The sequence below is a fragment of the Chionomys nivalis genome, chromosome 2 (assembly GCF_950005125.1).
Source record: "Chionomys nivalis chromosome 2, mChiNiv1.1, whole genome shotgun sequence".
Lineage (NCBI taxonomy): Eukaryota > Metazoa > Chordata > Mammalia > Rodentia > Cricetidae > Chionomys > Chionomys nivalis.
Genome location: NC_080087.1, coordinates 68,788,260 through 68,860,348, shown reverse-complemented (window position 1 = coordinate 68,860,348; position 72,089 = coordinate 68,788,260). Strand labels below are relative to the sequence as shown.

Genomic DNA, 72,089 nt, shown 5'->3' with positions numbered 1-72,089 from the left:
TGTCTTAGGTTGGGGCAGCCCCCCAAAAACCTTTCCCGTCATTGTCTCACTAGTCATCCATCACCGAGTTCAGCCAGATTTGCGCTAAAAGATTCTCTGGGGCAATAGCTAAGAGGACTTGCCATGTGGCAACATTGACCTGAGCTTGCCTTTGGCTCTGGTACCATGAAAACATGAAGATGATGCTCCAGCACATATAAGCACTCCTTAAGGAGACTGTGCCTGCTCAATCATTAATAAGTCTGCCCAAATTGGAGCCCTTTAAGTAAGGTCTCAGCACTGGTGAAAGGAACCCTGGTATAGCTAACTAAAATAATCTCAAGAGCCAATTTGTAAATTGTGCACTCCAGGGTCCATGAATAACAGCAATAAGCCTTTTACTGGAAAATCTAGCAGTGGTCTTTAACCAAAACCAATAGCAAAATTAACTGCAATATTCATTTGTAAATTTAGCTCAATTTGAATATGGCCAAGGCATTTGCAAGCTGCCCTGAGAAGGTATCCATTGTGCTAGCAGAAGCAACTGACTGACTAATGGAAAATCTAGCTCTAGCTGCATTGGCAGCAACAGCAATGGCTGCATAATCATGGGATGGATAGATAGGTAGAGGAACAATCCTTGGCACTTGGATCACCACAGCCAGCTCCTCAGGATCCCAGCAACTCTTCAGTTGACAAGTCAGTATCTCCTTGATCTCTTGGCTCTGTCCTGTCTTCAGACTTCTGGACAGGAAAATTCACAGCACGCACCAGACGCTCAGGTACCTATATTGGATTGTCAGCATCCTGCGGGAAAACACAAACAGCCCCTCTTCCCCACACCAGTACAGGATCTGGACCATACCAGGTGCCATCTGCTAGATTCTTCCATTTGACATGAGGCATCCTGGAAGAATCTGGCCGCCAACGCCAGTCAGCAGTGGTATGAGATTGAGCATCAACAGTCCAAAAATTTAAAATATATAAAATAAAAGACAAATGGTCTCTGGGGGTGGAACCACGTTCCCCCTTTTTTGTGTTCTGCAAATAGGCTTTGAGCATACCATGTGCTCACTCCACTATAGCTTGTCCTTGAGGATTATAAGGTATTCCTGTTTTATGAGAAATAGAGAACTCAGAGCAAAATTTAGCAAAGCCATTGCTGGTGTAGGCTGGCCCGTTATCAGTTTTTACAGATTTTGGAACTCCCATGTAGGCAAAAGCCTGGAGACAATGACTTCTAACATCCTGTAATTTTTCTCCTGTATGAGCTGAGGCAAAAATAAGATGAGACTATGTATCCACGGTTACGTGAACATATTGCATGTGCCCAAAAGAAGGAACATGGGTGACATCCATTTGCCATAAATGGTTAGGAGCAAGCCTACGAGGATTAACTCCCAAATGTTAAAAGTTCTGTACACAGAGAGAACTTTTTAACAATATCAGTGGCTTGCTCTTGAGATATCTTAAAATGAAATCTTAAAGACCCAGCATTGAGATGAAAACAATTATGAGCTTTTTCTGCAGCTTCATAAGATTCCTGACTCACTGCATAAATTTGGCGAGTAAGCTGATCAGTCAATGCATTCCCTTTGCTCAAAGGACCAGGGAGGTCAGTATGAGCCTGCAAATGCCCTACATAAATGGAAACAGATTGGGCCCAAAGCAAAGTTTGAATAGCCAATAACTGCATCTGGATTCGAGATACAGAGGCAGTATAAGCTGCAGTTTCCAAAGGTGCAAGAATTTTGCTTATATACTGACTGTCAGAAAAAAGGTTAAAAGGAATATCAGCATATTTCTCTAGGGCCATTTGTACAGCAACCAATTCAGCCACCTGAGCAGATTCAGTATTAAGAGGCTGAATATCAAAATCAGGAGGGGAGGCTACCATAGTTCTCCCCGTGGAAGATCCATCAGTAAACACATTTTGTGCCCCTGCCAGAGGCTGCAAAGAAATAACTTTAGGGAAACATACCGGATGATTTTTGAAAAAGGTGACCAACTTATCAGAAGGATAATGATTATCAAACTTGCAGGAATTAGTGCATAAAAACAAGGTCCAATCTTCAGCAAAATTTTGCAACCAAGTTATTTCTGCTTGGGTATATGGTATAATAACCTTATCAGGTAGCATTCCAAAAATTTGTGAACTAAGTTTATACCCTTTCTGAATAATGCATAGCACAGCTGATGGATACGAGATAACAATTTTTACAGGTGAAACGTTCATGTACCCATAGAATGGGTCCTTGCTGCCAAAAAAACTCCAGCAGGACTATGCTGGGAGGGAAAAATTATCAACAGCAGTGACTGACTATAGTCAATAAAATGAATGTGACCAGAGGCAAGCTTTTCTTCAATTAAATTAATACATCGCCTTGCCTGAGGTGTCAACTCACAAAAGGAGGTTGGGTCTGGATTCCCCTGCAGAATGTCAATACAACCATTTACTGCTCTAAGATCTTACAGCAACCTCCATTTACCAGACTTTTTCTTAATAACAAAGATAGGAGTATTTCAGGGAGAAGTGGACGTCACTATGTGTCCTGCCTCTAGCTGTTCCAGGAACTCACTCTGTGGACCAGGCTGACCCTGAACTCACAGAGTTCCCCAAGTGCTGGGATTAATGGCGTGCACACCTGGCTTTTTTCCTGGGCTGATTAACTGCCCCTTTACCTGCAGGACAGTTCCTTTTAATGCATCCTGATCTTCCCCATTGAAAACAATTCCTTCATCTAGCTTCACCTTGACCCTCCTTAGGGTCAGAATCAATTACCTGACCCATCATGTGAGTGCCATCAATGTCTCTGCATAACCAGAGAAAGTCATTTAAATCTCTATTTCTATGGGGGCGTAAAAACCTCCTGACAAAATTGATTAGCATTTTCATAAGCCAACTGTTTAATGACCAGCATAGCTGAGTCCACATCCCCAAAAATGCGACTTCCCACCTGTATCAGGTGGTCAATAAACTCAGAATAAGTTTCTGAAGATCCTTAAAGGGTCTTAGAAAGCTGTTCTCTTGCTCCTTGTTAGATAAAGTTTTCCAAGCTTTAATGGCTACTGTAGATATCTGAGCATAAATCGCAGGATCATATGCAATCTGTGCTGTTAAGCCAGCATATTGTCCTTCACCAGTTAACATGTCAAGGTTATGCTGGGGGAAACCCGCTTCGGCATTTTTCCCTGTGGTCTTTTTGCAATTTTCCTGCATTTTACCTCTCCATAACAAATAATCTCCCCCTGAAAGATAAGCCCTGCAAAGCTGCATCCAGTCACTGAGTGTAAGGTTGAGTTCTGCAAAGGATTCCAATAAAGCTACAGTGAAAGGAGCATGAGCTCCATAGTCCATAACTGCTTCTTTTAACTGCTTAATATCCTTAAAGGCCAGGGGGTTATGCTGCCTGATCCTCTGTTCTTGCTGATCAATAGTTTCCACAACAGGATAAATCTGCCTCTCTCTACTTAGATTATTTAATCTGCTCTGATCTCTCGGATTTCCGCCTCTAAGTCTATAGGGGCAGAAGCAGTAGTACAAGGATTTGAAGTGTCAAGGAATGTTTTTTGCGGCAGAGGTCTCGTGGAGCCATCTCTGTTTGCTTCCTTCCTTTTCTCTTTTTCTAACTTCTTTTTTATCAGTGCGATCTCCTTTTCTAAAATTTCTTCTTCCTCTTCTATATTCTTTCTAATACTTCCTGTTCCTAAAACTTCCTGTTCCTCAAAACTCTTAATAGAACTCACAGATTCTGCTTCCTGAATCTCCTCAAGGGTTTTGTTCAAATCCTCTAATTCCTCTTTTACTTTTACATCATCACTGAGAAGAGCATCTCTAACCAAGTGCCATAGTGAAAATATTGCTATGGGGAATTCTTCTGGCCCTCATTCTTTCAGTGCATTTTGAAGATCAGCCTTTACCTGTTCCCAATCAGTAATATTAAAACCCCCTGCATGTAGAAACCAGGGACTAAACTCTAAAACCGTCTTAATGATCTCTTGTGCTGTCTCAACTTTAATACCCGTGCCTTTTCTCTCCAAAAGAGTGAACAACTGGCCTGTCAACCAGCCCCTTAACACTGGAACAGAATTACTTGCACCCATAACCAATACACCCTCACCACTCAATTTCTTACCTGCTGGCCAGCCTTCCAGAGGGCAACCTTTCAGGGATCCCTACTTCCCAATCTCACAGATGGGTTTCCAACTGCAGCTGCTGATGATCATCCCAGCGGTGCCTCCAATTGTAACACCCGATTTTGTGTTACACCCTCGGTACAGTTCATGCGGCACTGTACCGTACGCGAGTCGGGCAAGGGCCTGGAGATTGAAAGAACACACAAAGAGACCTGGGTCATTCAAAAGGAGATCAGCCAAATGCCCTTTATTCAAATTTGGGGAAAATCTTATATACCTAGCTGCTGCACAAGGATTTCTGCCCAGGCAGATGGGAAATTACCATACCAACGATGGAGTCAATGCCCTACAGCTAATCACCAGGTGGGGCAGGGGGAGCACAGGAACAAACAGGATGCTTAGTTAGCTGGCCAGAAACTGTCCTCAATGGCAATGGGTTTTTGATCCTACTGCACATACTGGCTTTGTGGGAGCCTAGGCAGTTTGGATGCTCACCTTACTAGACCTGGATGGAACTGGGTGGTCCTTGGACTTCCCACAGGGCAGGGAACCCGGATTACTCTTGGGGATGATGAGGGAGGGGACTTGATGGGGGGGGAGGGAAATGGGAGGTGGTGGTGGGGAGAAGGCAGAAATCTTTAATAAATAAACAATAAAAATAAATAAATAAATAAATAAATAAAAACAGAAACTGTCCTCAAGATGCACCCCAGGAACAAGGGTAGACCCGGGCCCTACACCAGTGATAATAAAACAGGAAAATCTGATCATCTTAACACAGAAGAAGCAGAGTAAGATGACCTTAAATATAACTTTTTAAAGATGATAGAGACTCTTAAAGAGGAAATAAAAAAAACCCTTAAGGAAATGGAGGCAATCACAAACAAAACATTGGAAGAAATTAATAAACCCCAAAGAAACCCAAGAAAACCAAGAAAAAATGATCAGATAGGCGAAGCAAACAGTTCAAATGGTTCAAGACTTAGAAACAAAAAGAAGCAATAAAGAAAACAAAACTGAGAGAATTTTGGAAATGGAAAATCTGGGTAAATGAGCAAGAGCTACAAACACATGCATAACCAACAAAATACAAGAGAGGGAAGAAAAAATATCAGGTATTGAGGATATAATACAAGAAATATATTCATGGGTCAAAGAAAATGTTAAATCCAACAAATTCTTAACACAAAACATCCAGAAAATCTGGTACACCATGAAAAGACCAAACTTAAAAAAATAGGCATAGGAGAAAGAGAAGAACTCCGGCTAAAAGGCACAGAAAATATATTCAACAAAATCATAGAAGAAAACTTTCCCAACCTAAAGAAGGATATGCCTATTAAGGTACAAGAGGATTACTGAACACCAAATAGACTGGACCAAAAGAAGTTCCTTTGCCATATAATAATCAAAACACAAAACTTACAGAATAAAGAAAGAATATTAAGAGCTGCAAATGAAAAAGGTTAAGGAACATATAAAGGCAGATCTATCAGAATTAGACCTGATTTCTCAATGGAAACCACAAAAGCCTGAAGGTCCTGGACAGATGTGCTGCAGACACTAAGAGACCATGGATGCAAGCCCAGACTGTGATACCCAGCCAAGCTTTCAATCACCATCGATGGAGAAAGCAAGATAATTTTTGCAAAACCAGATTTAAACAATACCTGCCCAAAAATCCAGCCCTACATAAATTTCTAGAAGGAAAACTCAAACCCAAGGAAGCTAACTGCACCAACAAAAACAAAGACAACAGATAACCTCATATCAGCAAACCTTAAAGAAGGGAAACACAAATATTATCACTGAAAAATAACAGAAATTAAAAACCACTGGTCATTAATATTTCTTTATATTAGTGTACTCAATTCAACTATAAAAAGACACAGGAAAAGAGAATTGATACAAAAACAAGATGCATCCTTCTGCTATACACAAGAAACACATTTCAACCTCAACAGCAGATGTTACCTCAGAGTAAAGGGTTGGGAAAAGGTTTTCCAATTAAATGAACCTAAGAAACAAGCAGGGATAGCTATTCTAATATCTAACAAAATATATTTCAAAGTAAAATTAATCAGAAGAGATTGAAAAGGACACTTTATACTCATAACAGAAACAATCCATCAAGATGAAGTCTCAATCCTGAACATCTATGCCCCAAATACAAGAACAACCTCATACGTAAAGAAACATTACCAAAGCTTAAATAACATATCAAATCCTAAATAAATCACACATCAAACCACTGAATAGAAGACTTCGACATCCCACTCTCTCTGATGTATATGTCAGCCAGATAGAAACTTAACAGAGAAATAAGAAAATTAACAGATGTCATGACTCAAACGGACTTAACAGACATCTGTAGAATATTTCACCCAAACAAAAAGAAAATACATTCAATTCAGTACCTCATGGAACCTTCTCTAGAACTGACCACATAGTTGGTAACAGCAAACCTCAACAGACACAAAAACTGTTGCACAAGGAGGGTGGCCCTTTGTTCCCTTCCAGCTCCCCGGCTAGCTTACACCCAAAATAATCACACAGAAACTATATTCATTTAAACATTGCCTGGCCCATTAGCTCTAACTTCTTATTGTTTAACTCTTACATATTAGTTTAACCCATCTCCTTTAATGTGTACTGCTATGTGACTGGGGCTTACCCGCAAGAATCTAACCAGCGTCCGTCTTAGGCAGGAGATTCATAGTGTATGCCACACTGCCCTTCTTCCCAGCATTCAGTTCTGTCTACTCTGCCTACCTAAGTTCTGTCCTATCAACTAGGCAAAGGCAGTTTCTTTATTTATTATCCAATGAAAGCAACACACAAACAGAAGGAACACCTACAACAAAAAACATTGGAATAACTCCTGTATCTTATTGAAACACCATGGTTTAAAGTTAGAATTTAACAATAGCACTAACTGTGGAAAGCCAACAAACTCTTGGAAATTGAACAGTGCTCAATTGAATCACCCCTGAGTCAAGGAAGAAATAAAGGAAAAAATTAAAGACTTCCTAGAATTCAGCAAAAATGAAGGCATAACCTACCCAAACCTATGGGACACTATGAAAGCAGTGCTAAGAAGAAAGTTCAGAGCACTAAGTACCTACATAAAGAAAGTGGAGAAATCTCACACTAGTGACTTAGCAGCACACCTGAAAGCTCTAAAACAAAAGAAACAGACTCACCCAGGAGGAGCAGAAGACAGGAAATAATAAAATTGAGGGCTGAAATCAATAAAATAGAAACAAAAAAATACAAACAACAAATGAAACAAAGAGCTCATTCTTTGAGAAAATCAACAAAATAGACAAACCCTTTATTGAAACTAATCTAAAGAGAATATTCAAATTAACATAATCAGAAATAAAAAGGGGGCATAACAACAGACACTGAGGAAATACAGAGAGTCATATTACAAAAACGTGTACTCCACAAAATTGGAAAATGTAAAAGAAAATGGACAATTCTGTGGACAGGTATCACATACCAAAATTAAATCAAGACCAGGTGAACAGTTTAAATAGACCTATAACATGTAAGGAAATAGAAGCAGTCATCAAAAAACTTTCAACAAAAAAAGTCTAGGGCCTAATGGTTTCAGCACAGAATTTTACCAGTCTTGGACAGACCAGGAATATAAGAGACATGCCTAAACACAATAAAAGAAATATGCACGAAGTTGATTGCTAACATCAAATTAAATGGAAAGAAACTCATAGTAATTCCACTAAAATAGGAACAAGACAAGGCTGTCTACTCTTTTCATATCTATTCCATATAGTGCTTGAAGCTCTAGCTAGAGTAATAGGACAAGTAAAAGAAATCAAGACATGCAAATTGGAAAATTAGAAGTCAAAGTATCATTATTTCCAGATGATATGATAGTATACAAAAGCAACCACAGAAACTCTATCAGGTAGCTCCTATGGTCAATAAACCCTTTTAGTTAAATGGATGGATACAAGATTAACTTAAAAAAAATGTATTCCTCCTATTTTCAAATGGTAAAGGGGTTGAGAAATAAATCATGGATTAATACCTCTTAAAATTGTCTCAAATAATAAAAATATACCTTGGAGAAACTCTAATCATGTAAGTGAAAGACCTATATGACAAGAACTTCAAATTTTGATGAAATAAGTTGGAGAAGCTATCAAAAGATGGAAATATCTCCCATGTTCATAGAACAGTAGGATTAACATGTAAATGGACATTTTACCAAAAGTAATCTACAGATTCAATGTAATTCTCACTAAAATCTTAACAAAATTCTTAAAAGACCTTGAAAGAAAAATACTCAGCATCATGTGGAAAAATAAAAATCCCAGGGCAACAAAAACCAATCCTGTACAGTAAAAGAACCCCTAGAGGTATTAGCATCTCTGATTTTAAGCTCTACTACAGAGCTAAAGTAACAAAAACAGCAAGCTATTGGCATGAAAACAGACAGGTGGAACAATAGATTTAAATTGAAGACCTAGATGTAAATCCACAACCCTATAGACACCCGATTTTCAACAAAGAATCCAGAATTATACAATGAAATAAAGAAACCACTTCAACAAATGTTTTGATCTTGCTGAACGTCAATATGTAGAAGAATGCAAATAAATGCATATCTTTCACCATGCACAAAGCTGAAGATTAAGTGGATAAATAACTTAAATATAAATCCAAATACTTTGAGAGTAATAGAAGAGAAAGTTGAGAATAGCCTTGAGTGCATTGGCACAGTAGACAGCTTCCTGGACAGGACACCAAAACTCAGAAACTATAATCAACACTTAATAAATAGGACCTTATTAAACTCTAATTTCTCTAAGGTGAGGGAAAGACACTGTCAATAGGACAAAAAGGCAGTCTATGGAATGGAAAAATATCTTCACTAACCCCACATCTAACAGAGAGCTGATTTCCAAAATACATAAAGAACTCTAGAAATGAGACATCAAAAAAATCCAATTTTAATTATGAAATGAAAAAATTTACAGGCATGGTTACACAGATGCATAATCCCAAACCCTGGGAGGCTGGGAGAGGAGAATTGTTTTTGTTTTGTGGACAGTCTAGAATATCTAGTGAGTTTCCTGCCAGCCTGGGCTACAGAGGGAGACGTATTTCAAAGGCCAGATGTGATGGTACATACCCCAAATCCTAGCACTTTAGGTTGTGGGCATAAGAATCCGCAGGTTGTCAAGGTCTTCAGCTATATAGCCTATGAGTAAGAGGCCAGCCTGGAACACACTAGTCTCTGTTTAAAAATAAATAAATAGGTCAGGATTGGTGGTCCATGTCTTTTATATCAGTTTTCAGAACATACGATCAGTATATATCTGTCACTCTGAGGCCAGTAAGTTCCAGGTCAGCCAAGGTTATATAGAGAAACCTGTCCCAAAAATAAATAAATGACATACAGGTAGTGCTTTGGCTCAGCAGGTAGAAGAACTTGCCACCAAGTCTGATATCTTAAGCTCAGTCAGGAGGACACCCATATAGGCAGGAGAAAACTGAATCCCATTTCCAGGAGCTGTTCTCTGATCTCGGCCTAAGTCCTTGGTTTTTCTCCCCACACTCAATAAGTAAATAAAGCACCTAAAAATTTCCAAGAAAAACACAATTGACGACTGTGTATGGTGGTATGGGCTTTTAATCCCAACAACTCTGACCTCATACTTGTTGTCTTCCTACCTCTGCTCCTGGCATGTATGACAGTATATTTACTATGTTTTCTTAAGGAGTTATTTCCTTTTATCTATGTGCATTTATGTGTATCTGTGTGAGTATACACCTCAGCAAGAACAGTACAATTTCTTAATCACAGAACCATCTTTCCAACTTCCTCATAAGAATTTGAAAAGTAGTAACTGCAGAACACAATAAACAACTTTATACCAACATATTAGGAGCTGTGCATAAAATCCTTTGTTGTTATTAATTGTTATTTATACTTCTTAATAAATCCAAATCTGAGTGGCTTTTCATACATTGAAAACAATGTCACTAGATAACTTCCCCTCTGGAAATTCTCATTCTGAATGCTTCCCTGGTGAATTTTTCCAAATGTTTGTGTATTTGAAATAAAGACTCAGTGATCACTAAGTAAAAAAGTCAAGATAATTCAAGATCAGAAGAGAAAATAATTAACAAAATGTGACAAGGAAACACTAAATTTTAGGAAGAAAGCTCTCTCACATCACTCTAGATCTGATTCCTTTAAATTAATTAAAAAATAAGGCTCAATAATAATATTTTATAGAATATTACCACCATACTGGTGGTTTTATTCTGTTTTCATCTTTTTTATTTTGATTTCAAAGATAGTGAGTGCATAAAATTTTAAAATTTTCAGGACCTAGTCTCGTACATTCCTGATATCCCAGCTATCTTGGAGACTAAGGTAGAAGGATAGACAGTGCTAAATCCTACTCAGGTACTGAGTGAATTAAGACCATTCCAGACAACTTAGTGAGATCCTATCCTAAAAATAAAAGTTAAAAGAAGACCAAGGATGTAGCTCAGTGGTAGAGCACTAACCTGCTATTCAGGAGTCTAAGTTCCATCCTTGGTATGTTCCTTTCTGAGTCCTCTGTTTTTTCTTCTTTCTTTTTTGTTTATTTCATAGTTATATGTGCTGTAATTATAGATCTGCTGGCCTTCCCTGTCTCCTGGGTATCCAAGTTCTTTCTGCATGGTGTATCTGTCTGTCTCCCACCCGCTGTGGCCCCTTGTGGGACTAGCCGCGGTTCACCTGCTCCATAAATCATATCATTGGTGCATGACTTGGCCAGGCTCTCTCCATGTTCCTTCCCACCCATGGGTGGTCAGGCTAAGGCACACAGGAATCTTGGACTCGAACTTGATACTCCACACAACACTGACTAAATGGTAAGGTCCCCTTCTCCAAGTCAGCTTTTGCTGACATTCATCTCTGGTAATTCCCCATGACTAAGGACTGGGATTTCATTTCTCATCTTGGACTGTTGTCCTTTGGGCTACTTGGAGTGGTCCTGGTCACTATCCTCTGTGCTGACTAGTCTTAGGATAGTTTGAACCAATCATTTGACCCTTGCTCTGTCTCAAAGACATTTGCAGATAGCTTAGCCTTTGGGTCTTGTCTTTTTCTTATCCTTGGCCATGGGAGGCAAACCTTCCAATACTATCAGTCCAGCCTCCTCCCGGCATGTCTTTTCGTGGCCATAAAACCTCAAAGCTTGATGTTTTACTTATAGATTCCTAAGCTTATATGCCTTTGCACTAAAAACGGCCTACATACCACTTAAATAACAACCTAAATTGACCATCTACCAGCAGACACCAACATGGCAGTTTTCTAATTTCTATCAGTGACCAGGCAGATGGAAAAGTTTCTATCCAGCCATGCTAAGCTCTCTCCAGCCAGCATCTCACACCTGTCTGCTTTTCCCTCTACTGGGCTGCCTCCCACTACTGCTAAGTCTGTCTGGTGCAGGTCCCACAGGAAGCAGCTACTGCCATGGGTCCTGCAGGAACTGAAAAAACAGGTCGGATGGCGAGGATCCAGTACCAGCCCTTACTGCCCATGGCCGCGGCCACTGGATTGGCAATGCTGAGTCATTTTTCTGTCTACTTCATGTACAAAAGAATGTGTGAATGGTTTGGTCACATGGATGTGATTCTGTTTTCTACGAGTCCTCTATTTCTTGTTATTTGTATCTGTTTGAAATTCCTGCTGCGGCTCTGAAAAACATATGATTTCTCCATTTAACACATGACTGCCATCATCTCGACTAACGGTAAAGAGGGTAGGTCAGATGACCACCACCATCTTGGCTAAAGACAGGTCATGTAACTTAGTCATCATCTTGGCTTCTTCTTGCCATTTACTTAGGTTTTTGTCTCTAACTTCCTCTTCCTTACTCTGTTACATGTGTGTTTTGCAGTGGCATGCTTTACCCAACTCCTGTTTAATACATGTGTGTGTGCATGCATGTAACTTTTGATTTAACTTTTTGTGTAAACAGCTTTAACTCTGTATGTTTATATGTGTATGAAACTTAAATTCAGCTGCATATATTTGTGCATGTATTTACTGTTAAAAATGTTTCAAGCAGTCCTAGTGAGCTCTGTTCATTGTATTATTCTAGACTAAGAAGACAATAAATCTCAAATATTTTAAATTAGTATGTACTTTTAAATCTGTTACAACATACTGTGTATGAAATCCAACTCTACTTTAAAATATACTGAGCTTTTCTTCACTATTGTCAGTTTTACTGTTAAACTATTGCAAACAGTTTTTTCTTCTTTGTCTTTTACAAGTATAAATCTTACCTGTTAAGTTAAAAACCAGTACAGTCAAGCTTGGAACAGCTCTCCAGGCAGATCCTATACTGTAGCTGTAACTTATCTATAACCAATAAACAGCCCTCAAGTGCTCAGAGATCTGGGGAATGTGGCATTTAAAAGCTTGATTGCTAAAAAGGCTTCTTATGACAGAGAGAAGGGTTGGCTTCTAGTAGCAGTACCCTATTTCCTCTGGGGAGAACGGAAGACAGATGGACACAGAACAACATTCATCTGCAACTTACTTCATCGGGTGAGGGCATTAACCACTGGGCAGGACTGCCTTTCATCTGAACTCCTGAAGATCTCCAGAGAGAGGACAGAATCAACTGGAATGGGTGGCCTGCATGCTAAGAGAAGGGTAGGCTTACCTTCCCACAGATTCCTAACATATAGGAACATTCCTAACATTCTGGAGCCTGGCATCCCACACCTGACACTAGGATTTTAATTGACACGTATGGCTTCTGGGAGAAAAATTATTCCATGTGTAATGTAATTGCACTCAAATTATTTTATATACCTATATACATTCATACATATATATGCAATATATACCACCGAATATTAATTTTTAGACTTTCATAGATGTATACAATGAAATATAATTGTATCATATATTATCTTGATTTCCCCACTCCCAATTCTCAGAATATGAAATAGTATATTTCCACATCACTTTTTAAAAAATCACTAGTATTTTTAATCTTCCTACTTCCATCCAACCCTCCTATTTAACACCTCCATTATTTTAAGATCATTCTTCCATTCTTCTTCCCTGCATTTGCACATTTCTAGTTACCTGAGTTTCTGAGGGTACTCTAAATATACAAATCTACTGATTCAAAACTAGGTTCTATATATGAGAAAGCACAGGCAGTTTTGTCTTTCTGAGTATGGATACATAATTCAGTATATTTTTTCCAGTTCCATCTATTTAACTACAAATGTCATAATTAAGCTATATGTATATATATAATATATACATGTATATATTATATATATTCATATATATAAACAGGTTTTCATTATTTATAAATTTATGGACATCTGGCCTGGGTTCAATTTTCTAGCTAAAATGAATACAGCTGCAATAAATAAGGATGTGCAAGTGTCTCTATGTCAGGATTAAGATTCTTCCTTCTGAGTACATGCTATGGAGTGTCCGGTATTGCTGGATCATATATTATGCTAATTTCCAGTTTTTTATTAATTATCAGTTAATTAATTTTCCCAGATGTGTCACAGTTTTCCCTTCCCTTTTATTCCCTCCACAATCTTTCCCATATGCTCCCTCTCCCTTTTCTTCAGAAAAGTGTAGGTCTCCCATGTGTATCATCTAGCTATGGCATATCAAGTTGCAGCAAGAATAGGTACCTCCTCCCCTATTAAGGATAAAGCAACCCAGCATGAGGAAAGTGTTCCAAGACTAGGCAACAGAGTCAGAAACATTCCCTGATTCCTCTGCCAGGAGTCACACAAGAAGACTAAGCCACACAACTTTGTGTTTGTGTGTGTGTGTGTGCGTGCGTGTGTGCATGCGTGTGTGTATTTCTAGATTTTGAGGAACCTCCTGACTAATACCAGAAGTGGTTGAACTAGAACACTCCCACAAATAGTGTTCCCTTTTCCCAAAATACACATAAACAGTTCTTGTCATATGTATATTTGATAGCTATTCTGACTATGTTAATATGTAATCTTGGGGTAGGGAAGATTTTTGGGGGGGGAGTTGACACTTGATCTCTCTATATAATACTGGCTGTCCTAGAAATCACTGTGTTGGCCAAACTGGCCTGAAACTCACAGAGTTCCTCCAACAACTGTATCTTGAATACTGGGAATAAAGGTATATACACACACACTCAGCTTGAGTAGTTTTAATCTGCATTTTGTGAATAGCTAAGGATATTGAAGAGTTTTATAAATTGGTTTATAATGATTTATATATTAATTTTCTTTTCAGAATTTTTTAGCTCCATAGCCCATTTTCTAGTTAGTTGCATTATTTTTCCTCTGATTTTAATTTTTTAGTTTCTTGACTATTCTAGTTATTACACTTGGGTTATAAAACACTAGTCATATCTCTCGTACTCTATACACTGCCACTGCACTCAATTAGTCTAGCAGTGATGGAACACACCTTTAATCCCAGCACCTGAGAGACAGATGTAGGTGGACCACTGAGTTCATGTCCAGCGTGGTCTAGAGAGTGGTTACAGGAAAGCCTGGGCTACACAGAGAAACCCTGTCTCAAAAATCAAACAGAAAATGGGCTAGCAAGATGTCTCAGCTGTTTGTTACAGGTTAGGCTCACAACCAAAATGTGAGAGTTTCCTGTGTTGTGCAGAAATTTTTAGTTTCATCAATTCTCATTTATTAGCTCTTCATCTATTTCCTTTGGTACCAGAGTTCTATTTACTAGATCCTTGCCTACATCTCTATGTTGAAGTGTAAACATAGTTTTCTATAATCACTTTTAAGGTGTGATACTGAGGCCTTTGATTCACATGGAGTTTGTGAAGGATGGGATATAGGGATCTAGGGTCAGTATTCTACATGTTAGGATCCAAATTTCCTAGCAATATTTGATGAAGATGCTCTCTTTTCTTTAGTTGTCTTTAGTTTCATGGACTTATAGCTGTTTCCTCAATGTTATGCCAAATATGTATCTATTTTTGTACTAGTATCATTCTGTTTTTAGTTCTGTCACTGTAGTACAACTTGAAATCAGGTTTGTTGATACCTTCCTCTGTATTTTTTAATCATGATTTTTTTGTTATCTTCAGTCTTTTGTGCTTCCACATAAATTGTGTCTATTTATATCTGTGAGGTATCACACTCCATGCTCCCAAGTCTCAGGGAACATCTCAGAAGAGGGGCATAAAAATATTGTAAGAGTCAGAATTCAGACTGCTTTAAAGTCCTGTCTACTAGTCACAGGGTGTTGCATTCATGAACTCACAGTGGCTTCCATTTCCTGTCAAAGGCTTGAAGGACATCTACCTAGTTATTATTCCAGAATGAATGGGAGAGGAGTTAACAGGCTCGACTCCTAGCTCAAGCGCTAGTGCCATTTAATATCTTCTGGAGGAGATGAGTCTCTTTTCTTCAGAACTGTGGTTCCCTGTAATCTGGTTCTCTGTAAAAAGGTTCCATGGATTGCCTCATACCATTTTCATAGTACTAGTTTTATGTTTTAATGATTAAATAAGATTATTCTTTTTGAATTCTTTTATAATATGACATTGAGAGAATGACAGAATCTGGAGGTCCCCTAAAGAAGGTATTACCTGGGGAGGGAAGTTCCATTTCTTTGGGGCTGCTGAACTGACAACCTCATAGCAAGAAAAGGATTCAAAGGCCACACTTTGTGTGTCTACATATTTGGAAAGCATAGTCTTCTAAAAGCTATAAGGTTGCAGACACAAAGAGAAGATTACATGACACTTATCCTCATACCCAAGAGGGAGGTACATCTTCAAAAGACCCTATTTGTCTTTCTGCTATACAGGGATCAGTTTAAGTATCACCTCCAAATGTGATCTTTTCTGTGTCACAGTTCAAAGAAACACATGCATTTCTCACCTACTTCCTTTCAGAGAAACATCACAAACCAATCATGTGGGCTAAACCAGGTTCTGTGATCACAACATAAAGTCCAGTTACATCTAATGTCATGTAACTTTGATGAAAATACCAAACTGAAGAATAATAGGTACAGAGGAAGGAAAAGAAACTCATTTCAGTGCCTCAGAAAATATCTTCAACAAAAGCATAGAAGATAAATTTCCAACTAAGAAATATCTATAAAGGCACAGGAGGATCCTGAACACCAGCTAGATTAAATCAGAAAAGAATGGCTCCCTGCCACATAATAATCAAAACACTAAATACAGAAGAAAGAATACTGAAAGCTTCATGGGAAGAGGCAAAATAACAGAAAAGGCAGACTTATGAGAATTACACATAACTTCTCAATGGATAGCCTGAAGGACCTTGACAGATGTGCCTCAGCATCTACAAAACCACAAATGCCAGCCAAGACTACTATATGCAGCAAAAATTCAATTACCATAGATAGAGAAAACATGATAAGGTAAAATTTAAAGAATATCTATTTACAAATAAAACTCTACAGAAGGTCTTAGAAAAAAAAAACTCCAAGCTAAGGAGGTTAACTACATCCATGAATAACCAATAAATAAATAATCTCACACTACAGAAACCAAAAGGATGGAAGCAAACATACACATAGACATAGATACAGACACACAGACACCCCCCCCACCCACACACACTCTGGCACCAATACCAACATCAACATAACAGGAATTACTAGTCTTCGGTTATTTACATTTCTCAATATCAATGGTCTCAATTCCCCCCCCCCCAAAAAAACATAGATAAACAGAATGGTTGTGAAACCAGGATCCATCCTGCTGCACTTAAGAAATACACTTCAACATCAAAGATAAACGTTTACTCAGGGTAAAGGGTTGGAAAAAGATATTCCAAGAAAATAGACGTAAGAAGAAGCTTGGTGTATCATTTTAACATCTAACAAAATAGACATTAAATCAAAACTAATCAGAAAGGATGGGGAAGGACACTATATACTCATTAAAGGAAAAATCCATCAAGATGGCATTTCAGTTCTCAACATCTATACCTTAAACACAAGAGCACCCAGTTTTGTAAAGGAAACACGAATACAGCTTAAATCAAATATTGACCCTGAGACACTGATAGTGGCAGACTTCAGCAACCCACCCCCACCAATGTACAGGCCATCTAGACAAAAACTAAAGGGAAAAACACTGGATACAAGGGCCTCTCCCCTATGTTCCTGCATCTTTGATACAAGAAGGTGCTCTACACCTATCAAAAGAGAAACACATCCACAAATCCTTTATCTACTATGGTGTACTACCTGCAAGAAATGCTTGAACAATGGTCCCACAAAGCTTGCTTGAGTAACCAACCAATAACTAATGTGCCTTATATTCCATTCCACAAGATACAACACATATCCAGAACTGCTTGGGTGACCAAGAGCCTGACATCAGATAGCCCAGGGATATAAGGCAAAGTCCAATAGCACTGATCAAAAAATAGGAAAAAAGAAAATATGTAGTAATAAAATTGACCCCTGATTATTTTCTGCTTTACTCATAAATCAGTGCCTGGCTCAAAAATCATCAGAGATGCTTCCTCCTCCACAGATCAGAACAAATATAGAGACCCATAACCAGATATTATTCATAGCCAGATATTATGTAGAATGGGACACTTTGGATTTTTCAATCCAAAATGGGATAGCTCCATTAAATGCTTCTCCTCAGAACTCAGAGAACTCCATGGAAGAGTAAGTACAAAAGTGTAAAAGCCAAAGGGGATGGAGGATATCAAGAAAATAAGGCCCTCTAAATTGACATGAGCAAAACTCATATGAAGTCAATGAAACTGAAGCAGCATGCACACAGCCTGCACGGATCTGCATCATGTCCTCTGCACTTACATTATGGATCCAGTTTAGTGTTTCTATGGGATTTCTGAGTGGTGAATAAACGGGTCTCTGATTCTTTTGCCTTCTGTTGGGATCTCTTCTTGCTGTTGTTGGTCAGTTCTGTCTGACTTTGAAATGAAAATTGTTTAATCTTTTATGTATTACTTTGTGTGATTTATCAAATGAACGTAAATCTATCCACTAGGGTAAAAGTTGACAACAAAATCTATCATCATTTATACCTGCTAATGGGAAAAAATCAGTTTTCTCCACCAGATTAAACCTAAGTGTATCAACTACATGAGGGTAGGTCTGATGTCAGTAAGAGATGACCAATGATTATTTTGTTATAGTTTGGTGAGTTTTTCTGTTATTGCTGTTGTTTAGGTGATATATTTTCTTTTCTACATTTGGGGCTTTTATTATTTTATTGGCTTGTTGATTTGATTTTTGTAAAAGATCATAAAAGTGCATGGGTAGGGAGCAGAAGACAATCTGGAAATACTTGGCAGAAGAAGGTCATGATCAAAATATATTTAAGTAAACATATGTTTTAAACAAGAAAAAGTATTTAGAAAAACAAAAAGACATCTTACTGCCACCTGCTGAACATGTACTGTAATAAACATACAAACCCGAATTCTTTTTTTATTAGATTTAACAAAACACCAATCAAAATTTCTACTTCCTCCCCTCCTCCCATTGCCTCCACACACACACCCACCTCACCCCCTCCAATCCCAAGAGAGGGCAAGGAAACTTGCCATGTGTATGGTCCAAGGCCCTCCCTACTATATCTAGGCTGAGCAAGGTATACATCCAAAGAGAATAGGATCACAAAAAGCCAGTACATGCAGTAGAGATGAATTCCAGTGTCACTGCCAGTGGCCTCTCTGTCTGCCCCAGCCATACACTTGTCAACCACATTCAGAGGGACTAGTCTGGTCCTATGCTTGTTCCTTCCCAATCCAGCTGGAGTGGCTGAGCTTCCATTAGCTCAGGTAAACTGCTTCAGTGGATGAACCCTTGTGAGTCTCTGCCTGTTCCATCTGTTTTTGGATAAAGTTCTATGGTGATATTTAAAATAATCATCAGTCTGACTACAGGGCAAGGCCAGGTCGGCCCCCCTCTCCTCTATAGCTGGGGTCATCCTTGTGGATTCTTGGGAATTTTTCTAGAGCCAGGTTTCTTGCTAAACCCATAATGGCTCCCTCAATCAAGATATCTCTTTCCCTGCTCTCATATCTGTCCTTCTTCCATCTCGGCCATCCCAATCCTTCAAGTTTTCCTCAACCTCTCCTCTTCACCCTCTCCACTTCCTTCTACTCCCCGCTCCCATGCTCCCAATTCTGTCAGGTGATCTTGCCTGTTTCCAATTTCCAGATGGGTCTATATATGGTTTTCTTTGGGTTCACCTTATTACTTAGCTTCTCTAGGATCACGAAGCACAGGCTCAATGTCCTTCATTTACAGCTAGTATCCATGTATGAGTGAATACATACCATATTTATGTTTTTGGGTCTGGGTTATCTCACTCAGGATAGTGCTTTCTAATTTCATCCATTTACATACACAATTCAAAATGTGATTGTTTTTCACCTCTGAGTAGTACTCTAATGTGTAAACGTATCACACTTTCTTTATCCATTCTTCAGTTAAGGAGCATCTAGGTTTTTCCAGGTTTTGGTTATTACAAATAATGCTGCTATGAACACAGTTGAACAAATGGCTTTGTAGTATGATTGAGCATCTTTTGGGTATATGCCCAAGAGTGGTATTGCTGGATCCTGAGGTAGGTTGATTCACAGTTTTCTGAGAAACCACCATACTGATTTCCCAAGTGGTTGTACAAGGTTGCATTTCCACCAGCAATGAATGAGTGTTCCCCTTACTTCACATACTCTCCAGAATAAGCTGTCATTAGTGTTCTTGATCTTATCCATTCTGACAGGTGTATGATGGTATCTCAGAGTTCTTTAAATTTGCATTATTCTGATAGCTAAGGAAATTGAACATTTCCTTAAGGATCCTTTGGCCATTTAAAATTCTTCTGTTGAGAATTCTCCGTTTAGTTCAGTACCCCATTTTTTGGGTTACTTAGAATTTTAATGTCTAATTTCTTGAGTTCTTCATATATTTTGGAGATCAGTCCTTTGTCTGATGTGGGGTTGGTGAAGATCTTTTCCCATTCAGTAGACTGCCTTTTTGTCTTATTGACTGTGTCCTTTCATGAGAAAGGACTTGGAGAAATTAGGGATACACAGATCAGATCTAAATATAATAAAAGCAATATACAGCAAGCTGACAGCTAACATCAAATTACATGGAGAAAAACTCAAAGTGATTCCACTAAAATTAGGAACAAGAGAAGGCTCTCCACTCTCTCCATACCTCTTCAACATAGTTCTTGAGGTTTTACCAACAACAATAAGACAACAAAAGGAGATCAAGGGGATTTGAATTGGAAAGGAAGAAGTCAGACTTTCGTTATTTGCAGATGATAAGATAGTTTACATAAGTGACCCCAAAAACTCTACCAGAGAACTCCTACAGCTGATAAATACCTTCAGCGATGTGGCAGGATACAAGATCAACTCCAAAAAATTAGTCGTCCTCCTATACACAAATGATAAAGAAGCTCAGAAGGAAATCAGAGAAACATCACCTTTCACAATAGCCACAAATAGCATAAAATACCTCGGAGTAACACTAACCAAGGGAGTGAAAGGCCTATTTGACAAGAACTTTAAGTCTTTGAGAAAAGAAATTGAAGAAGATATCAGAAAATAGAAGGATCTCCCTTGCTCTTGGATTGGGAGAATCAACATAGTAAAAATGGCAATCGTACCAAAAGCAATCTATAGATTCAATGCAATTCTCATCAAAATCCCAACACAATTCTTCACAGACCTTGAAAGAACAATAATCAACTTCATATGGAAAAACAAAATCCCAGGATAGTCAAAACAATCCTGTACAATAAAGGAAATTCCAGAAGCATTGCCATCCCTGACTTCAAACTCTATTACACAGCTACAGTAATGAAAACAGCTTGGTACTGGCATATTGAGAGAGAGAGAGAGAGAGAGAGAGAGAGAGAGAGAGAGAGAGAGAGAGAGATCAATGGAATCGAATCGAAGACATGGATATAAATCCACACATCTATGAACACCTGATTTTTGACAAAGAAGCTAAAATTATACAATGGGAAAAAGAAAGTATCTTCAACAAATGCTGCTGGCATAACTGGATGTCAACCTGTAGAAGAATGAAAATAGATCCATATCTATCACCATGCACAAAACTCAAGTCCAAATGGATTAAAGACCTCAATATAAATCTGATCACACTGAATCTGATAGAAGAGAAAGTGGGAAGTAGTCTTTAATGCATAGGTACAGGAGATCACTTCCTAAATATAACCCCAGTAGCACAGAAACTAAAAACAACAATAAATAAATTGGACCTCCTGAAACAAACCCTAATTTTTAAATTAGTTTTCCTCAGCTGGCAAATTCTGCATAGATTCCAGGTTTTTGTTTGTTTGTTAGCTTATTTGTCTGTTTTTTTTTTTTTTTTTTTTGACAAGATTTCTCTGTGTTGCTTTGGAACCTGTCCTGAAACTCACTCTGTAGATTAGGTTGACCTCGAACTCACAGATATTCACCTGCCTCTGCCTCCAAAGTGCTGGGATTAAAGGCATGCACCACCATCACCTGGCTAGGTTTAATACAGAATTCACAATATTAAAGGACCTAGGCCATGTTCCTTGTAAATCTGTCTCACCATGGACCTCTGTTGACAGTGCTTGTCTACTTCATTAACTTCACTTTCCCAGTGAGCACCCAGGATTTTAGGCTATCATAAATAAATCATGTCGTCAAGGTGACCAGATCCTCATCCTGCATACTCAGACCTCATTCAGGGTGAAGAAGGTGTATGAAACAAGATGGAAGAAGACACAAATTCAACATAACAGTAATTGTGAAGACACTCCATGATAGAGATCCTGATCAGGAATCTGAAATCCATGCCAACACCGAGTACTTTTATTCTGTGTTTAGACTAAAATAGATCATGGATCTACTTTATAAAGCAGTTGGAGTTAAAAATCTTGTGTATTATAGCATTAGTTTGCTATGGTTAATTGACTGATGTGATGAAATAATTCTGTGAGTACTGTTGCATGGGAAATTGGAGTGTTTGAGGAGATAGAAAGTTAATTACATCACTGGAAATTTTAAACTGACGATTTTTAATTTTAAAATGAGACTCTCAGAGATTTACAGTCTTGACACCTCACTATCCTGTAACATAGCTTCTCCCTGGTGCCTCCTCTATGAGGTTTCTTGATTTCCATAGTTACATTCTCGTCTATATTTTTCATGTATAAAATCTTCGTCATTGGTTACCCTTGACACATTTACATGCACTACCTTCTAAGATAGCACTGATTTTGGACAAATATGTAACAGAAAACTCTGATAGTGCCGTGGGAAATGAGAGGCAGGCAGATCTCTGTGAGTTCAAGGCCACTGTTGCATACGTAGTTAATTCCAGTACAACCAAAGCTACATAGTGAAACTCTTTCTGGAAGAGAAAGAAAGAAAGAAAGAAAGAAAGAAAGAAAGAAAGAAAGAAAGAAAGAAAGAAAGAAAGAAAGAAAGAAAGAAAGAAAGAAAGAAAGAAAGAGACAGACAGACAAAGCTCTGATGCAAAAGCTTCACATGAGCTAGGCAGTGGTAGCACACCACTCAGGGAGGCAGAGGGCAGGCAGAACTCTGTGAGTTTGAGGCCAGCCTAGTCTACAGCATGAATTTCAGAACAGGCTCCAAAGCTACAGAGAAACCCTGTCTCAAAACAAACAAACAAACAAAAAAGCTGCCACATGACATTCTACCTTGTCATGACATATCAATGCTACACAAATAATCTGAGTCTTCAGTGTGAAATCAAGAAGTTAGGACAGCTCACCTGTTTCAGCAGAGTCTGAGCCTTCACTGTCTTTTCACAGACACACCCATATGAGGGCAGAGACTTTCCATTAGATGTAGGTATAATTAACATCTTCTCTCCTGCCTCCCATATTAAATGGAAATCCCAAAGAATGTGAAACTAGAATCAACACTGGGGTTGGATGGTTTCATACCTGAATCTCAAGGACTGTGATACCTTGTCTGTGGCCACTGAAATATATCCTGGTCTTATTGGTGGTCTGAATTTAAGTGCCACAGTCAGGGGAAAATGGAGATAACTTTGGAGCAATAAATAATAGAGATATCATGAGGAGAAGGAATGGCTCATGGACATCATTGCCAGAGGGATGCTTACTAAAAATCCATGCTTTGGGATGAGGTCATTTCTGATCTCTGCACTTGAGCCATGAAAGACATGTACATGGATGTCAGTGAGAACCTCGGGGGTTTGTATGATAATAAATATGGAATGTGAAAGGAGAAATTCAATGCTATTTCAGGACCTGATGAGTTTTCTGAATACTATAATATACTGAAACAGAAAGAAAAAATTCACTGGAAACAACCAAATGAGATCTGTGTGCAATGTCAGTGGAATCTGAGTAGCGCCTGAAGCTTAAAAGAATCTAAGTGAGGAGGGACAAAACTTCATGGAGTTCACAGATGAAGAGGGATATGGTCATGATCTTGATCTCCACGAGTGCTACCTCAACTACATTAACCAGATGGCATCTGGGAAACTGGATTGCATCACATACTTGGTAAATTTGACAAGTTATTTGACATTCCTAAAGGAAGAAAGGGTGCAGAGTATAAGAAATACCTGGAGATGCTGCTGGAGCACATCCATTATTGCACAGAAAGGGAGAAACCCCTTCGGGATATAAATTTGCTCTTTGGGAAGATTCAGACTGACCCTGAGAATTCTGGGATAATGGTACCTCTCAAGGATGGCTGAAAGAGACAAGTAGTGTCTTGACCCATGCTAGAACCTATCTTGCCCTCTCTAAATTCTCCTTCTGGGGGAGTACTTGGCTTTCCTGGGTCTGTAAAGGTTGAAATCTGCACCGGTAACTTTATGTATGAATTGTAGTGAGACCTTAGAAGAGCCAGTTCAGGCTAAGCAGCACCAATAAGAAGTCACTGGAGTCACTCTATACCACTCTGAGAGCCAAAAGTCCCAAACCAAAGGGCACAAAAAAAAAAAAAGACACTGAAAGGAACAAAGACACTGCTTTTCTGGAAGTCCAAATTATGGATACTTGGAGATTTTGCGGGAATAGTGACAGCTCATTCATGAAATTGTACAGCAAAAGTAAGCTGAGACAGAAGAAGAGCAAGAAGAAAAAGAAGAATAGGCCACTGAGAACTGAAGAGAAGATGAAGACAATGAAATCATTTACAACATCCCAAACCTGCCCTAGGCTGGAATGTCAAACCCATCCCCCACTGTCTATATAATCTTCATGGCCCGAATATCAATTACAACTCTGAGATTTGTGGAAACTACACCTACCAAGTTCCAAAGGCCTTTCAGGGGCACTTTGCTGAATAGTGTCATGCTCTAGGCATGAGGTGTGTGGGTAGCCCAAACACTGCTCTCTTTGCAAATATAACAAGGATTGGAGATCCTGTCTCCTTGCGGGCAAAGCTGAACCTGAAAAAGACTTCAGAAGAATGGCAGGCTGAGACGTAGGAAGAATATGAAGACTCCAGAGGATATCTTATGAACAGGAAGCCATACTAGAATCTGAAATGACAAAACTCTAGTGGTTGGCTTACATAGGCTTCTCTGAGATTTCCTGTTTTCTATTTACCCCAACCAAGGACTCATAAAGACATTTTGCTATGTAATCAGTCTAATGTTCATCTTGTAGAAACATGACATGTTGGCAGATTTCAGAATTGAGATGTATTAAAAAGAACTGTGAGAAAATAAAACTAGCCTTTAGTCTGGAAAAAATAAAGACACACACACAGAGAGACACACACAGACACATATGTTCTATAACAAAGTGTCTTACTCAATTCCAGGAAGAAGCATTGTATGCTTGCTAAATTTGCATCATAGTAATAATGTATTAATGGCATGTATGCAATTCATCTTCTCTTTTCTTGGGTTCTGAGGGAAGTTATTTTATCTTAATTTCCAAAGGAACTCATTGGCTCACTACTGACAGAAGATACTCTGGGAAGGAAAGCAGTGACTATGGAGAACCAACACTGACAGGTGAAATGACACTCAATGGTTCCATAGGACCCCCAGGGGAAAGTGCACTATTTTCTCAGGAGTTCCCAAACTGCCAAGGTAGACTGTAAGAACAAACATGGCCATCATAGCCAGTACCAAAGAGAGTTTCCAGAGAGTTCTACAAACCCTGGGTGACTCACTGGGGATATCTGACCTACGTTTGATCCAAGGTTTGTAATTCATAAGTTGGTAATTTGCTGTTTTCTCTGAATTCTTCTTTTCTGTAAGGGACAGCCTCTCTCCCTCCCATCTCTGCAGCTAAACCACTTCAGAAATTCTCTTTCCTCGACTTTCACCCTTTCCAGGCCACAGACCCTCATCTCACACTTCAGATTCTCTCCTAATGGCTCAGACACCAGTACTCAAGGGAGGAAATTTAACTGATTTCATATAAGATAGCAGAATATTTATCATTGTTCTTCCCAAGCAGGCAGTAATACCCCTCTTGCATTCCTCTGGACAATATAATGGAAACTACCTTTCTTTTCGGTTAGTATGAAGGTCAGTTCGATGACATGGAAAGAGTATATTCTGATTTATAACTCTGGAGATTAACAAAGTGTGCTGCCTAGATATTGAAGGCATTCTCTTTTTCTTCATTCTTGCCTTCACATTCTGACATTAACTCCAAATAACTTCACCTGAACTATTCCTCTGTCTCACAGTTCATGCTCAATGAAGGTTCAAGACATCTGTCTATGCTCTCTAACCATCCACTTATCACACTGTTCCAAGCTCCTGAACACTTCATCCTATTCCTCTCAACACTACAAATCTCCTTTTTAACAATCTTCTCAGGTCCTCAACCCCCACCATGCTAAATCTTTGTTCTTCCTGCAATATCACACAGAATCCCTTCCTATATTTACAGTCAGCAGAACTAAAACTCTCTTCCTGCAAGCACAAATCTTCCTATGTAGCAAACACATTCCAGGACACAGGTTGCCTATAACACACATGCACACACACACACATACACACACACCTTCATTCACTAAAATAACAATGCCTCTTCCAGTTACCTCTCAGAGGCTATGAGAGACTATAAAATACTACTAGAGCCTCCTCACCTGATAAAGGCAGAGTGGTAACCTTATCATAGTTCCCTGTTAGGGGCATACTAGAATCCCACATACATGATTTACCATGCTGATGACATATCTCTTGGGATGACCATAGTACTGGAGATTTATCACAAGTCTCCATCAACATGTCCCTTCTACCATAAATCCCTCTCTAACTGTCATCTCCCTAGGCGGCAACAAGGCCATAGATTCTTTTGCCTAAAGATTTCCAAATGTTTAGAGATAAACCACATGCACAATTATTACACAGGACTGAGGTGGGGGCCACTGGAACTTGTTAGAATTTCACTTTTCAGAACAACTGAAACTCCTCCTAGCCGGGTGGGACCTCCTATCAAAGTCTCTCCAACCCTCTGCTCAGATTTGGAGCCCACACAATTTCAATGAAGCTTTCTCACTTGGTTACCATTGTTAGAGAGACTTAACACACCCTTCTAATGTTGCTCCCTGAAGTATAGAAAGCTCCAGTTGATGTACTGACAGTGTGTCTTGCTCAGTCCAGTCAAGGAACCAGTGGGCAATATTAATCAGTCTCTGATCTGGGATGAAGTGGCTGTGATGGGGACCCAGTGGACAGTGATGTCTGCATGGATGATGAAGGAAGGGATAATGCCTGTGCTGAAAAGAACTTACTGCTCTGTGAGCTTCAGTCATGCGCTCAGTGTGTATCTGCTGCTCTGAAAGCTCTGTGAAGCATCAGTCTGCATCATCCACAAGGTATCTTCAAGTCAGAAAGATGACAAGTTATTGTAAGGACCCAAGTGCTTTGTAAATAGACAGGATGAAAATATAAAGGAGACCCATGAGGAGGCTCTAAGAGTATAGGAACAGCCCTCCCTCATACTCACTAGAAGTTACTGGCTGAGAAAAAGAGTTTGATTTGCAGCTATTTTTGGCCTCCATAGAGTATAAAGAAATGAACAGAGAGTGCATGGATTTTAATGAGATTTTTTACTGTCTATTATGCCAGTAAATACCCAATTCTTGGTTCAGAACCAAGGTAAAGCAAACCCTGTCACCTGGAGGAGAGATTTGCCCAGTCTGACAGAACAGTCCTGTGACACAGAACAAATGTGAGGACAGCACTGGTGTGATAGGTGTCCTTGCATGAACTGGAATGTGGCTTATGACCACGCTTACTGTGGAAATAGAGAAGCTGGGCCATTTAGCAACAGGATCTAAGTTGCATTACTAGCACATATCTTCCCTTTTGCTGAAAGGCCTTAAGCATGTACCCCTCACTTACACAAGGAGTTATTAAGTCACCTCAGATCAGGAAGGAGACTCTCAGGTCAGAGTAGTTGTTGTACGATACTGTCCTGCAAACTTAGTTTTCAAGATGGTTGTGATACTGTATTCCTGTAATACCAGCACTCAGGACTCAGACATTGTTGTAAAGTAGGATCATGCTAGAGGCATTTCTTTCTGATATTATTATAACTTACGTATTATTATAACTTAGGTATCTTAAAACGCTGAGCTAAGAATGCAGCCCAAATGTCTCTGCTTGAAAGTTGTGAGCACATTCAGAAGTGGATTTATTCAATGAGGAAGCTGAGAAATAGGCAGATCTCCCAAGTATCATGTCCAGAAATTCCCTTTGCTCCGCTTTTTAGGGAAAACATTCCTTTGGAAATGGCTCCCATGTTCTCCATGCTCACTACAGGTAAGAGATCGCTCTCAGCTCTTTAGTCTTGGATGTTGCTATAGCTATTCAACTTGACCATATCCAGAAACAACTAAAATCCTGACATTAGAATTTAACTCTCAGGGACTTTTGAAAATTAAATCATGTGAAGTAAGAAAATCCACCATCAATCCAGGTTTGTCAAGGTGAAAAGATACATTTTTTTTTTTTAAATCAGGGACCCAACTTCTGCTGGCAACCAAAATATATAAAGGACATTGAAAAAGTAAGCGCTCTCTCGCTCTCTCTCTCTCTCTCTCTCTCTCTCTCTCTCTCTCTCTCTCTCGCTCTCTCGCTCTCTCTCTCTCTCTCTCTCTCTCTCTCTCTCTCTCTCTCTCTCTCTCTCTCTCTCTCTCTCTCTCCTACTTGGCCTACATCTGACCAGCAGTTCTATCCTTTACTGGCATTAGAGGCTATTTCTTAGGAATTTCCGGGAATATCTTTGCACACAGAAACACCTGCTGACTGACAATCGGGCTCCTCACCTTATTTGTTTCTATGTACTCATGGTAACTTGGAGATTATACTCTGCATTATTATTCATTTTCAAGAGATTGACTTGGATTTCAGGAAGGAAACTCCTACAGGAATGGAGCCATCATCCAGCCCAGACTTATCACAGTGTTATGCTCTGGCTCCTACTATTTTCTCAGTGTATTCTGAAGACCCTGCACCTGCTAGGTAAAAAGTAAGGACAGTTTTCCTGAACTCAGCATGAAGCCACTCTTGTTTGGAGTCCTAAAATCTCTTTTAATTGTTAATATCCAGGCACATTCATACCTGTGGTACAGAAAAAACACTCCGCTGCACATTTTGCAGTGAGCTGTACAAACTAACCACCAGGAGGAAGAGGCCAAGTGCTTAAGGAATGCTGGAAGAGGAAAGTGTCAGCAACTGGAGGCCACAAGTAAGTACAAATGAAATGGAAATCACTGCAGTTTGCTTAGTCCTTGAGTACAATCTAACCCTAAGGGAATTGCTCTTGTCACTCAGACATCAATAGCCAATCGGGATCTCGAGGCAGAACGCCAGTCAGAAGGTGAGCGGGTGGGCTCTTCCAGACTTCCGGTGCAGGCTAGGATCCGTATCTGAGCAAGCGCGAGGGCTTTGGTGTTCTGTGCTGAGAGCAATGCTGCAGGAAGCTGTGTGGGGCCAGGGAGAGCTCGGAAGCTGCGACATGGTGAGTGAAGTGCTGCTCTGTTCAGGCCGGGAGGAGTGGATGCCTGAGCCTTGGGAGCCACGTGGTTAGCTTCTGCCCCTTCCCCCAGCGGGCAGAGGCAGGCAGCCAAAAATCGCATTCTATAAAGTCCTTGCATCTCGGTTGTAGCCGCTGAATAACATTCCATCTGGGTCAGTTGGAGCAGGGTGAATGAAAATGGGTGCAGTTGCGAAACTGAAATTGCTACTGTTTGGGGATAAAGGGGAAAGTTTATTCGAAACTGGTCATGCTGTCGTATGGGAAACTGTCAAGAATAAAAAGGAGATGCACACATTACAACAAAAGTTGTAGTTTATTATGCTAGGGTGCTCTTACAAGGTTCACGTTCTAAATTCCCAACTAAAGGACAAAACCTTTCTCCCAAAGTCTGCTCACCTCTGCCATTTTTCTAACCTGAAAGTCAGGTCCTGTCCTCACACAAGTCTCTGATCTGAAAGTCTCTGATTAAAGACTTCAGGATCCAGGGGTAGACTCTCCAGCCCTGAGACAGATCAAGGTGACCTCTCACCAGATGACCAGAGCAGAGCATTGCTCTTGACCTCTGCTTATATACTGTCCAGTGGGTGTTATGGGGTTCAAGGACTATCGTGTTATCTATCTCAAGTGAATGACGTCACTGAATTCTGCTTGTCTGGTAAAGCCTTCCATGTAGTGGGGCTCTTGACTAAGCTGTTTTTACATGTCAGAAAGCCAGTTTTTACTATGCTCATTAGAGATGGGTGTTTCCAGAGTTAAATGGGAGCAGAAAAAGAGGGTTGTTAGCTGAAGTGGGCCTTGTAAGCAGGGAGCCTAGAGGCTAACATTGGCCTTGACAAGTTAATAGGCACACAATCACGGTTCTGGCAGAGCCATAGACCCTCTAGCCAGAGAGGAGTTGTATGATTTGAATTTTTGTTTCAGGTAGGAACTTTCTTCAATCCCCTGAGGAAATGACGGCATTTGTCTAAGTGACTGACCTTGGCAAAAAGAATTTCTTGGGGTACCAGACACAGGGGACTAAGTATTGACACAACCTGGTTATTAATGTCGCCATGCTTTGGGTATCTAAAAATCAAGTTGCCATACTCAGAAACACCTAGTTTCTCTGGTAACTTCTAGAAGCGATTCACATTTAAAATATACTTGTAAACTCCATTTGGAGTTATTTTATGGCTGTTATACACATGTCCTGGGATGGATAGGGCTCCACTACTGTACTGCGATGTAGAAGAGTAAAACTGAAGATATAAAGGATTCACCAAAGCTTAGGAGAAAGAAAGTCACACTAAATAGGATCAATTCGTAGCAGGTCTGCTTCCCATCTGTGGCAAAGTTAAGTCATATGCTAACCAGGCCTGTTAGAGATTAGGATGTTAAGATGTAACCATTAATACACCAGGTTCTACCAGGATGTAACTATATGTTCACTAGGATGAACCAGGCATGCGATTGGAAACTGTAACAAAATAGAAAACTCTGGTTTATTACCAGCCACTAGTCCCATCCAATATCCAAGAGCAAGCCTATGAAAAGCCTCTCAGAAGAGCATTACAGGGTTAGAACACCCGTTAAGGCAGGTATTCCATATACCTCCATTCATGCCAAAAAGCATAGTTGCCCCGATGGGGAACAACACCGTGCATAACAATATTAGAAATGGATGAAGTGGTGTGTTGAGGGCTGGCCTGCTCAGTTGCTGCTTTCCACTATGTAGAGAAGGAACATAACTTCTCAAACTTTGGAACATACCTCGTAGAGCCAATAACAGCCTGAGGCCTAGCCCTTTTCAGCTTTGCATAAGTCCCCAAGCTATAGAGCAAAAACAGTTCCTGCTTTTAAACCAGGAATATGCTTGGTCTGATAAAGGTCTTTAGCCAGGGCCTTAGGAGAGGGGCTGCTTCAGATCCTCAGAATCTTAGCTCTCCCTAGCACATGAGTCTGATTATGAATTCCATGACTGCTGTGAACTTGATCAGAATACACTTGAGACATGCTATGTTTCCCTTACGCCACCTTGTTTGCTCTGGCTCTTCTTGAAGGTATTCCATTGTATTCGAGTTCTGTTGATTCATGGAAGCCCCCATTTCCTAAGGTTTCTGCTCTGGAAGTAGTTGACAAATGCTGTTTTTTGTTTTTGTTTTTGGCGTAAGATTGATTGTGCAAGACCTACCTCAGGTTTTATCTTTTCTATCATCCTGTCTTCCTGGTATCGCCCCATCAGGAAACAGTCATTTAAGAAAGGCCTGCTGTTTCAGCTAACTGGAGTACTTACAAAATCCTTCTGGGAATATCTTTGCTGTGTAAATCTAACATCTGCCTGAATGGCAGTCTCCTTACAGTTCCTGTCCCTGTTTAACATGCTCCAAATATCACCTGGGACCTGAACCTAAAGGAGCTTTAAGGAGGACAGCATAGGTGAAGCACACAATCTGATCCAGGCTGGCTCCTTGTTGAGCAGTAGTCAGAATGCCATGCACAGTGTTATTACAGAGAATCTACATTATTATCTCTGAAATGCGCGCAGTGTTTTCTCCCTGTAAGCACATGTTAATCTAGCACAGTTGCAACTCCAGCCTTGTAGAAAGATATTTCTGAGACAAGCTCTGTTACATTGACTTAGGTGATCTTGAACCCAGTCTGTTACTCCTCAAGGACCAACCTTGCTGTCTGCTCATTTAAATTTCTCAATTCTTCAAGAAAAGGGCTGTCCTCTTATATTTGTAAAATTACCTATTTGAATCATGTAGAGGAGTGTCCCTTGAAGAAATAGGAAAGGGGCTTTCATGTGGAGCATGGTTTCTGTCTTCAGAGCAGAATAGGAGGAATCACTTATTGTGTGGACTACAGGAGGCAACAGGTTAGGTAATTGTTGGAACACAGAGTGAAATTTAAGGCAGTCCACTACAGACTCACCATTGTGAAGCAGGATCTCATTGGGTCAGACTGAATGACCTTCTGTGTAATTTTACAACATTTGTTAATTCGTGCCCTGTGAATGAAAGCAGACCAGATTGAGGGTTATACAATTTGATGAGAGTAGCTTGAGCTAATGAATATTGAGTTTCCAGTTATGAATCTCTCTGATGGGGGTATGAGCAATTCAGTTTGAAACAGTTAACCAGGTTGAGATGTTTGAGACACAAGCCGCCCATTGGCTATTCATATGTGTTAGGAAACAGATCACAGCAGCCAACATTGCAAATAGCAGCAAGGTCAATCAGAAGATCCAGTACCTATAGGTTACTCACATGGGGAAGCTCACCTCCCTCCTGCCCTGAACATATTCTCCTGTCACTGGTATTTTCTTCTTCCTGAGTTCTTCATTTTTATAAGTGGCAGAAACTCCTACTTCCTACTCTGCAACCAAACCTCCACAGAGGTTATCCTACCTCAGTTTTTCTCATCTCTAGCTGAAACTTTCTCATAACACACTACTGGCCCAGTCTCAATGACCCCGGACTATTGGTCAGGGTGGCCAAGTCACAGTTTTTTATTTAAGGTGCTAACAGAGCCAAACTGATGATAATAACTATCTTTTCAGGGTTAGTGAGGATCATACTGTCCAGTGACATAGAAACATTCAAGTCTGTATTATAATTTCTGAGAATGAGAAAGAGAGGTGGAAAGTGTATTGACTTGTAGGCATATTCTAAAATTTTGGGACACTTAAAGTTAGATTAACAGCATTATTTCTCATTTAATGTCCATAAGCCTGTAGTGGCCTGGATTAGAATATAGTCACTTGATTGAAAATCCTTCCAGGTATATGAAGCACTTTCTTTCTTTTTTTTTTATTTGTTTTTGTTTTTGTTTTTTTTTGTTTTGTTTTTCGAGACAGGGTTTCTCTGTGGTTTTGGAGCCTGTCCTGGAACTAGCTCTTGTAGACCAGGCTGGTCTCGAACTCACAGAGATCCGCCTGCCTCTGCCTCCCAAGTGCTGGGATTAAAGGCATGCGCCACCACCGCCCGGCAGCACTTTATTTCTTATCTCACTGGTGAGTTACTATAGGCTGTTTATTGATATTTTAGTGTTAGGAGCCATTTTTGAGGATGTTCCTCAGTAGGGATCTGATTTTTTGTGTCTGTAGCCTTACCCCATAGCCTTTTCTTAGTGTCTAGTTTCTTGTGGTCAACATTTATCACAATCCTTTTCTCTTGTGTTCTCATGTATACACCACCATTATAGACGATGTCTGTGAATTACCAAAGATACCCCAGGAACAATTGCTTTTTATTCGTAAGTCATTTCGCTAGCTTGATGTTTTTTTTAAATCATTTTTTATTCTTAAAGTACATACTTTTTTTGATCACAGGGATTCTTTTGTAGTCCTGTCTTTCCTGTTTTTTGAGGCAGTGTTTCCTTGCATAGCCTTTACTGTCCTTGAAATCAGTTTGTAGACCATGCTGGATGTGAACTCACTGAGATCCACTTGCCTCTTTAAAAGTGTCTCTGTAGTCTAGGCTGTCCTGGAACCCAAAGGTCTGACTGCTTCTGCCTCCACAGGGCTAGGATTAAAGGTATGCTCCAGCACACCTTGCTTTTTCACTTCTATATTATTGACAGGTTGGCCTAGAATGTATGGTTTTATATATGTCAAACACATACTGTTCTGCTGTGCTTTACCAATATCTTGACCTTGAACATTCTCAGAGTGTGTAATTCTTTATTCCAGGGTGTCTTACATACATGACCTTAAGACTGTATGAGCCTCCAGAGTCTTGGGGTGACAGGTGTATTACAGTCTTACCACCATTTGTGAATTTTTAAATTTTTTTTAGTAAATATGAATCTATGCCTGCATACACAGATATACATGACACTGTTGAATGATACTCACAACAATCAGAAGATGTCTGCAGAATCCCTGGACTTGGAATTATGAATACTTGGGAGCACCCATGTAAGCACTGGCTATTGAAACTCCCTCTTCTGAAAGACCAACAAGCACGCTTAACTGCTGAACCATCTCTCCTGCACTGTGCTATTTTTTCATGCTCAGTGTTTGCATTGCTTACATTGGAAACTGTAACTGTTTAAGCATGCACGCAGTTTTAGCTAGATCTTGTTATTCTTACAGTTTATTTTTTTTAGATTAGCCTTTTTTATAAAATGAGATTTTAAAAAATTACCAATCCAAGTTCCCAGTCCCTTCCTGCCTCTCATTCCCTCCACACACCCTCCCACCCCACCCCCATCCAATCCTAAGAGAGGATAAGGTACCCTGTACTGTGGGGGGTTCAAGGCCCTCCCTACTATATCTAGGCTGAGCAAAGTGTACATCCAAAGAGAATAGGTTCCCAAAAAGCCAGTACATGCAGTAGGGATAAATTCTGGTGCCACTGCCAGTGGCCCCTCAGTCTACCCCAGTCATGCAACTGTCAACACATTCAGAGGGACTATTTTGGTCCAATGCTTGTTCCTTCCCAGTCCGCCTGGAGTTGGTGAGCCCCCATTAACTCAGGTAGACTGTTTCAGTGGGTGAACCCATCATGGTCTTAACCTCTTTGCTAATATTCCCATTCTTCCCACTCTTCAACTGGACTTTGGGAACTCAGTCCAGTGCTCCGATGCAGGTCTCTGTCCTTGTTTCCATTATTTGCTGGATGAAGGTTCTATGGTGATATTTAAGATATTCATCAGTCTGACTACAGGGAAAATCAATATTGGGCCCCCTCTCCTCTATTCCTTAGGGTATTAGCTGGGGTCATCCTTGTGGATTCGTGGGAATTTCTCCAGAGCCAGGTTTCTGCTAACCTTATAATGGCTCCCTCAATCAAAATATCTCTTTCCTTGCTCTCATATCTGTCCTTCATCCATTTCAACTATCCCATTCCCTCAAGTACTCTTCAACACTTCCCTTCTTCCCTCCTCTTCCCCATCCACCCTCCCTTCTCTGCCACCCCCATGCTCCCAATTGTTTCAGGCTATCTTGTCTATTTCCAATTTCCAGATGAATCTATATATGTTTTTCTTTGGGTTCACCCAATTACTTAGCTTCTCAAGGATCATGAACTATAGGCTCAATGTCCTTTGTTTATAGCTAGTATCTACTTATGAGTGAGTACATACCATATTTATCTTTTTGTGTTTGTGTTACCTCATGCAGGATAGTGTTTTCTAATTCCATCCATTTGTGTGCAAAATTCAAGATATCATTGTTTTATACTACTGAGTTGTACTCTAATGTGTAAATGTGCCACATTTTCTTTATCCATTCTTTGGTTGAGGAGCATCTAGGTTGTTTCCAGGTTCTGTCTATTACAAATAATGCTGTTAATAGTTGAACAAACAGTTTTATAGTATGATTGATAACCTTTTTGGTATATGCCTAAGAGTGAGTGGTATTGCTGGATTCAGAGGTGGGTTGATTCCCACTTTTCTGAGAAACCACCATACTGATTTCCAAAATGGGTGTACAAGTTTGTATTCCCACCAGCAATGAATGAATGTTCTCCTTACTCCGTATCCTTTCCAGTATAAGCTGTCTTTGGTGTTTTTGATCTTGCCATTCTGACAGGTGTAAGATGGTATCTCAGAGTTCTTTTGGTTGCATTTTCCTGATGTCTAAGGAAATTGAACATTTCCTTATGTATATTTTGGCCATTTGAGATTCTTCTGTTGAGAATTTTCCTTTTAATTCTGTACCCCATTTTCTAATGAGGTTCTTTAGAATTTTAATGTTTAATATCTTAAAATCTTTATATATTTTGGAGGTCAGTCCTTTGTCTGATGTGGGTTTGGTAAAGATTTTTTTCCCAGTAGGCTGCCTGTTGTCTAATTGACTGTGTCCTTTGCTTTACAGAAGCTTTTTTTCAGGAGGTTCCATTTACATATTGTTGCTCTCAGTGTCTGTGCTACTGGTGTTCTATTTAGGAAGTGATCTCCTGTGCCCATGCATTGAAGGCTACTTCCCACTTTATCTTCTATCAGGTTTAGTGGTTGGATTTATATTGAGGTCTTTAATCTACTTGGACTCAAGTTTTGTGCCTGGGGACAGAGGAGAGGGAACTACTTTCATTCTTCTACAAATTGACATCCAGTTATGCCAGCACCATTTTTTGAAGATACTTTATTTTTTCCATTGTATAATTTTAACTTCTTTGTTAAAAATTGGGTGTTCTTAGGTGTGTGGATTAATATCCAGGGCTTCAATTCTATTCCATTGTTCAACCTGTCTGTTGTTATACCAATACCAAGCTGTTTTCATTACTGTAGCTCTGTAATACAGCTTGATATCTGGGAGGGTGATGCCTCTGGAAGTTACTTTATTGTACAGGATTGTTTTGGGTAACTTGTGTTTTTTGTTTTTCCATATGAAGTTGATTATTGTTCTTTTAAGGTCTGTGTAGAATTGTGTTGTTATTTTGATGGGGATTGCATTGAATCTATAGATTGCTTTTGGTAAAATTGCCATTTTTACAATGTTGATCCTACCTGTCCAAGAGCATGGGAGATCTTTTTATTTTCTTGTATCTTCTTCAATTTGTTTCTTCAAAGTCTTAAAGTTCTTGTCAAAGAGGTCTTTCTCTTCTTTGCTTAGTGTTACCCCAAGATATTTTATGTTATTTGTGGCTGTTGTGAAAGGTGATATTTCTCTGATTTCCCTCACAGCTTCTTTTCCTATATTTGTGTATAGGGAGGCTATTGATATTTTTGAGTTGATCTTGTATCCTGCCACATCACTGAAAAGATTTATCAGCTCTAGGAGTTCTCTGGTATAGTTTTTGTGTCAATTATATATATCATATCATCTACAAATAATGAAAGTTTGACTACTTCCTTTGCAATTTTAATCCCCTTGATCTCCTTTTGTTATCTTATTACTATAGCCAAAACTTCAAGAACTGTGTTGAAGAGATATGGAGAGAGTGGACAGCCTTCTCATGTTCCTGATTTTAGTGGAATCACTTTGAGTTTCTCTCCATTTAATTTGATATTGGTTGTTGGCTTCCTGTATATTGCTTTTATTATATTGAGATATGTTTCTTGTATCTCTGATCTCTCCAAGACCTTTGTCATGAAGGGGTGTTGGATCTTGTCAAATGCTTTTTCAGCATCTAATGAAATGGTCATATGTTTTTATTTTCAGATTATTTATATGATAGATTAATTTGGTAGATTTTCATATGTTGAACCATTCCTGCATCTCTGGAGTGAAGCTGACTTGATTATGGTGGATGATTTTTTTTAATGTGCCCTTGGATTTGGTTTGCCAGTATTTTTATTGAATATTTTTTCATGATTGAGTCTTTGTGTAGTTTTAGTATTGGGGTAAATGTCACCTCAAAAAAGAGTTTGGCAGTGTTCCTTCTGTTTCTAATATCTGGAACACTTTGAGGACTATAGGTATTAGCTCTTCTTGGAAGTTCTGGTAGAATTCTGTGCTGAAACCATCCAGTCCTGAGCTTTTTTTGGTTAGGAGGTATTTGATTACAGTTTCTATTTCCTTGCAGTTTATAGGTCTATTTAAATTGCTCACAAGGTCTTGATTTAATTTTGGTATATGATAACTTTCTAAAAAATTGTCCATTTCTTTTACATTTTTTAATTTTGTGGAGTACAGGTTTTTGTGGTATGACCTAATGATTCTCTGAATTTCCCCAGTGTCGGCTATTATGTCCGCTTTTTCATTTCAGATTTTTTAGTTGAGATATACTCTTGTGATTATTTTGGATAAGGGATTGATTGTCTATCTTGTTGATTTTCTTAAAGATCCAGCTCTTTGTGTCATTGATTTTTTTTGTATTGTTTTCTTTGTTTCTATTTGGTTGATTTCAGCTCTCAAGTTCATTATTACCTGTCTTTTACTCCTCCTGGGTGACTGTGCTTCTTTTTGTTCTAGAGATTTCAGATGGGCTGTTAAGTCACTAATGTGAGGTTTATTAATTTTCTTTATGTGGGCACTTAATGCTATGAACTTTCCTCTTAGCACTGCTTTCGTAGTGTTTCAGAGGTTTGGATATGTTGTTGTCTGAGGTTTCTGCCCCACCTGTTCCTCTAGTCATTCAGTCCCAAAGAAAACACGGAGGTTTACATTAATTAAAAACTGATTGGCCTATTATCTCAGGCTTCTTATTAACTCTTTTTAAATTGATTTTTAATGAGCTCTACATTTTTCTCTGTTCCCTTCACTGCCTCTCCCCTCCCTAATTCAGCCCTCCCCGCAGGTCCCCATGCTCCCAATTCCCTCAGGAGATCTTGTCTTTTTCTACTTCCCATGTAGATTAGATCTATGTATGTCTCTCTTAGTGTCCTCATTGTTGTCTAAGTTCTCTGGGATTGTGGTTTGTAGGCTGGTTTTCTTTCCTTTATGTTTAAAAGCCACCTATGAGTGAGTACATGTGATAGTTGTCTTTCTGTGTCTGGGTTACCTCACTCAAAATAATGTTTTCTAGCTCCTTCCATTTTCTTGCACAATTCAAGATGTCGTTTTTTTTTTTCCTGTATAGTACTCCATTGTACAAATGTACCACATTTTCCTTATCCATTCTTCAGTCGAGGGGCATTTAGGTTGTTTCCTGGTTCTGGCTATTACAAACAATGCTGCTATAAACATAGTTGAACGCATGTTCTTGTGGCATAATTGAGCATCCTTTGGATATATACCCAAAAGTGGTATTACTGGGTGTTGAGGAGGGTTGTTACCTAATTTTCTGAGAAATCACCACACTGACATCCAAAGGGGTTGTACCAGCTTGCACTCCCACCAGCAATGCAGAAGTATTCCCTTTTCCCCACACCTCTCCGGCATAAGTTGTCATCAGTGATTTTGATCTTGGCCATTCTTACAGGTGTGAGATGGAATCTCAGAGTTGTTTTGATTTGCATTTCTCTCATGACTAAGGATGTTGAACATTTCCTTAAGTGTCTTTCAGCCATTTTAGATTCCTCTGTTAAGAGTTCTCTGTTTAGGTTTGTACTCCATTTTTTTTTATTGGATTATGTGTTCTTTGGTGACCAATTTCTTGAGTTCTTTGTATATTTTGGAGATCAGACCTCTGTCTGATGTGGGGTGAGTGAATATCTTTTTCTATTCTGTAGGCTGTCGTTTTGTCTTGTTGACTATTTTCTTTGCTTTACAAAAGCTTTTCAGTCTTAGGAGGTCCCATTTATTAATTGTTTCTTTCAGTGTCTGTGCTGCTGGGGGTATGTTTAGGAAGTGGTCTCCTGTGCCAGTGCATTCAAGTGTACTTCCCACTTTCTTTTCTACAAGGTTCAGTGATCCATTTGGACTTGAGTTTTGTGCACGATGATAGATATGGGTCTTTTATTTCCTTCTACGTGTTGATATCCAGTTATGCTAGCACTACTCATTAAATATGCTTTTTCCTCTTTTGATATTTTTTGCTTATTTGTCAAAAATCAGGTATTTGATGGTGTGTGGATTAATATCTGGATCTTCTATTCAGTTCCATTGGGTCCTCCTGTCTGTTCTTATGCTAATACCAGGCTGTTTTCAGTACTATAGCTCTGTAATAGAGTTTGAAGTCAGGGATTGTGATGCCTCCAGAAGTCCTTTTATTGTACAGGATTATTTTGGCTATACTGTTTTTGTTTTTTTATTTATTTATTTTTATTTATTTATTTATTTATTTTTGCTTTTCCATATGAAGTTAAGTACTGTTCTTTCAAGGTCTGTGAAGAATTTTGCTGGGCATTGCATTGAATCTGTAGATTGCTCTTGGTAAGATTGCCGTTTTTACTATGTTAATTCTGCCTACCCTAAAGCTTGGTAAATCGTTCCAGTTTCTGGTGTCTTCTTCAATTTCTTGCTTTAAAGATTTAAAGGTTTTGTCCTACAAGTCTTCCACTTGTTTGGTTAGAGTTACTCCGAGATATTTTATGGTACTTGTGGCTATTGTGAAGGGTGTTGTTTCTCTGATTTCTTTCCCAGACCTTTTATCATCTGTGTACAGGAGGGTACTGATTTTTTTTTTTGAGTCAATCTTGCATCCTGCTACATTACTGAAAGTGATTTTGAGTTGTAGAAGTTCCTTGGTAGAATTTTTGTGATCGCTTATGTAAACTATCATATCAGCAAACAGTGAGAGTTTGACTTCTTTTCCAATTTGTATCCCCTTGATCTCCTTTTGGTATCTTATTGCTTTAGTTTGGACCTCAAGAACTATACTGAATAGATATAGAGAGAGTGGACAACCTTGTCTTCTTCCTGATTTCAGTGGGATCACTGTGAGTTTCTCTCCATTTAGTTTTATGTTGGCTGTTGGCTTGCTGTATATTGTCTTTATTATGTTTAGGTATGTTCCTTGTATCCCTGTTCTCTCCAAGACCTTTATCATTAAGGGATGTCATATTTTGTCAAAAGATTCTTTAGCATCGAATGAAATGATTATATGGATTTATATTTCAGTTTGTTTATATGTTAGATTATGTTGACATATTTTCATATGTTGAACCATCCCTACATCTCTGGGATGAAGTCAACTTGATCATGGTGATTTTCTTGATTTCAGCTCTCAATTTTATTATTTCCTGCCATCTTGTTCTCTTAGGTGAGTTTGCTTCTTTTTGTTCTAAAGTTTCCACATGTTCTGTTAATTCACTAGTTTTGGATTCTTACAGCTTCTTTATGTAAGCATTTAGTGCTATGAACTTTACTCTTAACACTGCTTTCATTGTGTCCCATGAATTTGGGTATGTTGTGTGGTCATTTTCATTGAATTTTAGGAAATCTTTAATTTCTCCCTTTATTTCTTTCTTAATACATTCATTGAACATTGTTTAATTTCCATGTGTTTGTGCTTTTTCTGGTATTAGTATTGCTGCTGACTTCTAGTTTTAAACCATGGTGATCTGATAAATTACATTGGGTTATTCCAATTTTTTGTATTTGTTGAGATTTGTTTTGTTACCAAGTATGTGGTCAATTTTTGAGAAGGTTCCATGAGGTACTGAGAAGAAAGTATATTCTTTGTTGTTTGGATGTAGTAGTCTATAGATGTCTGCTAAGTCCATTTGGGTCATAACATCTGTTAGTTCTCTTATTTCCCTGTTCATTTTTTGTCTGACTGACCTGTCTAGTGGTGAGAGTGGACTGTTGAAATCTCCCACTGTTAGCATGTGGGATTTAATGTATGATTTAAGCTTTAGAAGTGTTTCTTTTACGTATGAGGGTGCCCTTGTATTTGGGGCATAGATGTTAAGTATTGAGATTTCCTCTTTGCGGATTTTTCCTGTGACTAATATGAAATTACTTTCTTTGTCTCTTTGACTGATTTTAGCTTGAAGTCTATTTTGTTAGATATTAGGATAGCTACACCCACTTGTTTCTTAGGTCAATTTGATTGGTACATTTTTCCCAACCCTTTATTCTGAGACAATGCCTGTCTTTGAGGTTGAGATGAGTTTCTTGTATGCAGAAGAAGGATGGATTCTGTTTTCGTATCCAATCTGTTAGCCTGTGCCCTTTTATAGGTGAGTTGAGTCCATTTACAATAAGGGATATTAATGACCAGTGGTTGCTATCTCCTGTTAATTTAGTTTTCATTGTTGGTGATGTTAATTTGTGCATTTTTCCCTTCTTTTGGATTTGCTGCTATGAGACCATCAATTGTCTGTGTTTTTGTTGCTGTAGCCAAATTCCTTGGGTTGGAGTTTTCCTTCTAGTATTTTGTGTAGGGTTGGGTTTTTGGCTAGTATTGGTGAAATCTAGACTTGTCATGGAATATCTTGTTTGTCTTTCTATGGTGGTTGAAAGTTTTGCTGGGTATAGTAGTCTGGGCTGGTCTCTTAATGTTTGCATATCGCTTGACCACCACCTTCTGGCTTTCATTGTCTCCAATTAGAAATCAGGTTTAATTCCGATAGGTCTACCTTTATATGTTACTTGGCCTTTTTCTTTTGCAGCTCTTAATATTCTTTCTTTACTTTGTATGTTTAGTGTTTTGATTATTATGTGGCGAGCAGATTTTTTTTTAATCTAGTCTATTTGGTGTTGTGTAAGCTTCTTGAAGTTTCATAGGCATATATTTCTATAGTTTGGGAAAGTTTTCTTCTATGATTTTGTTAAATATATTTTCTGTGCTTTTGAATTGAACTTCTCCTTCTATACCTATTATTCTTAGATGTTGCCTTTTCATGGTGTCCCATATTTCCTGGGTATTTTGGGTTAAGCTTTTGTTAGATTTATTGTTTTCTTTAATTGACAAGTCTATTTCCTCTATTGTATCTTGAGTGCTTGAGATTCTCTCTTCCATCTCTTGTATTCTGCTGTTCATGCTTGCATTTGTGGTTCCTGATTGTTTTCTCATGATTTCTGTTTCTGTAATTCCCTCACGTTGTGTTTTCTTTATTTTCCCTATTTCAGTTTTCTAGTCTTGAATTGTTTCTTTCATATGTTTGATTTCTTTTTCATTGTTTTCTTTAAGTGACTTGCTGATGTCTTCCAGTTTTTTTGTTTGTCTTTTTCTCTATTTCTTTAAGGGAATTTCTCATTTCCTCTTTAAGAGTTTCAAACATTCTCTTGAAGTTATTTTTTAGGTCGTTTTCTTTTGTTTCCTTTATATTTGGTTGTTCAGGTCTTGCTCTTGTAGAGTCTTTAGGTTTTACTGGTGTTGTGTTGCTCTTTGTGGTGTTGCATGTGTTCTTACCTTTTCTTCTCATCTTTTCCTCTAATAGGTGTGGTTGGAGCTGAGATTCTGTTGATTAATATTCTAGGCGCCAGTGAATCCAAAGCTCCAATGGCTGTTCCTTGTGATACAGTCAGTGCCACAGTTCTATTTACCCCGTTGGTTACTTTATGTTCCTGGAGATAGCTCAGTGCTCCTGTGCTCTGCTCTGCTCCCTTGGAGTTTGCTGTCTCAGGCTTACTTTGGTTTAGGTTCCAGGATTTGACCTCTTTCTGTAAATCTTGCTCTGTTTCCACTCCTGCAGAGGTCCCTGGCTTGGAGTTGGTCCTGCAAAGGTCTCTTGCTCTGGTCTACTGCCTCAGATTTTCCAGGCACTGGTGTGCACATAACTGCAGAGGTCTTGGCTCAGGTTTACTCCTAGAGGTCCCAGACTCATGCTCAGACCTGCAGAGGTTCCAGGTTTCTGCCTGTTCCCTTTGATGTCCCAGACCATTGCCTGGACCCACAGAGGTCCTGGCTCAGTCCTACTCCCTCTGAGGTCTCAGATTCATGCCTGGCATTGCAGAGATCTCTGGTTTTTGCCTACTCCCTCGGATGTCACAGATTCACGCCCAGACTGGCAGAGTTCCTGGCTCAGGCCTAGCTCCTGGGAGGTCCTAGACTCACACCCAGACCCACAGGGGTCCTTGCTTAGGTCTACTCCCTTGAAAATTCCAGATTCAAGTCTGGACCCACAGTGGTCTCTGGCTCTGGCTCACTTGCTCAGAGGTTACTCCCGTGTACCTGTTTCAGTGGAGATCACTGTCTCTGGCAACTCTTGTTACTTATATTCTGCATAGTCTTATCTCTGTTAGCCACGTAGCTTAGTACCTTTTTCAGCGAGTCAGTGACATCTTGCGTCCTATGCATTTGGGTGGCAACTGCAGACTGAATTCTTGCTCTTTCCAATATTCTCCTCTCGTTCTTGTTGGCCCACCTCTACTTTCTACATTTGCCATGCCTCTACTTCCTGCCTGGGTACTGGCAAATCAGCATTTTACTAAACACATACAAGAAACAAATCTTCACAGGTTAAACCATTGTCCCACAGCACAAACCATTGTCCCACAGCACGTTCTGCCTTCATTTTCATTGAATTCAAGGAAGTCTTTAATTTCTTTCTTGACCCAGGGCTGTTCAGTAATTCACTGTTCAATTTCCATGAGAGTAGTCTTGTTGTGAAATTCTAAGTTTAAACCATATGATAAGATACAAGGGATTACTCCATTTTTTTTGTATCTGTGGAGGTTTGCTTTGTTACCAAGTATGTGATCAATTTTAGAGAAGGTTCCATGAGGTGCTGAGAAGGTATATTCTTCTGTGTTTGGGTGGAATGTTCTATAGATGTCTGTTAAGTCTGTTTGATTCATAACATCTATTAGTTCTCTTATTTCTCTGTTAAGTTTCTGTCTGGTTGACCAGTCCATTGGCAAAAGTGGAATGTTAAAGTTTCCTACTCTTAGTGTGTGGGGTTTGATGTACGATTTCAGTTTGAATAATCTTTCTTTTACAAATGTGGATGCTCTTGTATTAGGGGTACAGATGTTCAGGATTGAGACTTCATCGTGATGGATTGTTCCTGTTATGAGTTAAAGTGTCCTTTTCCATCTGTCCTGGTTGATTTTAGTTTGAAATCTATTTAGTTAGATATTAGGATAGCTACACCTGCTTGTTCCTTAGGTCCATTTGATTGTAAAACCTTTTCCCAACCCTGAGTTAGTGTCTGTCTTTAAGGTTGAGGTGTGTTTCTTGTATACAGCAGAGGGCAGGATCCTTTTCAATGTTTCTTTGACCAAGTAGTCTATTTCCTCTATAATATCGTCAGCACCTGAGATTCTTCTGTTATATTCTGTTGGTTATACTTGTCTCTGTAGTTTTGTTTGTTTACCCAGATTTTCCATATCCAGAATTCCCTTGGTTTGTGTTGTTTTTATTACCTCTCTTTCAGTCTTGAAATGTTTGCTTCACCTGTATGTTTTTTCTTTTTTTTTTTTTTTTGGTTTCTTTGAGGGATTTATTTTTTTTTTCAATTTTTTGTTTGTTTTTCCCTCCATTTCTTTAAGGGAGTTTTTCATTTCCCCTTTAAAGGTCTCCATAATTTTCATAAAGTTATGTTTAAAATCATTTTCTTCTGTTTTTTTCTAGGTTAAGATGATCAAGTCTTCCTGCTGTGTGACTACTGGGTTCTGGTGTTACCATGTTGCTTTTTAGGTTGTTGTAGGAATTCTTGCATTGGCGCCTACCCATCTCTTCCTTCAAATGAGGCTGGCAGTGTCTTTGTACCTTGGTTCAATCCTTGCAGTGACTGAGTGTTTGGGAGTTTTTCTTGGTCTGCTCTGTCAATGTCTGTCTCAGAAAGCCTCTGAGGTCTCTATAAGCCTACTCTCTTAGTCTTCTCTTCTGGTTTGCTTTCTTGGTCTTCTCTCTTGTTCCCCTCAGTGTTGTAGCATGCTCTTGGTCCCCTTACTATTGTAGCAAGCTCTCAGCTCTTAGGCATGGTGTGACTAGTAGCTTGGAGTGTCCAGTAGATGAGGCTGGATTTTGGGGGAGCCTTCTCACAAGAAATTCCCTGCTGACTGGCTAGAAAAGTGAAGGGAATTGCAGGAAGTCCCTGGGTTTTTGGCCCACTGTGGAGGTCCTAGAGAGTGGAGTGTCCCATTGTGTGCTGTTCACTCACGTCTTAAGTTTTCTCAGTGTTGGAGCAAGCTGTGTTTCAGAGTTGCACTGTGGTTGCAGGTGGATAGGTGAGTTTGGCGGTAGGTTGTGACTAGGAACTTGGAGGGGCCAGTGGATAGGATTGAGTTTTGGGGAAGCCTACCTGCAGGAAACTCCCTGCCTGTTGGCTAGAAAAGCCAAGGAAGTTGGGGGAGGGGCCTGGGTTTTTTGCCACCGGGGAGGTCCTAGAGAGGGCTATACTGCTGCATGGCTGCTCACTCACCTCTTAGGTCCCCTCACTATTGGAGCAAGCTGTGTTTCAGAGTTCCACCAATATTGCAGGTGAATAGGCGCGTTTGGGGCAGAAACTTTAGAGAGACTTGAGTTTTGTCTACTTCATTTCTATGTTCATTTATTTTATTTTTGTTATAGACATGCTCTTACTATGTAACTTTGACTTTCATGAAATTAATTGCAGATATAATGAAGACTTCTGTCTTAATGATTCACCTGCCTCTGTCTCCTGAGTGCTGGAATTAAAGGCTTGAGCCAATACACTCTGCTTACCCATTCTTTTTTTTTTTTGTAGTTAGCAATTATTAATACAATTATCTCATAGAAACTAATTCTGTTGATCTCTTTGCTTCTTTTCTCCTTCTAGCGCACACACACACACACACAAAAAAAACACTTTTTCTCTCTGTCTCTCTGTCTCTCTCTCTCTCTCTGTCTCTCTGTCTCTCTCTCTCTCTCTCTCTCTCTACATGCCTATCTATGTGTTGATATTTTTCTTGCAAATATAAATCTTGTTCAGTGGGCTCAGAAATGGCAGGGGTAAACCTTATTTTCAGATTCCTTCTAATTGACTCAGTGATTAGATTAAAACTTCTGTGCATGTAATCACTCAGATTTATGTGGAAATCACTCAGATTTATGTGAATATGATGTCAATGAAGAATGCATATCCAATGCTGTCATTACCAGAATTTCTGTAATACACACTTATGGAATATTTTAGGATGCAGTGACCTATGAGGATGTGCATGTGAACTTCACTAGGGAAGAGTGGACTTTGCTTGATCCTTCCCAGAAGAGTCTCTACAAAGATGTGATGGTAGAAACCTACAGAAATCTCACAGCTATAGGTAATACTGAGTATTTTTTCAATTTTTAAGATAAATGGACAAATTTTTCTGGTTTTTTGATGCTGCTCAGTGATCTTGATCTTGAAAGAGGAAGAATGTAAATAAGTCAGGCATGGTTCTAAGGTTTACCAAGGATTGTATTATATTTTGCTTGTATTCCAATAGTATATCATACAATTTCTATTGGTCTATTTTAGGTTACAAATGGGAAGATGAGAATATGGAAGAATATTATCAGCATTTTAGAAGACATGGATGGTAATTTTCATGGGAAAATTGATATAAATATGTATCTGACTTCATGTTGATATGCTATTCAGTTTTAATGAAAAACAAGGAGGGAAATAAGCATAGTTTTATGTTTCTAAATGATTATTAAATTCTCACAACACTATTCACTTTAATGTCAGGTGGCTTATCCATGCTTTCAAAGAAGTAATCTAAGTAACAAGTAATGGAAGCAATGGATTAACAGATATAATTATTTATTATGTCATTTGAATGCTATGTCATAAAACTGTCCACTCGTTCGGTTTTATATCATTCAGGTATTATAAAATGATTGGATGTTGATCAGGTCATCACTGTATATACAAAAAATTCCAAGAAGGAAGTAGTCTATCAAAAGCTACTGGTATACCTACTCATGTAGTGACTTATAAAAATATTGAGAATTCAGAATATGAGAGTCAAGAGGGTTGTCGTCTGCTGAAAATTTAATCTCTATAGTTTACCTCAATGAGGAGCAAAACTAATGTTTGTAAATGAAATGTGAATACCTTTCATTTGTTGTTTACTTAGAGGCATATCATATGCCAGTCTGGATACAAGCCTCGTGATCCTTAGGGATATGGACAACAGTAAAGTATCTATATCTCCCAATCATTTATAAGTTCTGTAATTCCTTCTATGAGTAGCCTTATTGAATGTGATAATTTGGTTTCCTGATTTCTTTTGGGATTCATCAAAGACCACACACTAGTGTAAATCCATATGAGCACAAGACATGTGGAAACGGCTGTGTTTGTCTTGACTCACACTGCAAATGTATTGTGAGTCATGCTATAGGATTACATTATGAATGCAGTCAGGGTAGTAAAGGTGTGAATTCTTACAGTTTACTTCAAGGATGTAAAGAAACTCACCTGGGAGAGGGGCACTATAAATGTGAATAATGTACTAAATGCCTGAACTACCACAGGTATCTTAGCACACAGAAAACAGCCCATATTAAAGTTGAACCCAGTGAATCAAAAAATTTAATAATACCCAAGTTCTGATTCCTGTTTACACTTGCAGTAAAGAACTTATATGGAAGGTAAGCCCTGTGAATAAAATCCATGTGGTAAATCTCCAGCATATCAAACTTATTGATTATATGGTAGACTTCAAAAGAAAAAATGATGCATCAGTGTAATGGTTGTAGTAAGGAATTTACTCATGCCAGGTTTCTTCACAGGCACAAAAGAAGTCATCCTGTAGAGAATCACTGTGAATGCAAGCAGTGTGATAAAACCTTTTCATGTCACTATGAAGATTATTATAATCTTCCGTTTCAAAACTCAAGTCATACTGGACAGAAATCCTATGAAGGTATTCAATATGGCAAAGACTTTGCACATCACAGTTATCACCAAATTCCTGAAAGAACAAAAAGTGGAGAGAATCACAATGAATATAAGCAGTGTGGTAAAACTTTTAGACATCATAATCATCTTCAAGAGTATGAAAGCACTCATACTGTAGAGAGACGCTTCAAATGTAAACAATGTAGCAAATCCTTTACACTTAATTTTAATCTGAAAATGCACGAAAGAATTCATACTGGTGAGAAACCCTATGAATGTGAGCAGTGTGGTAAAGCCTTTATACATGTCAGTCATTTGAAACTACATGAACGAAATCATACTGGCGATAAACCCTATGAATGTAAGCAATGTAGTAAAGCCTTTACATGTAACAGTTATCTGAAAATACATGGAAGAATTCATAGTAGAGAGAAACCCTATGAATGTAAGCTATGTGGTAAAGCATTTACATGTAACAGTTATCTGAAAATACATGGAAGAATTCATACTGGAGGGAAACCCTATGAATGTGAGCAATGTGGTAAAGCCTTTAGAAATAGAAGCTACCTAAAGATACATGAACGAAATCACACTGGAGAGAAACCCTATGAATGTAAGCAATGTGGTAAAGCCTTTATATGTAACAGTTATCTGAAAACACATGAAAGAATTCATACTGGAGAGAAACCCTATGAATGTAAGCAATGTGGTAAAGCCTTTACATGTAGTGGTAATCTGAAAATACATGAAAAAACTCATACTGGAGGGAAACCCTATGAATGTGATCAATGTGATAAAGCCTTTACATGTAACAGCAATCTAAAAACACATGAACGAAATCATACTGGAGAGAAACCCTATGAATGTAAGCAATGTGGTAAAGCCTTTGTGTGTAACAGGTATCTGAAAATACATGAAAGAAATCATACTGGGGAGAAACCCTATGAATGTAAGCAATGTTATAAAACCTTTTTTTGTAATAGCCATCTGAAAAGACATGAAAGAATACATATAGGGGAGAAACCGTATGAATGTGAGCATTGTGGTAAAGCCTTTACATTATGCAGTATTCTGAAAATACATGAAAGAATCCATACTGGGGAGAAACCCTATGAATGTAAGCAATGTGATAAAGCCTTTTTATGTACCAGTCATCTGAAGAGACATGAAAGAATCCATACTGGGGAGAAACCCTATGAATGTAAGCAATGTAATAAAGCCTTTTCATGTAACAATCATCTGAAAAGACATGAAAGAATTCATACTGGAGAGAACCATTATAAATGCAAACAATGTGATAAAATCTTTAAATGCAGTAGTTACCTGAAAGTACATGAAAGAAAGCATTCTGCATAGAATCCCTATTAATGTTAGCAATGTGGTAAAACCTTTACAAGTAGCAGTCATCTGAAGATACATGAAAGAAATCGTACTGGGGAGAAACCCTATGAATGGAAGTGATGTGGTAAAAAACCTTTTTATGTTTCCATAATCTGAAAAGACATGAAAGAGTTCATCCTGCAGAGAAACCCTATGAATGTAAGCAATGTTGGAAAGCCTTTTTAAGTAACAGTCATCTGAAAAGACATGAACTATTGTAGGGTGTTCGAAGGTGTGTGGATTAATATCTGGGCCTTTTATTGGGTTCCATCGGTCCTCCTCTCTGTTGTTCTGCCAATACCAGGCTGTTTTCAGTACTCTAGCTCTGTAGTAAAGTTTGAGGTCAGGGATTGTTATGCCTCCAGAAGTTCTTTTATTGTACAGGATTGTTTTGGATATATATATATATATATATATATATATATATATATATATATATATACATACATATATATATATATATATATATATATATATATATATATATATATTGCTTTTCCATATGAAGTTGAGTACTGTTCTTTCAAGGTCTGTGAAGAATTTTTCTGGGATTTTGAGGGCATTGCAGTGAATCTGTAGATTGCTTTTGGTAAGATTGCCATTTTTACTATGTTAATTCTGCCTACCCAAGAGCTTGGGAGATCTTTCTACTTTCTGGTGTCTTCTTCAATTTCTTTCTTCAAAGATTTAAAGTTCTTGTTATAGAAGTCCTCCACTTGTTTGTTTAAGAGTTTCTCCAAGATATTTTATGTTATTTGTAGCTATTGTGAAGGAAAATCAGATATGTTTTTGGAGTGTTTTCTCTACCATCCTTTTAGGGATTCTGTGGTCATGTACAAGTTAATGGCCTTTTCCTCGTGATTTTTTCCCTTTGTACCATCTCACCTGTGCAGTAATAAGAATTGTAATAATATTGTATCAATAAAAGCTTAAAATAATTAACAGTATTTTCATCTAAATATATTGGTACACAGGACAACTGAAAGAATATATCTATTTACATGTGAAAATGATAGTCATGTACATTGTGTTTTATTTCCTGTTCATTCTGAAGTATAAATGTAAACACTTGTTGATAACAGTTTCATTAACATTGTCTCAGAAATAAAGTATATTTCAGAGAGATGGCAGTATGTTAATGGTGTTTGCTACTAAGCCTGATGTGTAGTAGGAGCTGCGGGCCTCTTCCCACAGCCCGGCTCATGGCTGCCTGGCTAGCTTATGCCCCAAAATAATGACACACAAACACTATTCTTTTAAACACTGCCTGGCCCATTTCTATTCATGTGTGTAGCACCCCAAGGTGCGCTTACCAGGAAGATTCTAGCCTACGTCCATCCTGGGTCGGAGCTTCATCGCGTCTGCTCTGGAGAGGAGAGCATGGCGTCTGTCTCTCAGAGGAGCTGCCCTGCATCTGAGCTCACTTCCTCTTCCTCCCAGCATTCTATTCTGTCTACTCCACCCACCTAAGGGATGGCCTATCAAATGGGCCAAGGCAGTTTGTTTATTGACAAATGACCTTCCTCCATCACTGATGTATCGAGTTTAATACTCAAGAGACTTTCTTGAGTCCCACGAGTTTTTCTCTGACTTCTACCTACTCTTAGATTATGGCATATGTGTGGCATACTCCACCACTTAAAATTTAAATACATACTTTTAAACCCAAAGATGAAGGCGCAAGTCATAAACAATCCCACACCAGTTTGGAATTGTGATTAATAGGGTGGTATTTATTTAAAGGGGAATAAACTTACAGATCACCGTCTCAGACAACAGCCCTTTGCGCAATTAGGAAGAAGTCTAGTCGCTGGAACCGGAGCAGGAAGTAAAGAGAGCGAGGAGGGAAGTAGCTGCTTTTTTAAAGGGAAAGAGACCACGCCCCAATGGGCTGGTATCTCAGCGGCTATTGGCTGGAGGAGTGGAAGGACCTCTCGCAACACAAAGAAGTGACAGTATGTTAACTTACTGAGGTTTTGTTGCTGAGGTGCTTGCTGCCTATTTAGACATCCCTAAAACTGAAATGCAGGATGGAGTGAACAGATACCTGATCTTTTGCTTCTACACGTACACTATTGCACGTGTGTATACTAATAAACACACATGCCCTTTTAAGAAACAAACTAGCAAATCACAGAAAACAAAGAAAATGTTAATTGAGAAATTATGACCTGATATTCAAGTTAGAATTTGTGTATTAGGCAATGACAAAACATTGTTACTGTTTAAAAAACATTATGGTTCCTGTGTAAAACTTATATTGCCTTTTTTTCTTTGAATTAAAGCTCATTTTAGGAACACATTTTAGAGTATTGAACTTTCCACATTGTAATCTGGACATTCTAAAGAATCTGAGTAATTTTGTGTATTGTTTTGTGATGTTTGCTATATAGTGATATATCTCTCTGAGATAATAGTTATAATATTATAATAGTTATGGAGCTTTTTAGTTAATGTTTCAGTTTCTAGGAACAAACCATGATATTTTCAGAGACTGTGCCAATAATACTTCATATCTGTTATCTCTGTGAGAAAACATGTGATCTAAGAAATGCAAGACATACAGATATTGCCCCCTGGTTTCACAAATTTCATTTCATTCTAAAAGATAAATTTCTTCCATGCTTTGTTTTATTTTTCTAATTTATATGTATACATTAAATATATATGTTAGCTTCCTCACATTTCCTATTTATTTGCATCTTTGTGTGAAGATATGTGCTTAGTGAAAGCAGGAGATGGTATTACACCATTAGAGCTAGAGTTATAGACATTTGTGACCCACTGCCTTGAGGGCTGATTTCAAACTGATGTCCCTGTGATTTCACCAAATGTTTTTATCTACTAGCCATCTCTAGCCATAACATTAGTTTCTAATGTCTTGGCAATTTCTGCAACTGATTTCCCTGCTATATGGCAACTCCAATGCCTGCAGAAAGTCCTTTTATTGTGCTGTGAACAGATAAAATCTCTGGAAGAAGGATCTATTCAATGATCATTCTGATATGTTTATTGATGAAATCATGGAAATTTGCTTTATACTCCAAAAAACTAGTGAATTATATTACATTTATATCTATAGTTACTTGTAGAATGATTTAAAATGCATAGTGACCTCATAAATTTAGAGATGTTAGAAATTCTAGAGCTCAGATTATGAAAACTTTGGTTGACAGTCTTTGCTGTAGCAGTCATACAACTAAGATGTGTGAAAAACAGAATCCCTAATCATATAATTGGCTGATCATTAATTCACTTTTAAACTTTAATCTGGATATTATTCAGGAAGGCAGTGTCACTCTTGAGTTGAAATTGAACTAAAAATTTAACTCCCATCCTATCAACCAAGAAAGGCATCACTGAGCCTACTTTGTCCGTCTAGAGTTGACAGATATTTCCTCCAGCAAAGAATGAACACCAATCACATAAAAGGATTAAAAATATAGATTGATAAGTATGGCGGAACATCCCTTTAGTCCATGTACTATGGAGGCAGAGGCAGGTATGTCTCTGAGTTTGAGGCCAGTCTTGTCTATGTAGTTAATTTCAGGCAATCTGGTGCAAACTGGGAGCAGCACTGATGCTAGGAGTCTGGGCTATCCAGTATCTGCTCCTTAGAACTTTTAAGGGATGAAATTTCTAAAATCTATGGAATTTAGGAAATTGAAAGTGCTTAATATTAAATTCAACATGAGCCGTGGTGACCAGGAATAGACAGGTATGATCTGTTAAGAGATTTTTCTGGTTGTGTGTCAAGGACCAAATTGTGGAATTTGCTAGTTAATTTTAAATGCAATTTTGACACAAAGTGACATCACTTGGAGGTTGAAAGATATATGTAAATCTGGGTGCCCTGTATTCACATTGTGGTACATTCTCAAAATGAAAAGATTCAGGATGTTATTTTATGGGACATCTTTAAGGTGTCCTATTGAAACATACTTTGGACAGTTATCCTTGACTTTTGAGGCCGAGTCCTCTTCCGTGTCACTAATGTATAATTCCCATAATGCTTTCTGGTGCCTTTTCATTCTCATGTTTTTAACTCTGCCAGTACACCTGACTCTCAATCAACAGGTATTGAGAGAAAAACAAGAGGTTGTAGATTTAATATCTCTCAGGAAAATGACTTTAGTTGAATGGAATTATCGATACCAAGAGTTCAGAAGAGGGCAGTTCTATAATTGAAGTAGAGAAAAATGAGCACAAAGTTTGCCGTTAGTACTTTCAGTACATATCAGTTACAATAAGTTTCATCAAAGATAAAACTATTCTAAAGGTCATGTATCCAATAAATGAATATCATATTTGATGTGAAGATTGATAATTTTTCTTTTGTCACTTCCTTTAGTAAATCTAATCCAGGATTTCAAAGGAAATGACCGCATCATGATACAAAACACAAATACTGTCAGTAAACTCCTAAATTTGACTTCAGATATTCAACTAAAAAAACAACATAAATCCCGAAAGTTAGAAGTAATAATATTATAGCTACAAGAACAAAGATAAGTCATAATCTGAGACATAGGAAATAATACATCTTCCTATACAGGTTTAGTATTTATTAATGTACTGAACCCCAAAGCTGAAGAGAGGATTCAGTAGGGGCAGTGTTGAGAACTATAGCAATCACATCTTTCAAAATATAGTACCCATAATGGAATACTAAAACAGAAATGGAATTCTCCCTCTGCAGGAAGGGAGAACACTAATTAAGGAAAGTGTTGTGGAATATTATTTTAAGGTAAGTTACTTTTGTTTATGTTGTTTTTGTTTAACTCTGTAAAACTGTGTTAAGTTGCCTGTTTAAAACCCAATTTTACTACAGCACTGAATGGCCAATAGAAAAGCAAGAGAAAGTATAGGCGGGACTGAAAAACAATATATAGAAGGAGAAATCTGGGAGAAGAGAAAAGAATAGCCAGAAAAGGAGGAGGACCCAGTGGCCAAAGACCTAGCTACACAGCAGGCCAAGAAGTAAGAAACAGGTATAGAGGAAAAGCCCAGAGGCAAAAGGTAGGTGGGATAATTAAATTAATAAAAGCTGGAAAGAAACAAGATGAGCTAAGGCATGGCATTTGTAAGCACTAATAAGTCTCCATGTGTGATTTATTTGTGAGCAGGGTTACAGACCCCCAAATAGACTTAAAGCAGTCAATAACAGTAATGTCTTAACTAATCTACAGGGAGGAATAACCTTCATGTTGAATTACAGCTCCTTTCCAAAAGGATTTTTCCAAGATTGGTTGATGGCATACCCATCAAGCAGCTATAGATGGGCAACAAATAGTGTCAGATCACACTTTGTGTGTGTGTGTGTGTGTGTGTGTGTGTGTGTATATCATGCCTCTGTATGTTTTATATTGAGTGGGAGCAATATCACACAAGTGAAGTTCGGAGCACATTTTGTTGGATTCAATATTCTTCCATAGTATGAAGGCCCTTTTAAGAAACTTAGTTTAATCAGGCTGGGTGGTGAGTATGTTTACCAACAAATCTATCTGATGACCTCAGAAGTGACTCAGCATTAAAGGCAAAATGAGTGATTTTATTTTTAATTTGGATTTTGTTCTCTGATATAATTGATAAACCAGATTTCTCTCTAAGCAAATGTATGTAGCAACCAGGGTTGTGAGGTATAACCCATCAGCTGGCACAACTGTTGTAGTCAGGGATAACCATAAAAATCTGACATAGGGCAGCTCTCTCAGTATATGTAGCAGAAAGACATGATGTGACAGCAGAGGTTTCACTTGAAGTCACCAAATAGAATTCAGGATGATAAAATCAGTTCTTTCCCATCTGCAGCACCTTACAGACCAGCACTTTGGATATTGATGTGGTTCTGAAACCTTTTCCTCAAGATGGAATGCAAGGCTCTAGGAGTTTAATGATGTATGACTTCTAGAGAAAGTGTTTTTCATTCTTGTTATTTGTCTTTATGAAAATTCATCAAGGCCTGCTACTTTGTTTTGCATATAACTCAGGTTGTAAACATAAGCTGTCCCCTCTCCTTTAAACCTGTACCAAGAATTCTAACAATGACATTTAAATGAATTTTGGGGGAATGATTGACATATTTTCTGACATTTATTATTAGAACTTCATAGGTGTAAATACAGTTCTCTTTCTCCTTTAAGAGAATATTATTCAGTATACTAAAGGGTGTCCTTACGAAGTCTGAACAAGGCAAAGACATCTGAAAGTGATGGTTACTTCAATTGAGGACCTATGAAAGTAGTTAGAATGCTTGAAACCAATGTGTAAATACTATGTTTAGACTACAAAACACATATGCTTAACATACATGTCAGTGCACACCTGTTCTTAGTTCCCCTACAGTGATATAGAAGTGTGATAGTGGATAATGCCTGCATATGTAAAACCATCCATTCAGTCATACAAAATATAGAAACACACAACATATAGAAACTAGTCTTAAATATGGTAAAAGTTAAAGACTGAAGTGCACAGTGGTCACATACACACATTTACAGATTCTAACATTCATAGAGAAGGCATAGAACACTGTCTTATTGACTTTCTATTGGTGTAATATAAAAGAAAGCAACAACTTGGGGTGGAGATGTTTTACTTGGTATATACTTTGAGACCACAGTGCATCCCTGAGGAAAGACAATGCTGAAGTTCAACAGAGCATAAGTTTTGGAACAGCAATAGAAGCAGACATTATTGAAAAAAATTCTTACTGACTTACTCTGCAGACACATGTACCTGAGATTCAGTACTTCCCAGCACATTAGTGGAATATGCTTCCTTTTTTCTATTTTCCTATCAACTAGGCAGACTCAAAACTTGAGAAAAAGATAGTTTACAAACTCTTAATGAGATATGCAATGGCTAAATGATGGAGGAGGGTCATCTGTCTATCTGTTGCTTTCATTGGTTAATTAATAAAGAAACTGCTTGGCCTGATAGGTCAGAACATAGGTGGGTGGAGTAGACAGAACAGAATGCTGGGAAGGGAAGTTAGGCAGATTCCTCAGGCAGACTGCCATGGAGCCAGCCACCAGGTCAGATATGTTGAATCTTTCCCGGTAAGCCACCACCTCATGGTGCTACACAGATTATTAGAAATGGGTTAATCAAAATGTGAGAATTAGCCAATAAGAGGCTAGAACTAATGGGCCAGGCAGTGTTTAAAAGAATACAATTTGTGTGCTATTTCGGGTATAAAGCTAGCCGTGCGGGAGCCGGGCGGGATGAAAAGCAGGCCTGCTTGCCTCACCACTACAGCTAAAGCCTTAATTATAATATTCTTACAGGAGACCTTGGGCCACTAAGTAAAATTCTTAAAGGGAACAATGAGCCAATTTCCAATAGACATCTCATAGAAGCTGCCAAACACAAGCAGGTAGAGTATATTGATTATGTTTTAGCTATGAGATGTATATATATTAATTACAAAACTTATTGTATAACAGTTTTATGGAAAAGTGGTACACTTCATACGGCTACTCCTTCCCATTTTGCCAGGTAAGATATTAAACTCGTAATTTGAAACAGTAGCTTGTTTAATACAAAAGAGCAGTATGGAATCTAGGAGATGTTTTAACAGAATTTTGACTATGGTCAGTGGTTCTTAAACTAAGCAATAAATTAATTGATAATTTTAAGATGGTTATTCTTGGATAATTGTGTTTACTCATTTTAAAGGCCAGAGTAATAATATTTTCCCAACTGATCATTGCTGCTATTTGCACAACTATATTATGCTAATGTTGCAGCTAAAGATTCTTTAAAGTATGTTAGGCTAAATTTTACAAATGGCTTTTCCAATGGAAGGACTGTATATATGGTTAATAATGGAAAGAAATTGTGGAGTGTGCATGGCTTATTATAAGCAACTTAAAATGATGACAGCCGCAGACAGATCTGCCATAAACGTGGTGACATGGTGGCAGTAAGGTGAACTTTCTTAAGATGAAAAAGACTTAGCACTGGATATAAAAGACATAGCCCTATATTAATTTACTAAGGTGAACTTTCTTAAGACAAGATGAAAAAGACTTAGCACTGGATATAAAAAGACATAGCCCTATATTAATTTGGGGTCAAGGATGTGTTTGTGCTTTTTTCATTAAAAAAAAGCTGGATGAGGTGACAACATGTACAAAAATGGAGTGGCTATCCCAATGATATTGTAGCTGCAAATGATCCCAACGAGGAGCAGGAGAAATAACCCTGGTCCAGTCTTCCCTGCTCCTTTGGAGAGGAGTGCTTGATCTGCAGGGCCTGCTGCCACCACGCTTTGCTGCAGGATGCCATTCTGCACTGTGGGATGCTGAACTGCTTCCAGATACTTGGGATACAGACAATCTTAGAGACCCTGCTGCACAATGACTACAACTTGTTTGCAGCCTGAATCCAGTTTACTTTGGATCAAAATTAGAAATGCAGACTGAGCATCTGACTGTTTTAATCTTTGGGACACAGTACTCATTTTGATTAAAATATTGGACCTGTGAACTAACACCTAAGTATCCCCTCAGGAGAAGAAAGACTCAAAATAAGAAATGATTAAACACCTCTTCACTTAAGAAGTTTTAACTACTGCTCACAAACTGAAATTGGTATTTGATAACAGTAATGTCATTATACACTCATCTATCAAAAAAACTTTTCTTGTCTTTTGATTAATACGAATTTAAGAAGATTGTGATATGTTAAATTGTGGATTTATTGTTAATTCCCATTCTAGAATTATGGTATTGACCTAATGTTTGTAACTGCTTATAAGATGTTGAGAAAATTTTGACATGCCCTGCAAATATTTGGATTTAATGCATGTGTAGTATAGGAGGCCCTTTTGTATTTGTGTTGCTTTTATTGGTTATTAAAGAAACTGCCTTGGCCTAGTTGATAGGGCAAAACTCAGGTAGGCAGGGAAGACAGAACAGAATTCTGGGAAGAGCAGTGTGGCAGATACCATAAATCTCAGGCCTGAGATGGATGTAGGTTAAAATCTTGCCGGTAAGATACAGTCACGTGGTGATACACAGATTTAATAAAAATGGGTTAGTCAAGATGTGAGAGCCAATAAAAGGCTAGAGATAATGGGTCAGGTAGTAATTTAATTAATAGAATTTCTGTGTGGTTATTTCGGGTATAAACTAGTGGAGCAGCCAGGACCAAAAGCAGGCCCTCTCTCCCTACTACACATGTGTTAAGAACTCTAGATTTTGATGCCATGTAAAATTGTTAAATGGTTCTGTAGAGCAGCGGAAGAAACATTTTCAACTCAGGTGACCCTCATCTTTTTTTAAATAGGAAATTATAGTCTTTAGGAGCATGATTATTCAAAAAAACATTTTGATCTCTCCTGACTAGAAAGTATAGCTCCAAGACACAGAACCCAAAGGTATTTCTCTCCCTTAATCTCTTTTGTTCAGAGAGGTCAGCAGTCAGAGACAGGTTTGAAGCTTCTTCTCCCCAGATGCCTAAGACAGGAGCTTGCATAATTAGCATACTTGTGTCTAATGACAGGTAAATTTGGGTAAATGAAGAAATCTTTGCCTAAAGCAGATATGATCATTTGTCCTGTTGCAAGGCACAGGTTTTATTAAAATTAATAAGAGAAAGTATTGTAGGGTCCATATCATACAGGCCCATATTTCTACATTGCATGGTGGCCAGAATTCTAAGCAAACTTCAGGGCATATTTGTACCTGCTTTTGAGACAACCTGACACCAACCTAAGAAAAGGGCCAGGATATGTTAATGTTGCTTTGCTCCTTCTACTGTAGTTTAGGAGGTCACCTAGGGAAGAAGTGTTAATTCAGTCTAGGTGACAAAGCAGCCATAGTTGTGGATGACATAAGTCATTCTCCTCTGTTACCCAAGAAACAGAATGTTAATGAACATCCACACTCAGTTTACATTTTTTTTTAAATTTTATTTATTATGTATACAGTGCTCTGCCTGCATGTATCCCTGCAGGCCAGAGAGGCACCAAATCTCATTACAGATGGTTGTGAGCCACCATGTGGTTGCTGGGAATTGAACTCAGGACCTTTGGAAGAGCAGGCAGAGCTCTTAACCACTGAGCCATCTCTCCAGCCCCTCAGTTTACATTTTGATATAAAAACTTTGGATAACAAATGTGGGTAATCTTCAGGATTAGAGTAAAACCTGAGATGCCCTCCTCATAATGCCATGTGATCTATGCCTCAATTATACCCATGCCTCCACTCTGGTTTGGTAAATAATTTATGTCGGTTCTGTACCTCAAGCCCCTATGACTGTAACCAATGTGGGAAAGTCTTTACATTTAACACTACTCTCCAAAACCATAAAAGAATGCATCCTATAGAAAAGCCTTTCAGATTTAATCAATGTGATAAAGGCTTTTTAAAAGTTAATTCTTATTACTTAGCATTTTTAAACAGATAGTTTATCAATTTTTCTATTTTATTACATTTTTATTTTTCTAAGAAAGAAAACAAACTAATTTATCATTATGAATACCAATCCAAATTCCCACTCCCTCTCTTCCTCCCATTCCCTCCACAAACCCTCCCACCCCATCCATTCCTCAGAGAGTGTAAGGCACATTGCTTTGGGGAAGGTCCAAGGCCCTCCCTCCTGTATCTAGGCTGAGCAAGGCATCCATCCAAAGAGAAGTAGAGATAAATCAAGCAGTAGAAATAAATCCTGGTGTCACTGCCTATGACCTCTCAGTATGCCCCAGTCATGCAACTGTCAATTACATTTAGAGGGATGAGGTTGATACTATGCTTGTTCCTTCCCAATCTGGCTGGTGTTGGTGAGTTCCATAAGCTCAGGTAGATTGTTTCATTGGGTGGACCCATCGTGGTCTTGACCTCTTTGCTTATATTCTCATTTCTCCAACTCTTCAACTGGACTTTGGAAGCTCAGTCCAGTGCTCCAATATGGGTCTCTGCCTGTTTCCATCAGATGCTTGATGAAGATTAATTGTAACACCCGATTTTGTGTTACTCCCTCAGTACAGTTCGCACACCACTGTACCATATGCAAGTCGGGCAAGGGCCTGGAGATTGAAAGAACACACAAAGAGACCTGGGTCATTCGAAAGGAGATCAGCCGAATGCCGTTTATTCAACCTTGGGGAAATCCTTATGTACCTAGCTGCTGCACAAGGATTTCTGCCCGGGTAGGTGGGAAATTACTACACCAAAGATGGAGTCAACAATGCCCTACAGCTAATCACCAGGAGGGGCAGAGGAAGCACAGGAACAAACAGAATATTTTAGCTGGCTGACCAGAAACTGTCCTCAAGATGCACCCCAGGAACAAGGGTAGACCTGGGCCCTACAAAGATCCTATGATGATATTTATGATATTCATCTGTCTGACTACAGGGCAAGATTTAAGAAACAAGCAGGTGTAGCTATCCTAATATCTAACAAAATAGTTTTCAAACTAAAATCAATCAGAAGAGATGGAGGAAGATACTTAATAGTCATAACAGGAATAATCCATCAAGATGAAGTCTCAATCCTGAACATCTTTTCCTCTAATACAAGAGCATCCACATATGTAAAAGAAAAAATATTAAAGATTAAATCACACATCAAACTCCACACACTTCAACACTCCAATCTCACCTATGGAAGGTTAGCCAGACTGAAACTTAAGAGAGAAACGAGAGAACTAACAAATGTCATGACTCAAATGGACTTAACAGACATCTATAGAACATTCCAACCAAACCCAAAAGAATATACCTTCTCAGCACCTCATGGAACCTTCTCTAAAATTTGCCACATACTAAGTTACAAAACAAAACCTCCACAAATACAAACAAACAAACAAAAACACCTGGAGCAACTCCCTGTATCTTTTTAGAAAACATAGTTTAAAGTTAGAATTTAACAACAACACTGCTTCCAGAAAGTATACAAACTCATGGGAATTTAACATTCAAATATTTAACCACCCCTGGGTCAAGGAATAAATAAGGAAAGAATTTAAAGACATTCAATAATTCAGCAAAAATGAAGGCATAGTGTACCCAAACCTATGGGACACTATGATAGCAGTGCTAAGAGTAAAGTTCATAGCATTAAGTGCCCACATAGAGAAAGCTGAGAAAGCTCACACCAGTTGCTTATCTTCATACCTGAAAGCTCTAGAAGAAAAAGAAGCAGATGCACTCAAGAGGAGTAGAAGACAGAAATTAATCAAATTCAGGGCTGAAATCAACAAAATAGAAACAAACAAAACAATACAAAGAATCCATGAAACAAAGAGCTGGTTCTTTGAGAAAATCAACAAGATAGACAAACCCTTATCTAAACTAATCAAAAGGCAAAGAGAGAACATCCAAATTTACAAAATCATAATAGAAAAGGAGTACATAACCAAAGACTCTGCGAGAATCCAGAGAATCATTAGATCATACTACAGAAACCTGTACTCCACAAAATTGAAAAACAAATGAAATGGACAATTTTTGAGTTAGATACTGTATACCAAAATTAAATCAAGACCAGGTAAACAAATTAAATCGACCTGTAAACTGCAGAGAAATAAAAGGTATTATCAAAAGCCTGCCAAACAAAAAAAATCAGGAATTGTAAGTTTTATTGCAGAACTTTCAAAGAGAGCAAATACCTATATTCCCTCAGGAGGCTGGGGCAGGTAGATCTCTGTGAGTTTGAGACCAGCCTGGTCTAGAAGAACTAGTTCCAGGACAGGCTTCAAAAGCTACAGAGAAACCCTGTCTTGAATGACACCCCCCCCCAAAAAAGGAAACATTGCCAAAGTCTTTTTATGAGGCTACAGTTACTCTGATACTAAAACCACACAAAGACTCAACCATGAATGAGAATTATAGACCAGTCTCCATCATGAACAAAATGCAAAAATAATAAAATACTGCAAACTGAATTCAAGAACCCATCAAAAATATCATTCACTATGATCCAGTTGGCTTCACTCCAAAGATGCAGGAATGGTTCAACATATGAAAATCTACCAAATTAATCCATCATATAAATAAACTGAAAGAACAAAACCACATGATCACTTTATTAGATTCTGAAAATCCAACACCTTTTTATGGTAATGGTCTTGGAAAGATCAGGGATAAAAGGAACATATCTAAATATAAAAAAGCAATATAAAGCAAAAGAGAAACTCAATATAAAGCAAAGGAGAGAAACTCAAAACGATTCCACTAAAATTAGGAATAAGACAAGGCTGTCCACTGTCCATAACTCTTCAACTTAGTTCTTAAAGTTCTGGTATAGCAATAAAACAACAAAAGAAGATTAAGGGGATTCAAGTTGGAAAAAAAGTAGTCAAACTTTTGTTATTTGAAGATGATGTGGTAGTTTATATACAAGACCAGAAAACCTCTAACAGAGAACTCCTACAGCTGATAAATACCTTCAGTAATGTGGCAGGATACAAGATCAACTAAAAAAAAAATCAGTAGCCATCCTATATACAAATGATAAAGAAGCTGAGAAAGAAATCAGAGAAATGACACCTTTAATTAATTTTAATTAGTGTTTCAGTTTCAATGAACAAACCGTGACATTTTCTGGGATTATACAAAAATAATTAATATCTGTTATCTTGGTGAAACATATGTGATCTACTGAATGCAAGATATATAGATATTATTCCTTGGTTTCAGAGATTTTATTTCATTCTATTAGCTAAATTTCTTCTCTGTTTTTTTTATTTGTATATGAACATTCATATCTACCTGTGATGGCATCTTTGTGTGAAATTATGTGCTTAAGGAAGCCAATAGATACTATTAGACCACTAGAGCTGGAGTTATAGACATTTTTTACTGACTGCCTTGAGGATACCAACCAGAATTATAACCAGAATATACAATATCAAGCAAGAAACATGCTAAATGTTTCAATAATTATCCTAAGGTGTCTAAATCTTTAATATAAATAGCATGACCAAGTCATGGGAAGAAAGTATCTACAAGTATCTAATCTTCAACCACATCAAGACCTGAGAAGGGAAATAAGACTACTTGAGTAGACATGAAGTGCAATCAAGCAACTTCCAAAATGGGCAACAAATGACAAAGACAACTGGCTACCTAGGCAATCACAAAATTTCATTTGCAATCTTAGAGCAGCCAACATTGGCTGAGGCCTTCAGTCACTGACAGACCAGTTTCAGAAGCAGGGCTGTTTTTAAAATTGTCTTACCTTGTCTTGGCAAGGTTTGGCAGTCTTTTTTCTTATGTCCTGTTTGTCCCATCTAGGCACCACACATTTTGTCAGTGGTCAAGGTATGGTCAGTTCATTGCCAAAAGGCCTGTTTTGCCAAGAAGAATATAAGGTCCAAGTGGAGTGTGTTTGGTACTCAACATTCTCTCCGGATTAGATTGGTGCTGCCAAAGGCAATTGTGTATCACCTCAACAGAATCCTCAGTTATTTAAATGCCATAGTCTACAGTACTTTGCAGTGGTAGAGGATTACTTGTCTATGTAGAATACCATCTCTATATATCTAAAGAACCTGAGTGTTCTAACAATAAGTACAATAAACATGATTGACTATAGACCTATAATACTTAATACCTATATAGCTTAAAGACTAAGACTTCATATTAGAATATTAAACAATGTTTAAACAACTGTATAGCACATGAAAACAAGGACCTCAAAATGAAAACAATGTATAAGTATCTTGATCAGAGATAGAAATGTATAGTGCAATATGATAAATATATCCTAAAATTGTATCAATATACAAAATGTCTTAAGCAGAGGTAGAAGCATGCATACATAAAATATGAGAAGATAGCATTGCTAGGGGTACAAATATTATAAACAGAAATACAAACATAATCAATATAATTTATATTTGTATCAATATACAAAAATCTATACCAATGTAAATTGTCTATAAATAATAGCTCACAAGTATTCACTCTGTTACTATTATTATTAGTGTGTAAGCTTATACTAACCTACCTATTATCCAATCCAATTTTCCTTTTTTAAGAGATCCCCGAGGCTACATAATTTCCAAGTGAACCCAAATCCTATAACAGTTATGATCAACCCCTAATTGATGTTCCTAACCCTGATGATAAACTCTCTTAGGGAAGAGGATGTTGTCTTACAGAACTTCTAGCTGACATGGGGGTGATATTCTTTCTATGGTATCCTGTAAAAGAAAATTTATGGTTAAGTTTCAAGATTACTGTCTGATAGAACTGCAAATAATCTCTGTGTACTTGGTAGGGATTTTCTGAAGTACTTATTTGAAGTTCTGGCAGAATGTTGTTAGAAGGTATACCATTTCAGATAACCAATTTGGAATTATTTTGAGTAGCTGCTACCCAAAACCTACCTTAAAATAGTGCTATCAACACCATGACATCATATCAACCAGGTTTAGTCGTTCTTCTTCCTGAAAACTTCAAAGATTAGTGCAGGAAAATTTATTGTTCATCATGAAAAAAATTAACATTATTTATAAAGACATATATTCAGCAAAAGTTACAACAGAAAAAAGGTATGGAGAAAAGAAAGAAACCCAGCACTAGAAAACTTCCTAGGAATCCACAATGATGATCCCAGCTAAGAACTTGAGCAATAGTGGAGAGGGTGCCCCAGGTGGTCTTGCCATGTACTTAGATTGATAAATATCTTAAATGTCATCATTAAACTTACCTCCAGCAACTGATGGAAACAGATGCAGAGAAGCACAGAGGAGAATTCAACTGAGTTACTTAAGTCCAGTCAAAGAGATGGAGGAGTAAGAATCTGAGCAAAGCAATCAAGGCAATAATGGGGACACCCACTGAAACAGTTTATCTGAGATTAAGGGTGTTTTGTAAATCTGACCTAATAGTGAAGAAACCAGCATAGGACCAAATTAGGGCCTCTGAACATGACTGATGGTGGTATGTCTGGGATAAACCGTGGGGCCATAGTCAATGAGACCAGGATTTATCCCTACTGCTTGTTCTGGCTTTTTGGAACCCATTCTCTTTAGGAACCCAGCCCAAATGCCCCACTGTGGTTCTCTGCATCTGCTTCCATCAGTTCTTGCCAAATAGATTGTTTACTTCCTTGGTTAGAGTTACCCTATGATACTTTATGCTATTTGTGGCTATCATGAAAGGTGATGTTTCTCTGATTTCCCTCTCTGCTTATCTATCCTCGTGCCTTCAGATTGATTAATCAATAGAAGACTACTCTTTTCAAAAATCATGCAAAATTTGTTGGATGCTCTGAACAGAGATGGCAATTAATCACATCTCTATTAAGTGGCACACTGGATTCTTCAAAGTACCAGGAGTAATGACTCACCTGTTGCCTGCAGATTGATTAATCCATAGGAGATTTCTCTTTCTGACATCCATTGGCAAGAACCCCAGGAGCAAAGAGATCCTAGCTAGGCCCAAGAATGAGTTCAGAATGTGTTGCACATTAGATTGTTCAGGAGTGAGGCTAATTTTGGTTTCAGTCAGCCTACCCTATAGATAGAAGTGAAGGTTTATAACATTCCAATGTCTTAGACCTTTGGTGCGGGAGAATTGTCTGTATTCTGCCAATCATATTTTAAATAAACACTGATTGGCCAGGCAGGAATTATAGGCGGGTCAGCCAGACAGGAAGTAGAGGTGGGGACATAAGAACAGGAGAATGCTGGAAAGGAGGAAGCCCATTCCTCCCATTCCAGCCCAGACCACTGAGAAGCAAGATGTAACCTGCTTGGCTGAAAGGTACCGAGCCATGTGGCTAACATAGATAAGAATAATGGGTTAATATAAGTTACAAGAGATACTAAGAAGACTGAGCTAATGGGCCAATCAGTTTTATAACTTATGGAGATCTCTATGATTTTCTTTGGAGCATGCCGGCTGTGGGGTACTGGGTGGGACAGAAACCCCAACAATCTGGCCCTCATTGTTACAGACCTTGAGTACCCTCAAGGGTAGCAATGATGTGGAACTGTGCTGAATAGAATCACACATAAATATAAATAATAAGTATGACAAAGGAGTTAGACAGTTATGGTGCATGACTTTAATCCCCATAGTTGAGAGGCAGAAGCTGGTGGATCTCTGTGAATTGTCCAGCCTGCTCTATACATAGCACCAATATGAAAAACAAACAAAAAGATGTTTTACAAGAAAGACTCATATTTGAATCATGAGTATATCCAATTCTCTTTGTCATTCTTTGTGGCATATCATGTTATAGTAAGAATAAGCACCTCACCCTGTATTAAGGCTAAGCAAGTAAAGTCAATGTGTTGAATAGGATCCCAACAGCAAAAGAGTAAGAGACAATCCTGCTCCGACTACTAGGAGCCCCATAAAAAGAACAAACTACACAACTGTCTTATATAAGCAGAGAATCTAGGTCAGTCATATGCAAGCTCCCTGGTTCTCGGTTAAGTCTCTGTAAACTCCTATGAGCCCAGGTTAGTTGATTCTGACTGTTTTCTTGTGAAGTTCTTGCCTCTCCTGGCTACTACAATCCTTTTTTTTACCCTACATAAAAATTCTCTGAGTTTGGCTTAATGTTTCAGTGTGGGTCTCTGCACCTGTTTCCTTCAATTGCAAGATGAAGCATCTCTGATGAATATTGGGCTAGGCTCTAATCTATGAATATAGACTATCTTTAGGCATTATTACATTAACAATTTTTCCTCTGGTTTGTTTGCTTCTATTCTAGGTCTGTGAACAATCCATTCTCTGAGTTCTAACCCTCCAGACATTGTCAGTGGTGGCCTCACTCTTGGGGCAATGTGTCTCAGTCTGGTCCATTCACTGTTGAGACACTGTGACAATCTCTGCCTTGCCCTTATTCCAGCACATATCATGTGAAGGACAGACCAGAAATTGAAAGTTATGTGGCTGGGCTTGTGTGCCAATCTTTCTCCTGGTAGATTTACCTGATCAAAGGAGGTGGCGTGGCCAGTTTAGGCTACTTATCCCCTATTGATAGGAGTCTTAGCAGTGTTCATCCTCATTGGTTCTTGAGAGTTTTTCTTGTACCAGTTTTTTATCTGTCCCTGAAATGAACCCTTTCAAGTTGACATTTTCAGAACTCCCACCCCTCTTCACCCATACCTAATCCCTTTCTCCAAGAAGTCCCTTATATTTCTCCTTCACCTCAATATCCCCTTTGAGTCCTCCTTCTTGCTTAGTGTGTTAGTTAGGGTTTTATTTCTGTGAAAGGACACTATGACCATGACAACAGTTATAAATAAAAATATTTAGATCAGGTGATAGCCTGCAGTTTCAGAACTTCAGTCCATTATTTTCATGCTGGGGCACATGAAAGCATGCAGGCTGATGTGGGAATGAAGGAGTAGCTGAGTGCCTACATCTTGTATGTAATAAGAAATCAACTGACACGCTGGACAATATCCTAGCATAGTAAACATTAAATCCATCCCAACAGGAGATACTTTATCCAACAAGGCCATACTCTCCCCCAAAAAGGCATATCTTTTAATAGTACCACTCCCTATGATATTATGGAGGACAATTACATTCAAACTACCACATGTAGACTCTATGTGTCTATGAATTTTCGCATGGTTTTTCTTTACAGCTAATATCTACTTAAAAGTGAATACATCCCAATTTTGTCTTAATGGGTCTTTGTTACTTCACTCAGGATAATGTTTTTATACTTCCATCCATTTGCCCGCAAATTTCAAGATGTCATTGTTTTTTCTGTTGAGTAATACTCCATTACTCAACATAAAATTGCCATATTTTCTTTATCCATTCTTTGGTTAAGAGGCATCTGGGTTGTTTGCAGGTTCTGAATATTAAGAATAAATCTGTGTCCTTGTGGTATGATTGAGCATTCTTTGGGTTTAAGAGTGTTATAGCTGGGTCTTGATTTAGATAAATTCCCAGTTTTCTGCCATATTGATTTCCAAAATTGTTGCACAAGTTTACACTCCATCAGCAATGGAGGGGTGTTTTCTTTGCTCCACATCCCCTGTAGCATAAGTTGTCACTTGTGTTTTGGATCTTAGACATTGTGACAGGTGTAAGGTAGATTCTCAGAGTCTCTGAGATTTGCATTTCCCTGATGGCTTAGGATGTTGAACATTTCTTTAAGTGTTTTTTAATCATTTGAGATTGTTCTCTTGAGAATTCTGTTTAGATCCATACCATATTTTTAATCAAATTATTTTTTTGGTTATGTCCACTTTTATTGAGTTGTTTCTTTTCTTTATTTGGATATTAGCTCTCTGTCAAATGTGGGAATGGTAAATATCTTTTCTATTCATTAGGCTACCATTTTGTCATATTGAGGGCATTCTTTGCCTTCCAGAAGCTTTTCAGTTTTATTCAATCCTATTAATTAATTGATAATCCTAGTGTCTTCATTCTTTGTGTTCTATCCAGGAATTTGTCTCCTGTACCAATTCATTCAAGGCTATTCTTCACTTTCTTTTCTGTCTGCTTTAATCCATCTGGATTTATGCTGAAGTTTTTAATCTGTTTGTACTTGAGGATATTGCAATGTCCTAGAAACATATATATTTGAATTCTTCTTCATGTCAACATGCCACAGACCGGCTCAGGGGAGCCACTCAGACCGTGGGAGAAGCAGGGTCCTGGTAACAGGAAGGCACAAGTTCAGTGAATGACAGACAGACAACACACAAGAGAGTGGTTGGAATCTGCTGAGATTTTACTGAATTCATGTTTTCATTATATAGTATTCAAACAAAGAACAAATCAGAAGGTCATGTGTCATTGGCTGGCCCAGTATGAAAGCTTCTTTTAGTCACATCAGCAATATTTAAGAAAAGTACATTATCAGGAACAGGTATTAGACATAAAGCATCCTTAGAAGAGGAAATCTTGTCCTTGGGAATGTAAACCTCAGGCAAGTGGTTTCATCTTATGAATAGAAAGTTTCTGTCTCATTATCACTGTCATGGCCCTTCCTCTTCCTAACCCTTTATTTCATCTAGTGACCAAATATGCCTAATCAGTTCTCTGCATCTGTTGAAATATACTTTTTAGTACCTCTTATGCAGCAGACACTATGGGGGTTGGGATCTAGCAAGCCTATCCATAAAGTTCAAAGTATAACAGTCTTTGTCCACCAACATTAACCCATCTATTCCCTTGCTCATCATACATCCCGTGTATGACAAAGGTTCTGCTGTAGTCTTGCACATTCCCATACTGTGCTTCCCTATCCCAGAGCTGTTCCTGAAGAGAATGATCCTTGTCTTGTATATATAAAAACTATCATTATTATAAAAGAGATTGTGCAAAGCTCACATCCCGTATAACCAGCTACTTGAGAAACCTGTTTATGCCTCAGTGGTGGCTAATGGCTGTCTGCCATTGACCTCCAGGAAGCCTAGTCCCATAGAACACGTAGCTCCCGTCCGGCATAATGACATATGTCATGTCATACAGACGACACTGGAGTTGGTGTGGCATCAACATATAATTATGCCAGCACCATTTGTTGAAGATATTTTTTTTTCCATTGCATAATTTCTGTCTTCTTTGTTAAAAATCACATGTCACTAGGTGTGTGGATTTATGTCTTGGTATTTGCTTTAATTCCATTGTTCCACCTGCCTGTTTCTATGCCCATACTGTTCAATATTTATTAATATGGCCCTGCAGTAGAACTTGAAATCTGAGATGGAACTCTGAAAGGTCTTTTTTTTTTTTTTGTACAGGATGATATTATCTATCCTGGGTTTTTGTTTATCCATACCAAGTTTAGTATTTTCTTTCAAGGTATCTAAAGAATTGTGTTGGAATTTCAATAAGGATTACATTGTATTTCTAGATTGCTTTTAGTAAGATGGCAGTTTTTTGCCAGTTTATACTACTGATCCATGAGTATGGGAGATCTTTCCATCTTCTAGTATCTTCTCCAATTTCTTTCTTCAGAAACATGAAGTTCTTGTCATACAGTTCTTTCACTTGCTTGGTTAGAGTTACACCAAAGTATTTTGTGTTATTTGTAGCTATTGTGAATGGTTATTCAGTGGTAACAGGAACCATGGAAATCAGTATCATCTCAAATAGGAGGCTAGACCATTGACACACAAATACCCTCCAGCATAAGCACAGATAACAGATACCATTATGGCCCTCAGTTGCAGTAGAGTTCACAGATGTACCCTCTGGCATCACAAACCAGTTGTCTTATCCCATTACCATGTGAAGCTTATGGTTTTCAGAAGCGCAAGCCAGGCTCAGTGACCCCCTGACTCCTTCTGCTCCATTCAGATCTAAATGTAGAACTCTCACTGGAAGGTGCCATGCTTCCAACCATGTTTATAATGGACAAGACAGCCAAACTGTAAGCCAGTCCCAATTAAATACTTTCTTTTATAAGAGTTGCTGTGGTTATGGCGTATCTTTATAACAATAGAAACCCTAATAAAGACAACAACCATGTGTTTGGAACTATAAGAACCCCCTGGGCTCACTGATTGTAGCACAACTGAAGACAAGTCTCCACCCGGAATTTATCACTAGTAAATAACTCACAATAAAATCCTGTGAACCCTTACCTGACCCTTTGTTGCCTGGTGGATAGACCCAGTCTTTTATAACCCGAGTGCAGGCTGCATAGTTAATGCTTAAAATGGCCACATATGCAAAAGATGACATTTGACTTTCTTTCCCAATGTTCTTGCTCTTATAGTCTTTCTTCTTCATCTTCCATGATGTAAATATATTGAAAACCCACTGTAGACCTCAATCCATGCCTGTAATGTCATCACTCATGAGGTCATTTATCATACTGTCATTTGTTCCTTCATGTCTTCATACGATTGTCACTAATAAACAATTCAAATGTTTTTTGAAAGCATACACTTCATCAAATTCTGGTACATGTACCATAGTATACACAGAGATAAGCATTGTTCATTCATGGTGAGGGATTACTTCCTATTCTTCTAAAATACATTTTAATTGAAAGAATTAAATAAGTTCTCATCACTTTCTGCCCTTTAGACCCTCCCACCAAGTTTTCACATGCCTCCACTCTCAAGTTTATAATAGTTTTTACTTTGGTTATTATTGTTACTATATATTTGAGCATGTGTGTTCGCATATATAGAAGAACAGTCTGCTGAGTCAGTCTACCTTTTCTGTATGTGTGTATGTATTTCTTTTCAGAGTACAAAAGTCTCATCTAGAAAGCTTCATTTTACAGTCACTGGAGATCTTATCAGAAAACCATACTTTGACATAATGCAGTGATCAATAGATCACAGAGATTCCAGTCCTAACAGATACATCTACATCATGCTCCTGCATCTATGACCCAAGGGACATAGCAAAAGAAGGAAGAGGACGAATATAAGAGCAAAATATCAGGATGTCACCAAGAAATGTCTTGACCATATTTCCATAAATGAACAAGTTCATAACAATGCAGTGTCAAAGGACATATTAATATGGAAAGGAAAACTTTTCATGGTGTCCTTTGCTTAGACAAAGAACTACTGTCAACTAATGACCACTAGAATTAGTCTCTCTAAGGAAAATTAATCTCTCTAAAGCATGAGCCTCTGGAATTCTTT

The 72,089-nt window shown here is 38.3% G+C and overlaps 1 protein-coding gene and 1 pseudogene across 1 annotated transcript; both read left to right on the top strand.

Moving 5' to 3' along the window:
• The first annotated feature begins 11,626 nt into the window (after positions 1-11,626).
• On the top strand, positions 11,627-24,700 carry LOC130868053 (splicing factor 3A subunit 3-like; annotated as a pseudogene).
• A 4,314-nt stretch (positions 24,701-29,014) lies between these two features.
• Positions 29,015-49,918, top strand: LOC130869399 (zinc finger protein 709-like). Its single transcript, XM_057761495.1, has 4 exons — positions 29,015-29,144; positions 46,464-46,590; positions 46,788-46,848; positions 48,038-49,918. The coding sequence occupies exons 1-4, from the start codon at positions 29,094-29,096 to the stop codon at positions 49,512-49,514; spliced, it is 1,716 nt and encodes a 571-aa protein (XP_057617478.1). The 5' UTR covers positions 29,015-29,093; the 3' UTR covers positions 49,515-49,918.
• The last annotated feature ends 22,171 nt before the right edge of the window (positions 49,919-72,089 follow it).

Coding starts and splice junctions, on each gene's coding strand:
- LOC130869399 (XM_057761495.1), top strand. CDS start 29,094: ATGCTGCAGGAAGCTGTGTGGGGCCAGGGAGAGCTCGGAAGCTGCGAC. Junction 46,591..46,787: donor CAGAAATCTCACAGCTATAG/GTAATACTGAGT, acceptor GGTCTATTTTAG/GTTACAAATGGGAAGATGAG. Junction 46,849..48,037: donor CATTTTAGAAGACATGGATG/GTAATTTTCATG, acceptor TACTCATGCCAG/GTTTCTTCACAGGCACAAAA.